Source organism: Desmodus rotundus, chromosome 2 (genome assembly GCF_022682495.2).
Source record: "Desmodus rotundus isolate HL8 chromosome 2, HLdesRot8A.1, whole genome shotgun sequence".
Lineage (NCBI taxonomy): Eukaryota > Metazoa > Chordata > Mammalia > Chiroptera > Phyllostomidae > Desmodus > Desmodus rotundus.
Genome location: NC_071388.1, coordinates 80,117,394 through 80,189,482, shown reverse-complemented (window position 1 = coordinate 80,189,482; position 72,089 = coordinate 80,117,394). Strand labels below are relative to the sequence as shown.

Sequence of the window (72,089 nt, the reverse complement as noted above, 5' to 3'; positions counted from 1 at the left end):
GACACTTGGGCTGTTCCATATCTTGGATAGTTTAAATAATGCTGCAATGAATATAGTGGTGCTTACGTACCTTTGAATTAGTGTCTTGGGTTTCTTGATATATTCCCAGAAGTGGAATCACTGAGTCAAAAGGCAGATTGATTTCTAATTTTTGGAGGTATCTCCATACTGCTTTCCACAGTGGTTGCACCAATCTGCATTCCCACCAACAATGCAAAAGGGTTCCACCTTTCTCCACATCCTCACCAGCACTTGTTTGTTGATTTGTTGATGATAGCCAATTCTGACAGTTTGAGGTGATATCTCCTTGTGGTTTTAATTTACATTACTCTGATGATTAGTGATGTTGAGCATTTTTTCATATGCCTACTGGCCATCCGTATACCTCTTTGGAGAGGTGTCTATGCAGATCCTGTGCCCATTTTTAAATTTTTTGTTTGTTTGGTTTTGGTGTTGAGTTTTGTAAGTTCTTTGTTTTAATTACCATGGCCTTTATAGTATAATTTGATATTAGGTAGTGTGATTCCTCTAACTTTATTCTTCTTTCTCAGAATTGCTGTTATATGCAGAGCCTTTTGTGGTTCCATATACATTTTTGAAATATTTGTTCTAGTTCTGTGAAATATGTCACTGGTATCTTGAATCTATAGATTGCTTTGGGTACCATGGGCATTTTAATAATGTTAATTCTTCCTATCCATGAACACTGTATGTGCTTCCACTTATTTGTTATTTTCTTTAATTTGTGTCTTCAGTGTCTTATAATTTTCTGAGTACAGGTCTTCTACATCCTAGGTTAGGTTTATTCTTAGGTATTTAATTCTTTTTGAAGCAATTGTGAATGGAATTGTTTTGTTTTGTTTTGTTTTGTTTTCCACCCAATGTTTTTATTTTTATTCAACTATCAGCAAACAGCAGAATTAACACAACATTCAGCAACTCCAGAGTGGCTTTTGTTACACCAACGAAGAGTGGTCAGTTTAACAGACAGACTCATGGATGTGTGATAACGTCTCAAGTAGCCTTCCCGGTTCCCATTCTCACAAGGATTGTTTTCTTAATTCCCCTCTCTGTCAGTTCATTATCGGCATATAAAAAATGTAACTGATTTCTGAATATTAATTTTGTATCCTGACTCTTAGCTGAACTCACTTACCAGTACTAGGAGTTTCTTGGTGGTATCTTTTGGGTTCACTATGTACCGTTTCATGTCATTTACAAATAAAGACAGTTTCACTTTATCCTTTCTAATTTGGATGCCCTTTATTTCTTCTTCTTGTCTGATTGCTATGTCTAGGACTTCTAGTACTATGCTGAATAAGAGAGGTCAAAGTAGACATCCCTGATTTTTCTTTAATTTAGTTGTAACTCCAGTTTGGTCCTGGGAGGAGGTTACTGTAGATTCCACTTACTCCTCCACTATTTTGGATCCTTCTGTACATTTATTTTTAAATGGCTAATTTTCTTCTTGAATAAAGACCTCTAACAAATTAAAAGGATCAAAATAAGCAATTCAGTATAAGTTGAGTAAAAAACATGAATTGACAGAAATATATATATAAATGGTCAATAAATATATGGGAAAATGCTCAACCTCATGCATAACCAAGAAATATAAATTGACAAAGAAATATTTTTAAACCTATGAAATGGCAAAAATCTAGGGTGAGCCACAGCATTGAGGTACATATGGGGAAACACATGCACTTACTGTGGGACATTGTTAAATTAAACTTGACATTATTAAATGAAACTTGAAATTCATATTCTTTTCAACTGAAAGTAAAGGTAATTGTACTTCTAGGAACTTGTTTTATAGATATCCATAGTCTCACAAAAATGAGCAGATCTGGATGATTTTTGTGGCATTGTTTGTGTAATACTTATCAACTACAGTTTCAGAAATTACCCCCAAACTTACAAGCTTAAAGTCTTAATAAAGCTTATTATCTCACGCAGTTTCTGTGTCTTGGGAGCTACAGAACAGCTTAGCTGGGTGGGCGTGTCGTGAGGCTGCCTGCCGTCGAGGTTGTCGGCCAAGGCTGCAGTTGTTTGAAGATCTGACTGGGGCTGAAGATCCAGCTCTAGAGTGACTCACTCAGGTGGTTGACAAGCCCCAGGAGGCCTCAGTCCCTTACCCCACAGACATTTCACTCAGGTAGAACTGTTGTTGTGTCCCTGAGACGTGGGCGTGAGTGATCCAAAAGAGGGCAAGGCAGAAACTGCAGTGCTTTTTATGACTGGGTCCTAGAGTCATACATCACCACAATATTGTCATGCGACACAGGTCATCCCAATTCACGAGGGAAGGGAATACACAAGGGCATAAATGCTGAGACATGAGGCTCATCAGAGGTTATCTTTTGAAGCTAGTTACCACAGTTCAGAATAACAACAAAAAACTTAATATTCATTAGGAAGGTACTGGTTAAATAAAATTTTAACTTACTGAAATGTTATAGAACCACTGAAAAGAAGAAAGCAACCTCTATGTGCTGCTATAGGAAAATTCCCCAAATACATAATGAAGTATGTGAGGCACATATTTATATATTTATAATAAGATTTCCTTGGTTTTCATACAGAAACAGGCACACATACATAATTATGTGCATAAGAACATGAAATCCTGCAACAATGTATAAGGAGATCCATCAGTGGGCGGGGGAATTGGTGTGATAGTGGTTAGGGATATATAACTTATTTTATGTTCTATACTTATATTAGTAACGTTTGAAAAAAATGTTACTATGAACATCTGCATACATCACATTTATAATTTTAAAAACTAGTTTAAAATATGCTCCACAGGTATTTACAGGACAGATAGCCAAAGGGAAGTATCATTTAAGCCAAGCTCAGACAGACCTCCCCCTCACTCTGTCTGCTGCTCAGAGGAACTGTGTGGTAAGCAGGAGAAACACAAGATAGTTTCTGGATTGAGGACTGAGTGAGGACTGAGTGCTGCCGAGTCTTCCTCGTCTGCAGGTCGCTAGCCTCCATGAAGCTGAATTAATCCGTGACGGGAATAATCCCCAAAGGAGAAATCTGTTGTGATGGGCTTTTCCCTACTCTGATGGGACGAGGTCCTTTGGGGAGTCTGGACGCGGACACTGTGCAGAAATGACAGGGCTTGCAGTGGCCCCAGTTACACTGGGTCACACGGCCGTGAGAAGACTCTCAGCGCTGGTGTCAGCAAAGCTCAGCTCCAGGGGATCCCTGCTACAAGGGAAGCTGCGCGTGTGAACACCTGTCTTGGAAGATATCCGGGGACTAACTGTGGGAAAATGATTGATCAGTCTTGATGGATCACCTTGAAGAGGTTGTGGACCCAGGAAAGCTCATGCTTAGTTCATTACAAGGCCAAGTTTGCAAGGAGTCCTACACTGGGTTACGGAAGAAAATAGCTGAGAACTATCTGCAGCAAGAACAAATTAGAATCAGAGATTTAAGGAAGCTTTATCAAAATGTCAATAAATAACACAATGATAGTGATTTTAAAGATGCAGCTAATATTTATTGAGTGCTTATTATTCATCTACTAATTATCCTTTTTACAGATTAAAAAGCTGAGAATTAGAAAAGCTAAGCATCTTTCCAAGGATATTACACAGTCCTCTTTTGGGAATTTCAGTTTTAACAAGTAACTCAAAAATGTATTTTAAAAATTAAAATTTGAATGAAATACTTTAATGACTCCCAAAGCACTCTTTCCAAGAAATTAGAAAACTACTGCTTTACTGGTCCGTGACCAACAGGTGGAATTCACGGCAGGTAAATTTCTGTTCAATGTACAGCACTAACTCCTTCAAAGTGAAGCTGTCTGATCACGAGATGAAAGCTCCTGAGAGCCGGTAAGCTTCCATCCCTGGAAATGTTCAAACAGAATCACAACGACCACCTGCTCAGCATATTGTAGAGAAGTGTGGGCAGCACACCGTTGAGTCCCCCTCCAAATCTAAGATCTTATGTTCTTATGAAACTAGGGGCTTCACTTTCTTATCCTTCAGGTTAAACTGAATTGAAGCTTCTGAATGCAGAAGGCTGGACTAAGTATATTTCTTAAGATTGTAGGGGTTTGATTAATAATAATAATAATAATAACACTTTATTAAAAGCAGTTATTAAATCCTTGGAACTGTTTTTAAGTACTTTACATATATTAACACAGGTAATCCTTTCTACCACCCTAACAAAGTATTATTTACAGAGGATTCTAACCTCTAAGTCTGGCCACCACGTCCAAACCATATCTGAGACATTTATGCTCCATGTAGTGAGGCAGTTACAGTCACATGACACTGCAAGTGGAGAGAAGTTCAGCTAAAACACTGCAGATAAATAAATAAACACATAAAGGAAGTGGTTTGTTGCATAACAGAGAGTTTCTATCCATGTTTCTACAGTTAAGTCAGCAAACCACAGGCTGGTACTTAGAACAAAAAATCAGTGTCAGAAAAACCTTGATATCATTAACATCCCTTGAGTCTGAACTCATTACAAGTCAGCTTAATCTAAATTTTTTGATTTAATACAGGAAAAAGGAGGCTTTGGGAGCTGCAGGCTTCGGTGCAGACATGGCCAAGTCTGACAATCACACCACACATGACGAGTCCTGGAAATGGCACAGAGATGGCGTCAAGAAATCTAGATCACAAAGACACAAATCTCTTAAGGAGTGGACTCCGAGTTCCTGAAGAACTTGTGCTTTGCCAAGAAGCACAACAAGAAGGGCGTGAAGAAGATGCAGGCCAACAATGCCAAGGCCATGAGTGCACATGCCGAGTCTACCAAGACCCTCTTAAAGCCTAAAGAGGTCAAGCTCAAGACCCCAAACAGTGCCAGATGCAAGCTCGGGAAACATGCTCATGCCTGCCTTGCCAAGGGTCTCAGGCCCTGCCAGCCAAATGTCAAGGCCAAGGCTCAAACCAAGCCCTAGGCTGCAGCTGCAGCCCAGCTCAGGTTCTCACAAGTGCCCAGGACCCCAGCAAAGCTCCACAGTAGAGGCCTCTGTCTGCTGATATGAGGGCGGAAGGACTGGTGTGACCCCCTGGGCTGCAGTCTGCGTGGAGCTAGTGTTTCCTGTGCTCTTTGCACAAATAAACTCTGAGGATTTGTCCGGAAGAGAAGTAAAAATAAAATTAGTAGCATAAAAGTTCCTTGGATTTTTTCTTTACTTTTTCCATAACAATAGGATTTGTTTTCACAGAGCAACAAGCACAAGACATTTCCAGGTCCCTTACTGAATGCAAGTGATGGTTAGGTGCTGGAGGTTCCTGGCTGTGAGGCAACCTTGCCTCCTGTTGAGCTTTCCTAACTCAGCAGCAGTTCAGTGTGCGGCCTCAGAGCCAGACTCCTTGTGGCTGGACACTTGGCTCTGTGGTGTCGAGCAAATGCTTCACCCATCTATCACCCAGTTTTTCTCACATATGCAATGGGGGTAGCAGTACCTCTCTCATGGGAGGTTTTCAAATACTGAATAAGTTAACTCATGTCATTTTAGAACAGTGCCCGGCACATACTAAATCCCTGATCAACATCAGCTGTTAGCATTAGCTAGTGTGAGGGAAAATGGAGCATTTACATGGTAATCTAAACGTACAAAGAGATAGAGTTTCAGATGGTAAACATGGCTGGGTTCCAAGTGGGGTGAGATGGTCATGGGTGGGAGCAGCTGGGGCCGCCAGAGCAGACTCTCAGCATGAGGAGACTTCAGCAAGGCCAGGAAAGAAATGTGCCCACCTTTGATGTGGTATAGGTGCTCTAACATGCTGTCACAAGTATGATGTTCTCCGCTAAGCCGAGGTGGTAGATGATGTGCACTTGACCACAGAGGAAAAAAGAGAATCAAAAAGTTAAACAGTAGGTAGGAAGTCAATGGTAAACAAAAGAATTAAAATACGCAAAGGGTAACATTTTATATCCTTCCCAAATACAACACATACACGTATAAAATTATGTGGCTTAATATTTTTACATATATGTAAATACCTATCACTCAATAGTTTTCCACTTTTCCAACCAAATTCCTCCATTACAATATTCAAATTTCTTAGCTTAAAAATTATTATTTTTGATGTCGACCAATGGAAGTGGAAAGCGATGTACTGACGTAGCTATCTACACAATATATACAGATATGCACACCTATATTTTCCACCAGGAGGGGAACAAGCCTACTGTGCAAATGACTAAATTCTTCTTCCTGACTAAGCATGTGTATTCTCCTTCCTGCTTTTACAAGGAAGTAACTTAAGTGTAGAGTCTCTGTGGCTTTTCCTAGACCACACAGGTATGACTGGTCCGAGATCTGGGCTTGGATCATATGGAAACATTCTAAAAGGTTTCAGAATGGGATGTCATGCATTTACGTGTTCTCTGATGCCTGGTTAAATAAGGAGACTTATATCTGAGTCTCTGTCTATAATATTTTTGTGTTGCCACTTATTTGCCTTATTTTTTACTTCATTTTTGCTTTCATTTTCCCTGTTGAAAGAAAGCTAGAGTTATTTTTCCACACAAGCTTCAGAACCCTGCCAGAAAGAGTAGCTAATTCCTCAACCCCCTGACTGTAGTTTGACTCTATTCTTCAGGAGAGCAAGAGGTGAAGAAATGGAAAATGGTCCTTTCTAGTAGCAGAGACACACTGGACTGCTAGGGCCTAGGAAAAGTTTCTCAGGACCCATCCTACTGTGCCATCCTCATTAGGGATTAAAGCAAGTTTTTGGGGTTTTTTTTTTTTTAATTTTTATTGTTATTCAATTACAGTTGTATGCCTTTTCTCCCCATCCCTCCACAGCAAGTTGTTAAAGCCACAACCCTATGTACTGGCATCATTAGCACCCAGAAAACGTGGGCTGGGCTAGTAAAGCTACTGGCTGCTGTAGATCCCTTTAGCAGAAGTGGTGGTTCATGATAGCCTGTAACTATGTAAAGAATGTTTACAAAGGGCTAGGGGGTGGGGGCAGGGTCTTTGAAAGAGAGGTTAGAAAGAAACCCAAGACAACCCATGTGCTTATTCACAAGCAGTAATTGACCACCAAAAAGGTAGAGAACTTCACCCAACCAGGAAGTACAAACTTGCGGTCTGATGGCCTCTTTGAATTCTGTTTCTTCAGCCTGAGAAATAAGGATTGAGAGAAGCTTCATGGAAAAGGAAAAAATGGAAAAGGGGCATGTTCAAAAAACAAAAAACCAGGCAAGTGGAGAGTAAAGGCAAAGAGCAGGCTTCAGTGGTATGCTGGTTAATTTTATGTGTGAAACTGGCTGTGTCTCAGTGCCCAGACATGTGGTCAAAAACTATTTTGGATGTTTCTGTGAGGATGGTTTTTAATGACATTAATGTTTAAATCAATGGACTTTGAATAAAGCAGATTGCCCTGCACAGTGTGGGTAGGCCTCCTCCAACCAGCTAAAGGCCTGAACCACCAACGACAGATCTCCCCTGAGCAAGAGGAAACTGCGGTAGAGGCTTCCTTAAAACTTGAGCCGCAGCATGGGCCGTTCCCTAGGTCTCCAGCCCCTCTCAGCCTCAGGTCTTGAGCTGCTGGTTTTGGACTTGCCAGCCTCAATAAGTGTGTGATCTAATTCCTCAATATAAATAGATAGATGATGATAATAATGATAGATAGATAGATGATAGATAGATACATAGATAGATAGATAGATAGATGATAGATAACCTATTTGTTCAGTTCCTCTGAAGAACCCCGGCTAAACAAGGGAACTGTAGCCTTCAGGCTACCAGGAGGGGACCTGAAACTGGTAAACAAAAACCAGGAATATAGTGCCAGACCAAACGGTGGCTTTATTTGAAAGTGTTTGACTACTGAACTCACTCTTGATTTCTTTTAAGTTCTCAATAGTAATTGCCCTTTTCTAATTGTTCTTACTTTAACTTACTTTACTTTAGTTTTCCTTACTTTCCTCTAATTTTTCTTTTCTTAACTGAATTCATCCCATTATATTATATGTGTTATTACAAGTCACCTTAATTCCTTTTTAGGATATGTTAGAAGTACACATAAATGAACAGCTTCTCATCATTTCACGCAATTATGTAAGACTAGATTTAGATTTCCACATATGAGAAAAGAACATATGAATTATGCAAAGCTAAGAGGAAAATGATGAGGGGATTTAGATAACAAATGACTTGAAATTTTAAAAGACATGCAGTAGATGTCCAAGTGTTTGCACAACGAAATGTGTCTTAGTAACAGAACAGGAAGTGTTAAAGTTAACCCAGAGGACAAAACATCAAACTATAGAGTGTGAGCAAGAGTCAAAAGCTGTGCACTGAAAAAAAATAGGAAAAATGAATTTTGTATTAGTGTGAGAATTACAGATTTTTATGAGAATTGTATAATTAAAATATTTTCTGATAGGAGAAAATTAAAGGGTTCAAAGATAAGGCATATAAGTAATGAAAACCTGATGCTCTGTTGTCTTTGCACATATAATTTTCAAAATGTGTATACTTCTAGTTCTAAATTTATTTTGAATTAATAAAAATTCAGGTACAATTTCATGCTATGTCAGTAAGAGGAGTTAATCCATATCTGACTTTAAGATTATCGCAAGACACTAAAAAATGATGAGGAACAAACAACAGTGAACTCAAAGTTACACCCCAAAAGGAGAGCAAGAATGAAAGGATTTTACCCTATCTTCCCACGTAAGAACTTGGCCAGTTGAAAACCAAACCATTTAAAAACATTGAGGAAGAAGCATTCTTCATCTGGTAACTCATTTTTGCTAAACAGAAAGTATCCTTTAGTTTTTGTTTTGTTTTAAATTTTTGTAGTGTTGTTCAATTACAGTTGCCCCCATTTTCCCCCTTTACTCTCCCCTGACCTACCCACCCCCACCTCAGTCTTCTCCTGCAACCCCTTCCCCCTTTGTCTTTGTCCATGGGTCCTTTATACGTGTTCCTTCAACTCCACACCAGGAAGACAAACAATGGAATTAAAAAATGGGCAAAGGGTGTTTACGGGAACTACTATATAGTAGTAGAACTACTACTATAAAGGACACATGGACAAAATCAAGGGGGAGGGTGGAGGTGGGGGAGGGAGGTGGGTTCGGCTGGGGTGGGGTGGAGGGATGGGGAGAAAATGCAGACAACTGTAATTGAATAACAATAAAATTTTTTTAAAAAATGGGCAAAGGACCTGAACAGAAGGTGTCCTTTAATCTTCTCTCTGTGCTCACCTGCGCCGTATCCTCCACCATCTGACCACAAAGCAATGATGACACTGCAGTGGCAGCGAGGAGATTGTGGAGGAGACCAGACAGCTTCTCCAGGCGTCAGACCTGCCCGTCCTTCCGCTGAACTTCCTCTCATTGGTGGGGATCGAGGGGAAAGAGTGAGGGGCTGTGGGGTTTTGTACTTTAATTGGGTAACTCTCCTTTCATTTCCCTATTCCAGTGATTTTCAAGCCACCTTGAGGTTTTTCAGCCTTTGGTAGCAAGTCCTTCAAGTTGCCACTAAAATACCATTTGAAGAAAACATAAAGTAGAGCTATAAAACTCGTATTCTTTTTTAGATTTCTTCACTAGCACTAATATGCTCAAGTTCCTCTATAACTCATGAGATGTCCCTGTGGTTGAGCTAGAGGGCTGCTATGTTTAAAAGACGTAACCCCAGGAACAGTGGTCAAGTTGTAAGGTGGTCAGTGATCAATGTAACTTCTAAACTGCCAAACAGGAAATTTAAGAGGTCACACGCATGGGACTTTGTCCAGCACCCACCTTCTGAAATCCCTTCCCCATGTACCAGGTGGGTATGAAACCTGTGACTATACAGTTTGAACTTTAGGAACAATAATTTTACATATTAGCATAGATAGAAAAGATACTTGAGTGCCACACATAAAGTTCTATGAATTATTAGAATCTGTTAAGTAGTTCTCTAAGCGAATGTGATCTCTTCAAGTTAGAACTAGTTAGATTCTGCATTTAATTATCTTAACAATAAGGTTAAAAACAGGAAGAGGTTTTCAGAAAGTGATAAAGTAATGGCAATTCATGATAAAAAAAAAACCCTAATGTAACTGAATGGAAAGTCCTTTCTGATTAAATAAAAACCAATGTAATGGGAAAACATGCACAATGAAAACAATGTTTTGAGATCTTAAAAAAGTCCATGGCCTTTATGTTTTAATATTTTATTAATCTAATAAATGCTTACAGTTCTAAAAAAATCAAACAGTAGTAAAGACTTATAAAGAAAACCAGCAATTCTCTGTCCCATTTGTATCCACCCAGCTGTACTCTCCAAAAACAACCATTTTAAAATCTATTAAATCTGTTTACCTCCGTATTTCTAAATAATAAGTTTAATCTGTTGTTTGTCTAAGGATATTAACTAGAGGTATGCCTGTTTTCTCTTTGCTATTTCTCTCTCCACCTCACACACCGCCCCCACCTTTCTCTTATATTTGGAGATTTTCCCTTAAGTATCTGATAATCCATTGCTTTAAAAAGGCACTAAAAATTATATTGAAAGCTCTGAGGGTGGAATGAGAAGGGAGCAAAGTAGAGAGCTAATCATTTCCTGTTGAAAACACCAAAGCTTCCAGTGGTAACTCTGTTTGTTTTTTCTCTAGAACTATTCTGGAAACAGTTTTCTAGCAAACAGCCTTTGAATCTCCTGCCCATCTGGAAGCCAAATTCCCTTGGAGGAGGAAGGTGGGCAATGGTGTAAATCCACCAGTAGGTGGCTCACTTTCAAGAAACACCCTATTTTCAATCCCAGCCTGTCCTCTGCATTTGAAAGTTTTAAATAAAAGGAGAAATGCTTAATATATAAAGTTAAGGGTGGGGGATCAGCATACAAAATTATATACGCAGTATGACTTATCTGTATTCAAATACGCATGAAGGAGCTACAAAGAAATTCACCAAAATATTGAGTGGTTATGCTTATTTACGAGTGGAGGTATAACATGTGATGGCTACCTTCTTTTCGATACTTTTGCTTATTTTTCCAAAATTTCCACAAAGTATAGGCATTAATTTAATAATAGGGAAAAATACTTGATTTTTAAAGAAACACACATTAGGATGACAACAGGGAAGCCCAGAGGTGCATGTAGATAAAAAGGAGTTTTCCTGCTCCTAGGTTAAAAGGTTTATAATTAAGTACTTAATATATTAACATTTAGAAAATATGAGTAGGACATAAGAACTATTTTATTGCTATATTGATATGTTGAAAATGCCACTTGTGTACCAGAATCCAGCTTAAGAAAAAAACATTAAGAACCTTAAAGCCCTACCTCAATCCTTTTCCCCACTCACCTGAATTTGCGTTTGTGATTGGTTTTTCATTAGAGTTTCATTACCTAAAAATAGTCTATATATCCTGAGCCACGTGGCTCGGTTGGGCATTGTCCCACACAGCGGTCATTGGTCTGATTCCCCATCAGGGCACATGACTGCGTTGCAGGTGCGGTCCCCAGTTGGAGCATGTATGAGAGGCAACCGATTGGTGTTTCTCTCTCACATTGATGTTTCTCTTCCTCTCTCCCTAAAAATAAGAAATTAAAATTTTAAAAATATATAAAAAATAAGAAATAAAAACAGTTTATGACCTAGTTTTGCATCCTTTGAATTTTATGCAAATGGAATCATGCTGTATATACTATTCAACAGGTTGTTTTTCTTCACTCCATGTTTGTTAGTTTTGTGAATAATTCTGGTTTATATTTCTATTCTAGTGAATGACTGTATTGTCACTTATTTATTTAACATCTTGTTCTCCACTTCTTTAGACAGTATCCATTAGTTCCCTCTAAAACTGATGAGAAATAAGCTTATTTCCATTTCCTCCTCTGTAACTTTAACCAAAGGTAAGAAGTTCCAGCTTTATTATGTTTTCTTTCTCTGATTTATCAAGATATTCTGCTTTCTGATTTCTCTGCTTTCATTTTTAGTCCTTATAAGTATACAAACGTACAATATTTACTTGGATAATCAAGTTTTGAAGTTTTTTGATTGTACTGATAATTTTTACCCCCAGCGACTCTTGCTAACTTGTGAATTAAATATAGGCATTATTGTATTAATTTATTGTGGACAAATAATTAAATTATGCACAAAAATAGAACTTTTGAAAGGATAAAAATGTTTCCTTACCTTTCCTCACGGAGTCATCACATGCCGCCCCCGGGGTATGGGCATCTTTGCCACTTATATCGTAGTCCTCAATTTTTCAGCGTCATTCATCTTTGTGAGAGTCAAATTAACGTTATGGACTCTATGAAAAACGCACATGTTTTCTCATGATTGCAGGCAACTAACTCACAGTTCAGCAACTCCCTAGGAACTCGAGTGAAGACCCCTGCCTTAGACATTCAACATTATTGGGGTTATGAACATTACCAACTTCAGAGTCTCTCTGTAATGGAGATATGAAACATAACCCATTTGACAAGATTTAAATATCATAGTCAAGTTAATAGTGCTCGATTAAATGCATGATAATTCCTTTAGATAATCTCTCCAACAATACTTAATTCAATGAAGGAGAGACCTCAAACAATTCTCTCTCATCTTCTCTCCTTCCTACCTCCCTTTTTTTCTGGCTTTTTCTCTCTCACCCCTCTTCCTTCTCCCTCTCCCTACTTCCCATTCACTTTCTCTTCCTCCACACCCACTCCACCCTCCATAAAAAACAAAACCCAACAACCCAGAGTTAGATTTTCTTGAGTAAATGTGCTCCACCTGCTGGTTATTTAAAGAATTACATATTTAAACAATTTGAGAAACTGGAGACACTACCTGATATGTTAGTGGAAATAATTTTATTACCTAAATTTTAGTACTTGAGAAGACCTTGGTAATTTAAAGACTAGGATCATTTCTAAAATAAGAACTTACCCTGGCTGGTGTGGCTCAGTGGATTGAGCGCAGGCCTGCAAACCGAAAGCTTGCTGATTCCATTCTGCCAGGGCACAGGCCTGGGTAGAACCAGGTCCCCAGTTGGGGGTGTGGGAGAGGCAAACAAGTGATGTTTCTCTCCTTTTCTTCCTCCCCCCCTTCTCCTCTCTCTAAAACTAACTAACTAAATAAATATCTTTAAAATACGAATTGAATGCCTAATCTATCCACCATATTATATATAGCATGTATTATTTTAGTATCTTCTCCTGTATGTAGAAGCATAGCTATTGTAATGTTTTAACCCTTGTTAGACTCACATCCAACTTGTCCCTTTTAATTTCCTTCTTTTCTATTCCATTTATTCAATGAGCTGTTTCTTGTCCTCCTTCCCTGACACCTTTTCCCATGCTCATTTCTCTGCCCCCAGTTTAGTTTTTGACTATCCTTTCATTTTTGTTTTTGATTTTTTAAAAATTTCCACCCAAGGATATCTTTATTGATTTTAGAGAGAGACTAAGGGAAGACAAGAGAGAAAGAAATATTGACATGAGAAACATCAGTCAGTTGCCTTCCGTACCCACTCACGACTGGGGATTGAACCCACAACTAGGTATGTGCCCTAACCAGGAATGGATCGTGCAACCTTTTGGTGCACGGGGACAACGCCCCAACCAACTGAGCAACCCAGCCAGGGAAGACTTTCCTTTCTTATTAAATTGTATGAACCTCATCAGGTGGTTCGCTTCCTATTTTTTCAATGATCAACTTTACACAAATAATTGGTAAATATATGTCCCTAGACCTAAGTTCTCCCCTGAGCCTTAGCCTCACATCTCTAAATACTGGCAGAGACGGCTCACAGGCATACAGAGCTCGTCAAAAGTGCTCTCTTGTTTTTGCCAAGGGCCTCTTACTTGTTCCAAGTATCTACTGCTGTTTTACGAGCCACCCCAATTTGCTGACATAAAACAGCCATCACTTTATTATGCTCACGAACTCTGTATGCTGGAATTCTGGTTGGCACAGCAGGAATGGTTCTGTCTTTGCTCTACATGCTAGCGTGTCCGTAAGAAGACTTGCTGATACAAGGGAGATACAACATCTTTCTCACATTACTAAAACGATAGGGGACAGGAGGCGAAGATGAAAAGTAAGACCTCGTTGTTTTCCAGAAATATTCACATTATTCATGTTGAACAGTACGCAAGATCAAATACACTTGAATTGAAACTTTCAGCAGAAGTTATTAGTAAGTTTATTTGTATTGATATAGATACTATTTAAATTTTTAAATAATAGTATTATTTATTCTTTGAAAATATCTACCGGATTATTTTTAAGTTAAATCACAACTTGAACTACAAGAAATTGATAAGTTGGGTTGAAAGTCTGCATATTATTTCTGTGGTTAGAAGCATGCCAGAGGCAGGCACGGAACACTCTGAAAGACTCAGGCTGCCTTACCAAATCAGAAAACGGGGACCACTTTGACCAGACCTGAGCACAAATCGCTATGAAGACTTTTATTTAGTGACGCGTTATTCACTTGTTGTTAAGCAATAGAGGCATTCAACTGATACAGCTTTATTTGTGAACTTCAATTTGATATTTCCCCAACCATTTCATAAGCAAATGAATCCATGATAGAGTCACAGTCGATGTTGCAACTTCACATGACTACAAAGCCAAATGACTGTATTTGTGTCAACTCGTTGAAACTCATTAACCTCACTGAAACTGTGATAGCTTAGATTATGACAAGTTTATGTCCAAGTGTGTGTTGAAATATGAATGGGAATTAATAAATGAAGGATTCTTTAAAATACTGATGAATGAGTTTAACCTCTAGAATCTAAACCAAGTACATTGATTGGAAGATGGAATACAGTTTCATTACCTTGCTCTGGCAGTATATGCTGATGTGTATTTGGTATTAAACCACATGCAGAAACAGGTCTGTGAGGTTCTATAGGTTCTATGGTCACAGGTTCTATGACCTATGATTTGGTTTTCAGGTAACAATACTAAATTCAGGATTTAGTCAAGACATTTGTAAATGTTTAAGCTTCACTAACTTAAATATGGTAACTTAGGTTTATAATAAAATTGGAATTTTATGTGTGTGTTTCTTTGGGAAGGATCAAATTATTATATTTATTTATTTATGTATTTGAGATAGGAGAAGGGAGGGAGAAAGAGAGGGAGAGAAATATCAACCCAGGCATGTGCAAGCTACCCAGGCATGTGCCCTGACCGGTAACCAAACCTGCCGTGACTCTATTTGAGCTGTCTTTTTGAAATCCTCGAAGTGGAACTAAGATTAAGGGCTGAAAGAACCCAGGCTAAGGCGGGGCTGCAGGGAAAAAACAGGTGGCTGGTTTTTAATTTTGGCTTCTCAGTTGAAATAGCTTTCTGAGAGTCTGAAGTGCAGCCTCTTCAGATCCCAACATAGAAGTAAAATTAACATGAGAAATCGTGCTCTGCCGATTTGGAAGGCTTTCTGGAATGGCCAGAAACTCCCAGCCCTCAGCCCTCATTAATACTCCTGGTAGGAAGCCTTGAGTTACAAGTACTTTGCAGAAATGGGAAGATTTAACTGGAAATGATAAGGTAGAATGGCCAAAATGCAGTTTTCTTTCAGCACCTAAATTAAGTTTTTGCATACAAAATTAGAAAATGCCAGCTCTAAAACTAAACCGAGTAAATGGGAAGCATATATTGATTTGGAAATTAAAAGCTCCCAGGAGGAATACAGATAAATTATTTTTAAAAAAGGAGTTAGTAAGAAGTTTTAGAGACTGTGTCTGAAATAAAGGAGGCTTCTGAAACTGATACGTGCAAACTCCTCATTGCTTGCCCTTCTATAGTTCCTCCATTATATTTGTTCTCCGAGCTTCCTTGTCAAGACTTGCCCTCCCCCTCCCTTTGTCCTTCCCATGAAGACTAGCATGGGCTGTGCTAGTCTTCACATGGGGACTTTTTCAACATATCCTTTGATTTCTTTGTTCTGTTCCTCTCTCCCTCCTTATAAATGCCTGTGCCTCCACTGAGAGGTGGAGATGGGCTTTGAGATGTGAGTCCCCCATCTTATCAGGAGATGGGCATGAGACATGAGCCCCCTGTCTTCCAGGAGGCTGGCACCTGAAAATAAACCACTTTCCTTTATATCAGCACCTACCTCTCGAGTATTGGCTTTTGTAGTGGCTGGCAGCTGGACCTGCATTTTGGTGACAAAGGAAGCCCATAAAGAATGGAGATTAGGTTGCGAAATTATTAGATGCCATGCAGAAAGAGAAACAATCGGCAATTACCGAAATTCCAGAGCTATCTAAAGCGAAAGGAAATTGCTTAGCTGATGTTGCAGTTAGATAGGCAGCATTAAACAGTCAAATTATTCAGCAAAGAATTCTCCTTTCTTCTTGTTAAATCAATAGAAGACTCTCCCTTATAGTTCTGATGGACAGCTGCAGAGGAAAAGAGGATATGGCAACAAAAGGGGGAATCTTTGTCCCAGGCAAACAGATATGGTTTGGACCCAATCAAAAACCAATCTTACCTATAGAGGCTTAATTACCTATATTTTAACATGTACATGAGCTAAAACATTAAAGTCCTAACAGATGATTTCATGGAGTAAATAATATTATTGCTAGTGGGCTCACAAGTGTATAACACATGTTCTATCTATTGAATATAACCCTGGAAAATCATTCCATGGGTCCCAGAAACATTTCCCATTTCCTCTAGATTGAGGTATGGTAATGGGATTTTATCTAAGTGCCACCATCTCAAGAATACAAATATGTGTTAGTTATAATTTTGGATGGGTTGAGGCATTCCCTTGCAGGAGAACAACAGCCTTAATGGTAGGTAAATTATTAGGAAAAAAAAAAAATAGGTTGAGACTTCCGGTCAAGATGGCACTATAGGCAAATATAGCTCACCTCCTCACACAGTCAAATCAAAATTACAACTAAAATATAGAACAACCATCACTCAAAACTGTCAGAAATTGTGTTGAATTGAAGTATGACGACTATGGAATAAACAAAACTACATCCATCCAGACTGGTAGGAAGGGAAGAGACGTGGAAAGGGCTGGTCCTACAGCCACATGTGGTAGATAAAACTTTGAGAGGGATATCTTGGGAGCAAGGAGTTCCGGACCCACACCAGGCCCCTCAACTGAGGGCTCCAGTGCCAGCAAGATAAGTCTTCATAATTTCTGGCTGGGAACACCAGTGGGGATGGGGTTGGTGGAAATAACTTCTGGAGTCCCAAGCAATTCCCCTTAAGGAACCCACATATAGACTTACTCAGACTCATTCCCTCTGAGCTCCAGCTCTGGAGTAGCAGCTTGGAAGGCACCAGTGGTACGCAGGGAGAAACTGAAGTATCTGCCATTAGATGACAGCTGGGGAACAGCTTTCTCCCAGGCAGAAAGATGGGCAGAGATGATTGGCCCTTTTCTGAACCACCCCCCAACACAGCCACAGAGCCAGCAGGCTACTGTCATATCTGAGACCCCATCAACTTAGCTAACTCTGTTTGCCCTGCCCTGGGGATCCCCAGTGACTCTGCTGCAACCAATTTACAGGCCCACCCAAGCCGCTTTTCCATATTAATGCCTGGTCTTCGCTTATGCTTCACAACTTTCTAAATCCTATGAAGCAAGCAACAGTAAGCCTCAGTGAGCTCCTAGCCCTTGTACCTTTTGCTAAGTGACCCCAGGCCTGGCACTAGCAGCAACCAGCCTAGATTCACAGCTTGGCTTGGCCTGGGAATCTCCAAGCCCAGCACAAGTAGCAGCCATCTCAGATGCTTTACAACTCAGGAAGGGTACCCCAGGCAAAACACCGGAGGGAGCTGACCTTGGCTTGCACCATCCAGGAAACCCCAGAGCCAACACACCTATTGGGCAGCTACAGACCACACTGAAGCACCACCACTGAACCCCTGGATGGATGATCCTCCGCAGAGGGTAGAGATTGGTGGTCAGTGGTCACAGTCAGTCCTTGTAGATGACTTCCCTGGGTAAATGCCTCCCATTGACCTACCCACAGCTATCAAGGCTCAACTACAAAAGGAGGATGTACTCAGCCCACACAAGGGCACACCTTGAGTACATAGCTTGGGTGGTAGGGGATGTTGTGCCACTGGATCCTGCAGAACACCTACTACATTAAGTCATGCTACCAAGACAGAGAATTCATAGCAGCTCTAATACAAAGAAACAAACACAGGGAGGCTGCCAAAATTAGGAAACAAAGAGGCATGGCCCAAATGAAAGAACAGGTCAAAACTCCAGAAAAAGAGCTAAACAAAATGGAGATAAGCAATCGATCAGATGCAAAGTTCAAATCATTAGTTATAAGGATGCTCAAGGAACTTAGTGAAAACCTCAACAGCATAAGAAAGATCCAGTCAGAAACAAAGGATTCACTAATTGAAATAAAGAACAATTTACAGGGAGACAACAGTAGAGTGGATGAAGCCTAGAATCAAATCAGTGATTTGAGACATAAGGAACCCCCCAAAAAAACAACCAATCAGAAGAACAAGAAGAAAAAAAATTTTTAAAAATGAGGGTAGTATAAGCAGCCTCTGGGACAACTTCAAGAGTTCCAACATTTGCTTCATAGGGGTGCCAAAAGAAGAGAAAGAGCAAGAAATTGGAAATCTGTTTGAAAAAATAATGAAAGGAAACTTCCCTAATTTGGTGAAGGAAATAGACATGCAAGTCCAGGAAGCACAGTGAGTCCTAAACAAGTTGGGCCCACAGACAACCACACCGAGTGAGACACATAATAATTAAAATGCCAAGGGTTCAAGATAAAGAGAGAATCTTAAAAGCAACAAGAGAAAAGCAGAGTTAGCTACAAAGGAGTTCCCATAAGAGTGTCAGCTGATTTCTCAAAAGAAACTTTGCAGGCTAGAAGGAATTGGCAAGAAATATTCAAAGTCATGAAAAGCAGGGACCTACAGCCAAAATTGCTCTATCTAGCAAAGCTATCATTTTGAATTGAAGGGCAGATAAAGAGCTTCCCAGACAAGAAAAAACTAAAGGAGTTCATCATCACCAAACCATTATTAAATGAAATATTAAAGGGACTTATTTAAGGAAAAAAAGGATCAAAACTATGAACAATAAAATGGCAAAAAAATATATCTATCAGCAATTGAATCTAAAAAACAAATTAGGCAAACAAGAACAGAGACAGAATCATGGATCTGGAGAACGTTTTCATGGTTGCCAGATGGGAGAGGGGGATAGGGAAATGGGTGAAGAGGTGAGGTGATTAAGATGTACTAATAGGTAGGTATAGAATAGCCATGGGGATGTAAAGTACCATATAGGAAATGGAGCAGCCAAAGAACCTATGCATGAGCCATGTACATGAACAAAGATTGCTTGAGGTAGTGGGGGGTGCTGGGTGGAGGGGTGGGGGGACTGGGACAACTCTAATAACATGATCAATAAAATAAAATTTTTTAAAAGGGAAAAAATGATTCCCAACTGGGGAATCCCCTCTTAATTACATTGACTCATTTTACTTAGCTTACAGTGACTCAAATCATGCAATCATAAGTGATATTTGGCCTATTCTACAGTATTTTTTTGTGCCTATCACCCCCAGTCCTCTGGATTGGTAGAACATGTAAATGTACAATTAAAACTCAACTACGTAAATTTTCAGCTTTTAATCTCCCATGGCCAAAAGCTCTCCTTACAGTACTCCTCAGCCTGAAATCTATGATAAACATAGACTTTCTCCTAATGAAACAGTCACCAGGTGCCCTATGAATCTAGATGTATTATCAATAATACTCTTTTTGTGGTTGGTCTTTGAAGTTTAAAAGAAATTTTATTACAAAAGGAAGGAAAGAAATGTATCTATTTTTAAAGATTTTTATTCATTTTTAGAGAGAGGGGATGGAAGAGAGAAAAAGAAGGAGAGAAACATTGATGTGCGAGAGATATATTAATCAGTTGCCTCTCACACACCCCCAATTAGGGACCTGGTCTGCAACCCAGGCACGTGCCCTGACTGGGGATCAAAATGGCAGCCTCTTGGTTCGCAGGCCAGCGCTCAATTCACTGAGTCACACCATCCAGGGTGGAATGCGCACATTTGTCTTTTTTTTAAAATCCTCACCCAAGGACATGATTATTGATTTTAGAGAGAGGGGAAGGGAAGGGTGGAGAGAGGGATGGAGAGAGAAAGGAAGAGAAACTTCCATGTGAGAGAGAAACATCGACCAGTTGCCTCTCACAGGGGTGGAACTCACAACTAGGCACGTGCCCTGACCAGGAATTAACCCTGTGACCCTTTGGTTTATGGTACTATGCTCCAACCGAGCCACACCAGCTATGGTGGGATGTGTGCATTTTTAAAAGAAGTTAGAAGTAGTTTTTCCTACTAAGGTGGATACTTCTAAATGAAAAAAAGAAGAGACAAACTAAGAACAAGAGAAGCTGTAGAATGTTAGTGGGAAAGAACTATGGAGTAAGGAATTTTATGTATGAACACTAGAACCCGATTACGGAAATATGCTTACCCCCTAACCCAGTGGAGACAACTATACTAACCCTGGTAGAAGCTGAAGTGGCTCTAAAAACAAGGCCCTCTATAACTGCTGCCGAGACACGGGAAATTCACTTACGAAACTCTTACTGTCCTCCTGATGATAATTGTGATTTACAGCATCGTATTCTTACTGCCTTGGCCGGGATTAAAATTTATGGTTGCAGCTTCTAATTGCACAACTAGCAGGAATCAGACTAATGACAGCACCTGAGGGCTTCCAATAGGAAGTAGATGGGCCATAGTGAATAGGAACATATTTCATGGTCGTATCGTAAAAACTGAAAAGGTGTATGTATGGCGTGCCCTCGAGCTCTAAGTAAATGTTACAGAACAGACCGGGGGGTGAGGGGGGGATGATATACTATTACCAAAAAGACCCCCACTCTTTTTTTCCAGGGGTTCCCCCCAACCTACCAGGTTCTCTTTGCCTGCCGCCAGAGGGAAGACGTCTCTCAATGCCAGAGATTGGTGAAAAGGAATTATTTAAAAGTTATACAGACTTAGAGTAATGACTTAACGTCTTCATTAAAATACTCAAGTTTAGAATACCCACAAATGCACAGTCTTTCCTTCTCCCCTTTGCCCAGTCCAGGGTACCATATCTCAGGAAAAGAAGTAGAAGTCCGTGGTTCAGGCAGCCCCTTGGTTCTGGCACCATCCACTGTGTCACAGCCTCCATCTCCAGTTAATCTAGAGCCATGTGGCACCTTCTCGTGGCCCACCAGCAAGAGTCCTTTCTCCCCTTTTCTTCCAGGCAAAGTCTCTCCTGCTGCCTAAGCTACGTGGCAAAAGGGAGCACCCCAAAGCTGATTGGTCCTAACTCTGGCCCAAGCGGTGTAGTCCCAACCTACTCTGCCAAAGCCGAGTGGTCTATCCAGTACGGCTGCCGCCCCTGGGTTTAAATCCCGTGCCAGTCTTCCTCCGCAGCCCCATTTCCGACTCCTCCCACAATCAGTTACACCTGTCAGCATCCCCGTATTCTTCCAGCTTTACTGGGCTGCCACAGTAACTCCGGGCAGGTGTGGCCCCACGGTGTGGAGCCAATCATCTCCAAGCTCTCACGCAGGTGCTGTAACCAGGGGGCGTTGCTTCCCATTTACATCCTGGGTTGAAGTCACTCCCATCCCCCTGGCTCAGACCTGTGGCCACAGCTATTTAACATATCCATGAAACCATTTAACATATCTATAACCATAAAAGGTTATAGGTATGTTAAATGACCGTGCCAGAGGTTAGCTGTAAAGCTGTTGCTGTACGAAACAGCTCTCAATGGCCCTGCTCCATGTGACCCATCCCCCAGCTCTGACTGGTGAAAACATCCTATATATATTTTTCTAATATTTCCTGGACACCCTGAGTTCTGGACCCCATTACTGATCCCTATTTGCACCCCCCCCCCCCCACCGGCTGCACCCTGTTACATAGATATTACACTAGATGAAAAACACAGAGAAGTAAGACAGGCAACAAAACTTGAATCATGATAGCTCATAGGTTAGAAATGATCCGGAGGGTTTTCCTTAATGAAAGCCCATAGGACCTGACTGCCTCCCATTTACCTACTTTTCACTTTTAAGAAGAACTCAGCCTAGACTTCCAACCAAGGTTACGGTCTTGCCCCATCCCTAGTGATCCATCATTCAGCAAGACAAACACTGACAAGGAGACATCCTAGGAATGAGCCTTCCTAGCACCACGGGGCTTGTTAACCAACCAAAACATTGGCCATCAAACACATCCTTTGGATTGACTGATGACTGAAAAGGGGCCATGTAGTAAAGCAGATAAACTCAGAGGAGGCCTAAATGGTGGTCTTACAAACTCAGAGACCTAATATAATTAAAAACTTTCTCACTAAAAGCAGGTCATCGCAGGCAGTCACATCTTAGGCTGCACTGTTTTTACCTTAACTGAGCCTTTTTATCATGAACATACCTTCAGAACGCCACATTTCCCTTTCCAGACCCCTCAAAGCACAGACACACCAGAGGGAGACCACAAATCCCCTGTTATTGTTGCTGTGTTCATTGTTGACTGTTGACTCTTCCATACCCGCCTATGTAAAACAAGTATGTGTCTGTCACTACTTTTTCTCCAGTCCCGGAGGTCACCTCGCTCTGCTTTCTCCCACCTCCCTGATCTATCACCGATGGACTTCATGTAACCCTCTTACACCTTGTCTTTTGACTGTAATGTATAAAATAAGGTGCAAAACTGACATTTTCTGGAGCATTTTCTTGATCCACTGAGGTTTTGCTTTTGGGCAATTGTCATCAATTTGGCTCAGACAAAGCCGTAAGAATTCTCACCGGCTTGGACATTTCTTACACTGATGGTATTGCAGACATTCGGTAGGAGGGAACGTGGGGCAGCAAACAGAGGATGGGAATCAGAAACCTGTCAAAGTCAGTCTTAACAGGATTTGATTAGGACAATGAGGGAGGGAGAGTCAATTTTGTGGTTTTGGGTGTGAAAGGCCCTACGGTGGTTTCCAAGACAACCACAAATTCCTTGACACTCCTCCCATTGAGTTAACAGCTATTATCTATTCCCTTCCCCTTGAATGTAGGTGGCTTAGTGACTTACTTAACTAATGGAATGTGGAAGTGACACAGAGCTTCTCGGGCCAGGTCAGAAGGCAACCACATTGGGGGAAATGTGAGTTCGGAGCGGCCTGTAGCCCCTGTGGCCCACAGCCCACACTGAGCCTAGCCTTCCAGTGGTCCTAGCCCAAGCACTGACGTGTGATTCACTGAGCACTGAGCACTGGAATCACCTGCAGGTAAAAACTGCAGATGATTCCAGCCTGGATGAGCTGTAACAGGAACAGATTACTCGGCCCTCGGATCCTGTGAGCTGTAGCATGCCCAAGTTCTCTATTTCAAACATTCAGATCAATAGGTGGATAGGCAGTGTACTGAAAGAAAGTAGTGGTTGGACAAATTTACTTTGAATAACAGCAGAACGATCTCTTTTCCCGTTATGCAATTGAGTAAAAGCATATTCAAAACAGATCCTTTTCCCAATAATTCTATTATGTTTTTTCTTCCCTAGTCTCATCCGAGACGGAAATACATTGAAGGGCATGAAAAACTAACAGGCACAGAAAATATTTAAAATTTTATCTTAGTCCAATGCCCAGGCCCCAAAGCCCAAAACACAACTAAATATGCTAGCAGATTTATATGATAAAAGACTTTTTATTTAGGACCTTATTTCCTAAATAAACTGAGGTTTATTTGAACATTCATTCCTATGTGCCTATATGATGGGTTTTTAATTCAATCAGCATTATTGAAGTGTTGGCAACAGCCCTGCCTGGTTTCAGAGGCCTTAACCCCCCCACGGCTAAGGCTGAGTCACAGACCTTGGGACCATAAGCCACTAAGGAGACAAAGTTTATCTCCCTGGCAGGGGTGCCGCCTCTGCCCACTTTGGCCCCGGGCCTGACGAGTTAGCCAATGATGGGTAAGATTCCTCAAGGGAGGGATGACCTAAGACAGGCATGGTCACAGAGGTCTCAGGGAAGTACTTGGGGGGCTATAGAAAAAGGGGGTGATGGACCTTCACCCCATGGCTTTGACATAGCCTGAGTCCTCCTTCTGTCTGCAAGAAGTCTCCTGATCTCTTGGCTGCCTTACTTCCCCTGCCTGACTTAAACCTGAAACAATGCTGGAGGGCGAGGCAGCCCTGTGCTGGAAAGGGCGGGTTCCCTGGGGTGATCAGGCCTAAGAAAGAATGCATAAAATCCTGTGAAACCTGCTTTGCTAAGAATACCCTCAATTCTCTGAGAAGGGTCCAAGCATGAAATGAGTTTGTTTACCAAAGTTTTATAGCCCTTTAGCTAACTGACCCTGACTCAGAATAAGCCCTCAGAGTTCTTTGTTTGTTATCTATTGTTTGATCCTTACTGCCTGACATTGATGAGCTTTACCTGTATTCCTGTGCAAACTGAACCCAATAAAAACCCATTGAGGAAAAGGCTCTTGGCCCTTCTCCTTTGAGAGATCGGCCACCTTTCCTCCCCAAGCAGATCACGTCTTGGTAGACTTACTCTCATGGGCGGCAAATGGTGGGGTGGGGGAGGGCCTGCAGGCAGAACCCCCCCTACTTTGAAGTATAAATTATATGTTCAATAAAATTCCATGATTTTAAGTGTGACATTCAGCGAGTTTTGATCAATGCGCAGTTTGGTAACCACTGCCGCAATCAATATATGGAACATCTCCAACTCCTCAAAATATTAATTTGTTCGCTTTCACAGTCAATCTCCCAGCCCCAGCCCCTAGCAACCACTCATCTGCTGTCTGGTGTTGGTGTTGACTTTGCTGGGTTTGCACATAATGCGCTTAACCAGTGACAGCTCTCCCCTGTCCGGCTTCTTTCACTGGGCACCTTGCTTTTTTAACACTCACCCACGTTGCTGTGTTTCGCACTAGTCGTTCCTTTTCTTTACTAAGCGTTTTAAGATACGGATATATCAGTTTCTTTAGCCATTCACCTGCTGACGGGCATCTGTGTTATTTCTAATTTTTGGCTATTGTGAAAACAGCTGCCATGAAAATTTGAGCGCAAAACTTTTATTTTGGGTGGTAAACCACTTAGGAATGAAGAACTAGGATTTTAAAACTAAGAAATACTTGTCTTCCCTTTGTCAATTATCCTGAAAAAAAGTGAAAAATACAAACACACTTCATAATAAATTTAATCAGCAGACCAGGTGTAGGACAGTTGAAGAAGTCATCACTTTCCAGCCCCAAAGAGTCACACACAGTCACACACATTCAACATGTTCTGAGATGATGCTTAACACCAGGCAGGAAGACACTATTCCTCACAAACTTCAATATGTTGTGGATTAAAAAAAATAAAACCAAACACGTTCCTAGTATGGTGTAAACAAAGAAGCCATATTAAGAATTTTGTTGCGATTTTCTCTTAAAAGAAATATATTTATAAAATGCCTACATGCTTCTCACACTCGTAACATTTATATTATATCTGCTTTAATTAAAGAAGGAAAATGTTTATCACCAAATGAGAAACACTTCCTATATTCATAACATCCCCAGGATTGTTTAAATTTCCATACAGAACTGTCTGGAATAGAACATTTTAAATAGCAGAATCTATGGGTATAAGCTTTCACATTCAAAAGTGCAGAGAATCTCAAGATTAACAAATTAGAGTTCTACAAAAACCAGTCACAACTTAGATGTTCCTCATTTAAATACCAGTGATATAGACTTAACAACTATAGATAATCACTGAATTGTAACCCATGCAGAGATTAAGAAAATCTCACATGTTCCCAAATATCTATCATTATAAAAAAGTGAGTTTGGCACGATATTATGATTTCTACAGCAAGATACATGCATACAAACATTATGATTAAAGAAACTTCAGTAATAACAAAAACTTTTACCTTCATTTCAAGTTGTTTCCTAAAATTACTAATAAGCTCAACTTCATTGAATTAATGAAAATAAATTTATCCCAAGACAGATTTCTGTGGCAGAAACTAAAACTTTAAAAAAATATATAAAATGAAAATAACATGAGAAGTTCCCTGATACAAATTGTAGTATTTAGTTGTATCCCTTTAACTCAGTACCGGAAACCCCATGTCATACTTTGTAAACCAGTCAGTCACATAAAGTGATTCTAAAAGCAGAAATGAGACTTATATCCACCTATGGACTCCGACGAGCTGCCATCCCACCACCCTGACAACATCCAATGGAAACCTGTGGTGCTTAAAACACAGCTCTCCACCTGCAAGGAGGCAGACTCCAGAGTGAAGGCTGGGGCTGAAGACTCAGGTAAGTGCCACACAGTGGCGAGGGTGCCGGCCAGCGGAGCGGGGCAGGCGTTCTGTGTCTCCTCTCCCCAGGAAGGCTGCTTTGCCGGCCTCAGTGCACCCAGTCCCTTGGATGGCGGAGAACTTCCAGAATTTCAGCTTCTTTGGAGTTTTCTGAGGGTGAATGCATGTACTCCCAGCTAGGACATCCAGAACAGAAGCAGAAAATGTAATAATAAAAATATAATAAATGACACACATACCTTCTTACTTAAGATAAATGAAAACTAAAATTCTAAAAGAGTAAAAAATGTTTTATACCTCCTTGTCTCCACTATGTCTAATATGCCTTTTATACAGCAGGCTTTTAAAAAATACTTATTGCTAAAGAAACAGTTTCCTAATTCCTGAGCGTATTTTGGCTAATACTAATTTCCCACAACCAAAATGCACTTTTACTCTAAACCATGGTTTTACAAAGTGTAGAACCTGAGATGACCCACGGGTAAACTCTTTTTAGCTTCACACTTACACATTTATTTTGTGTTACTTTCTACTTACTGAAACATTTGGTTTGCCTTTTTAATAAATTCTCTCTCAGAAAAAAGAAAGAGTATAAAATTAAAGTAAATAATACATCAGATAACATACAAATATGGTTGAATGGTTAAGCTGTAGTACAAAATACTTTAGGCTTCATGGGGCTGCATGTGGTTTTCTTGCATATTCTTTTGTTTTCAAAAACTCGTTTAAAAATGTAAAGTCCATTCTTAGCTCAAGGGCTGTATGAAGGCAGACCACAAGTGGACTGGATTTATCCTGCAGCCCCTGGCCTAGACTACAAGAAGCTAAAAGGAACCAGTTGTGTTAATGCTATTCAACTGAGCAAGGGAGTGACTTCTAATCCACCCATATCTGCTTGGAATGTGCATTATCATTAGGAGCCAGAGGCATCAGCCTGACTACCAGAGGCTGTAAGATCTGATCTCTACTTTTTAATCACACCTCTTCTCTACAGTGGCAGGAACACCTCACAGGGATGTGCATGAGCTTTTAGCCAAGGACATAAGATCCCCACAACAAGGGTTAAACAAGGGCAGAGCCAAAGCCATGGTGAAGGCAGTGACAACCACAGAGGGCACGGATCTCACAAGGCTCGATCTGGGCGGCAGAATGACACAATGCAGACTGCCAGCATCATCCGGCAGTCCATTCTTATTTGGACATTTAAATTCATGGAGAAAAGAAGATTCTAGGTCTTGTAAAGCAAACAATGGTAATTTTGGTTTTTTCCTGATCTTTTCTATTTCAGTCTGGACACACAGGATTCTCATTTTCTTAAAGGCAACAAAGTCAATTGTAGATCTTTATTAACCTAATAGCACCAGTGGAAATATACGTCTTTAAAATTCCCCACAGAGCCCTGGCCAGTGTGGCTCAGTTGGCTGGAGCATAATCTAGTAAATCACGGGTTTGATTCCCGTTCAGGGCACATGACTAGGTTGCGGGTTCGCATATACAAGAGGCAACTGATTGATGTTTCTCTCTCACATCTCTGTTTCTCTCTCTCTCTCTCTCTCTTTCCCTCCCCCCCTCTAAAATCAATAAGCATGTCCTCGGGCGAGGATAGAAAGAAAATAAGAATTAAAATAAAATAAAATAAAATTTAAAAAGTAAAACAAATAAAATTAAATTCCCCACACAGATTTAATTAGCTTTCAGGAGGCTCACCACAGCATGTAAACCAAAGAAAGACTGCCAAGCACCCAAAATGATCTCTCATACTTTCAAACAAGCTTAAAACTCCATACTGGAGAGCATGACATTTCCTCATAAGGCAATAATTTCTAATAAAATTAAGTTTAAAAAGCTGACATGTTCAAATAAATAGCTCTTTCTAGAAAACAACAAGTAGGGAAGATTAATCTGGCCCCGCAGACACCGTTATCCCCACCCTTTCACTCCCTCGGTCCTCTCCCTGCTCTCGCACACAAATCTGGATCATTCATCCCCCCACTGCTTAAAACACCCAATTCGATTTTCCTTAATTATGTGACTACAATTTTCTTATAAAATCAGCGAAGTCAAAACCAGTGAAGTCTTTAGGGAGGACATTTGCAGTGTAAACACTCCTGCTTGGGGGGAATAATTATTACAATCAGTGATTCTTACCGGGCAGTTAGAGGCAAAGACATCAAGATGCTTTCGATCCTGGATCCTGGGGTGAAGAGGCCAAACTTTGTACCCCGATCATATAGCAGGTTAAATTCGACATACCTGACAGAAAGATATCAACTAGTATTAAGGGTCAGCTGAATAAAACCTTTCTTAAAGGTAGTCCCCAACGAATTCTTAAAGGGGGGGCTTCTTCCTGCCCACCCCCATCAGCTGGAAGTGGTCCAGGGAACACCCGTCTACAGGCAGTTGAGTTTTCTCCATCTGGACAGGCGGGAATAAACGGGTATTCTATTCAACAAACAATAGGACATAGACTTGGTCCCAGCACAGGGCAGTTATAAAATAAGGTTGTTTTCCAACAAAAAGCATGAACACAAAGCTGAGAACTTTAAGGCACAACAGTCATGAAACAGAAACGGCCCCCTAGCTGCAGACCGCACAGTTCCTCTGGCCCTCCCCCTGCGGTCCGAGATGCTCCAGCCAAAAATTTCATTCTGTAACTCACATGTCCTACTCAGGGTAAACATCTTGTAATTAAAAGGTCGTGCGGATAACAGCGATCTATTAATATTTACCAACATATTCTAGGTATTTCCTTCTGTTGAAGTAGTTAAATAGCATTGATAAGCGGTAATAAAATTCGGTCTTCCTGTGGAATTGTGGTGTCATGACGAAAAGCAATGACCGAGTTGCGGTGCTCAATTTTGTTACACAGGCATGCCTGCTGCCTGTATAACAAGGTGTTAAATAGTTATCAGTGTGCAAAATACAACTTCAGTGAATCTTACTACTATGCAAAATATAATTTAGTATGCCAAATATAATTTAAGTGAATCTTCTTAACTTCTTCCTCTCTAGGAACACAGAAAAGAATTTCCACCTCTTGGCCCTTTTCTGTCCCTGCCTATCGATACTACCTTTCTGAAACATGGTATTTACGGAATGGCTGTGGTTCTCTGATTTGTGTTGATGTCTTTATCACAGACCCTTCTAAGAAGCTCCCTAAATAAGCTTTCTGTAGGACCCCGTGCTGCTTTCCTTTTCTGAGTGAATGATGCCCCTTTCTGTACGTTAGCCTCTCTGACTCCCACCAGGTTTCACTTAGATCTGATCTTTCTGATTCTTTCCACATATGAATCCTCTCTGAGGTACCTGTGGACTTTAACCATTAACTATGGAGTTTAACCATTCCCTTCAATTTAACTAATGCCTAAATTGTATCTTGTTTCCCTTTCCCAAAATACAACAACACAACAGTAAATTAAAGATCTTTAGTTTCTGCTCTCCTGTGGAAAAAATAAAGACTGTAACACTTTAACTGAAGTTCAAGGTCTGGGGAGAGAATAATATTAACTGAGGGCAACAAACTAAATGAGTTTGCAAGACTGTGACATCAGAAGGGACGAGGTCTGACCACTGTAGGGGGCGGGGGGGACACTCTTTTGGTGTGGCAGGAGGTGGGGAAGAGCATGCTCTGAAGGAGCAGATAGGGTTGTAAATGCCTTGAGGAAGCGCAGACAGTGCTGGTAAGTGCAGTGAAGAGCTGGGGTAATCTTTAGCCCCAGAGTTTACTGCTAGCTCACGGCCCAGAGATAAGGGTGGTAGAAGGAGACTCCCCTTGAACAGTCACCACCACACCACAGAAAGCTCATCTAACACCTCACACTTCAAACTCAAAAAGCAGACAACATGCAATGATGTTTACAAATGGAACTTCAAAATGTCGTCATTAAATAATGAAAAAAAAAAACCCCACAAAAATAACATTATTCCTATGTCCAAGAGGTGTTAAAGGCTTCATTTCATTAGTATTCACAAAACCTGCTAGTTTTGCATATGAAATCTTATGCAAACCTAGACATTGTACTTTCCACAGCTTTTATTTTTTTCTTTTTCAGTTATCCTCTTAGGTATACCTTCCCCACTAAACTGTGAGCTTGTTTTCAGAGGTCCATGTTATGCTCACCTTTGTAGCCAGCCCTGGGGGGCACATGAGAAATAGCAAGTGAAAAAAGGAAGGTGAAGTAAAGGTGTATTTTGAGAAATCATAGGAACAACAATGAACAGATTCTAAAACGGATGCATTGCTTAAGAAGTTTCTAAGGAGAAAATTAATCAGCTCTCATTTTCGCAAGTTTATAAATGGGGACCCAGAAAGCACAGACAGTCATAAGAACACATTTATCTTTAGACTTGGGACATTATTTAAGTTGACCTTTTCCAGGCACTAGCCTTACCTCCTTAAGAACCCGAAGTATGATATGCCTGAGACAGAATGAACTCAAAAGAGATAATCCATTTTACAGCTATGGACCAGTAGTATATATGCAATTTAGATGGCACTGAGACACATATGCGAGCCGGCAGAGTGGATAATTTAGAGCTGAGTCACAAGCATGCCCCAGTGAAGATAATTTCACAGCGATTGCCAGAGTGAGCTCGCTAATCCCAATGCACAGAGCAGGGAGGGTAAGGTGGGTATCAAGGTAAGAAACACACACCTGCTTCAACCACTTCCTGAATGGGAAAGACTGCATGTTTTTGACTGCATGTTCCACACCTGGGATCTTTTATTTACCAATTGTGTAATATTGGGCAAGGAACTTACTTGCCTTTCTAGATGAGAAGTTTTTCATCTAGAAAATGATAATGATTGGTTTCTGGAAAAAATTAGATGCAAACTGACTCAGATATTGGTTGGCACATAGGAAGGACTCCATAATTAGTAAATATTATCATTAACTGTAAATAATTTCTAAAATGATTATTTTCATTAAAACAACTTCCATGAAACCTTAATGATGAATGAAAAAAGGTGTGATTCCAATTTAAAAAGCAGCAAAAACCTTAAATGATACCTGTTATTTTGGCATAAGGCTGCAGGGTATTGCTAGAAGACTACCTAAAAGAAATCAGCTGAATTAAATTCAGCAAGGACTTACTACATGCCTACTATGAATCTCCTCATATGTATAGACAAATGAAATATACTTTGCTCTTTCTATAATACTATTTTATACAATGTGTCTTTATTCATTTACTATTCATCTAGTTATGAAAAGAAATTAGGAAGAATATTAACACAACACTGGCAAAGTATCTGCCCAAAATAACACACCACCCACTGTTACCACGCTGCTCCACCGCCGCCAGTTACACAACGAGACGGTTTATTCTCCTTTCGCTCACTCACCGTCCTCTCCGGAGCTGCTGCCACAGCTTCTCCTGAGGGGTGAATGAGTCATCACGGTGCTTTTTCACAAGGGGAATGTAAGAAGGAATGACAGCCTGGGCACAGCTCTGCACAAAGTGAAACACCTCCTCCTTGGATGGAGAGTCAAGGTCATCAAAAAAGATACCCCCAATGCCTCTCCGTTCCCCACGATGGGCTATAAAAAAGTAATCGTCACACCTGGAAAACAGAGCAAGGCCAAATCAGGGATCAAAGGGGAAAAAACTGAAGGCACAAAAATCAACGTGAGTGTTTCAACTCAGAGCACTACCCTTGACTAATGCTAGTACCGTGTCCTGACTCTGTCCAACTATGAAAACGGAACTAGGGCTTCAGACAGATTCCCTGCATTTAGTGCCTGTATTGGATATGGTTTTACTTTTATCTGCCAAGCAAGTAGGCAATTCAATGTCTATCTAAAGCCTATGGCACTCTAAGACCCTTAGCGAAAGAGGAAAATACAGCCCAGGATTAATGCTGTGTTTCTGGAAGAGGGGACGCTGCTGCCCTCAGAGGCATTGCTCCTTCTGAAGGAGGCAGGACAGCACTGTTCTACCAACAAGACCACAGCCAGGCCCTGACTGGGCGCCAACTCCGAGCTCTCTGAATCAAGTTCTTTATTCACCAAAGGTAGGTGTAGCAAATAATCTCTAAGATCCCTCTTAGCAATACAATTTGGTGACTTACTGGCACGCATGACTGAGAGAAGCGATGCTGGAAGGAAACGTTCACAGTCTTCCAACATACTGAAGGTTACTCCTGTGAGCCCCCCCACAAAACTGTCCGTCTGTCCTCAGGTCTTTCTCTGTGGCTCCTAGAGAACCTTTCCTAAGAAGCCATTTCCTCAGTGTTAAAGCTGTAGACTAGTTTACATTGGGGAAATGGTTCTTTTGATAATTTCTATAGAATAAGGGTCTCTAAGTGGAAAAACCTATACAAAAAACCCCCTAAAAGCCATTTACAAGTTTCTTAAAAATACGTAACAGCTTAAACAAAAATAGGCAACAGACATAAATGCCCAGACCTGCTGCGCTGGCAGAAGTCACCTTGACTGTGACTTGTTGGCTTTCCCTCACCTGCGCATTGTGTTAACATCCCGAGCAAGGGTGTGAAGTCAGCTTTAACCAGATCACATTTCAAAACCTCTCTTCGTGAAATTATGAAATTAAGAAATTTGCTACATACACTAAAAAGTTCTTTTTAACTAGCCTGCATCCTAGATATTAATATTACCCAGACAAAATGACAAAAAAGAAAAAACCGAAAAAAGGGACTGTCTACCCTACCAGTCCTCCTCTGGGAAGGATGCTGATTTGTGGGCGAAAAAAGTACCCTTCATTTTACATGTGTGCATCGTTTCATCAAACAAAAAGAATATTCAAATGCCTTATCTTTCTGGGGATTTTAAAGTTGAACTCCATGCTCTTACATAAGGGTATCAAGCAAGGACATTATTAGCTATAAAAGCAAAGGAAAAAAATAAAACCTTTCTGTTCTTCCTTTCTCAAGAATGCCAATTAGCTCTAAGCAGTTTGAGTGCTTTCATTTCAAACAATGTATGCCTAGACTCCACTTCCCATCTACCAAACACCCCGGGTCTTCTCACAACTCGTTTATAGAAGTTTCTTTCACAAAGTGTCCCATTCCACCTTTCTCCTTGTCCAAAGTCCCTGGTACACTTGCATCTGTCCCTAGCAGTCCTCCAACCCTTCCTATGCCCTCATACATTCCCACGGCAATAAAAAGACAATTCGTATCTAGGATGGGAATACCCCATCATGGTATTAAAAAGCCTTGGATTCACAATCATAAATCACCTTAAAGCTCATATTCTAAATCATTTGAAATCAAACAAGATGCTGCTACCCACTTTTTATTGCAGACATTCAAATATTTCTAAGTAAATAACTTACGAAAACCACGTAAAACTGGTATCCCAATTCTGATGGGCAAAGGAAACAGTTCTACCTTCATTAGCTAAAAAAGTTGCTGAGTGAGGAACAGAATATACTTCAGGTATCATGACAAGTTCAGTAACTTTACCTACCATTTCTTAAATTTACGGTAGAGATCTGGGCCATGCTGGTCACAAGCCTCCTTTAGAGTTCTGTGAAAATGGACAGCATCCTCGTGGTTCAGGTATGTTGGAGTAAGGTCACAACCACCACCAAACCACCACTGCCTGTTACCTACCAAACCAAGACATGGAAATGTGATCTGGACTCTGGACTTTGAAATGCAGCACACTGTTCACTGTATTAGCAAACTTAATCTACCAGCTTCTTTTATTAAGCACGAAATGGGTAACAATAAAAAAAACCCCACAACACTGAATTTAGCTCTGAAGGACCAGTAAGGCCTAGACAGGAAAGGAGAGGAAGTAGAAAATTGAAAAGTGAGAGAGTAGACCAGGCAGGGAAATGGTATGCACGGGGAAGGGAATGATCAAACACCACACAGGTGGACTGGGCAGTGCATTTCAACTCTGGCTGCATATTAAAATCACATGAGAAGCTTAACATGCCTCTGCTAGGTCACAATTTAAAAAAAAAAAAAAGGCCAGGAGATTCTTTCCCTGTACTAAGAACCATTGCCACCTTCTCCCTTTTCCCCTAGAAAGGGTAAAAACACTTACTGAGGGAGACAACTTACCATTTGAGAATACCTACTTATGTGCTTAGTTAGGGTTGTCAGTACCAGTTATCAATTTTTAAATATTAAAAGGTTGAACCAAACTAAATAGCTTCAAAATGAAAAGTTTGAAACACTGACTCTAAATGCCTCACCTGCAGAGACACCAACAGGTGCAGCATGGTACTGCGTGGACGCCCTGATGGCTGTTAAGAGCGAGCCCAGCAGATGGGGGACCTACCTGGAGCTACTTTTACATCACCAAGCAGGGTTGGCTGCACCCCATCTCATGATACACCGGTGACTCACAAGGCTGTGTGAGTGTGGAAGATGTTTTTCAAAGGCAAGTTCTCAAATTCAACTTAACCTTGCACGTGAGGTTTTCCTTTGAGTGCTATTAGTTTATATTTCCAAAGAACCCTGTGTGTATGCACTTTACGTTGAGGTTCATTAAATCATTCCTTCTGTGTTGGAGGAAATATGGAGGAGGCCAGAGTCCAGCCAATGCCATTTTCACTTTTCATGGCCAGTGCATAATCTATTACCCCCGCCAAGGAACAAGCGAAAAACTTAGTTAAAATTGTATTTATTCTTTCACGTTATTAGGTATTATGCCCTCTAAGTTGTTTTAAAATACACATTTTGCACAGTAATACTTTCCACAAGTCCAGGCACACTTACCATCAGCTTCTTCGACTTCAAAGTATCTGTAGTTGAAATGGAGAGTAGGGGCATGAGGATTCTTGGGGTGGATAACGGAGCTCACACCCATAGCAGAAAATGGCAATTTACCTGGAAAGTAAAACACCGAGTGTCTTGTAGCAAGCCAGGTACCCTCCAACATGGTTTCCTGATCAATTCTCAAAAGCTGCTTTTTAATTTTTTTCTTAAAATATAATTTTAGAAAAGTAATCATGAACATGCTTATTGAGCATAGGCACCCAAATAGCTTTTTACAGAAGCAGTATTTATTTTACAAACAAAACTTGTGGGGGAAAATGGTTTGCAGCAACTATTAAAGGCTGTGGAGACTGGTTTACCATCTTTACTCTTCAGATTCTTCCCTCTGCTTTTCATTTGCTTTGCTGCTTCCTCTGAAAGATTTCCATGAACGACAGAAATGCTCACCCCGGCCTTTTCAAAAACACGCCCATCTTGAAGCACACAGCTGATGCCGCCACCTCCTGTTTACAGAAACGTAAAATGAGGAGGGGACGGACAACTGAAAACAAAATGCAAAACTGAAAACAACCCTTGCATGGGGTGGTAGGATTAGGAGTTACTTTCCTCCTGTGTTGTCTATAATTTCTGTGTATTTGTGATTTTCAGGTGTAATACAATCAGATAATTAGCTTCGCTTTATGACATTTGCTACTGATCACAGGCAGATATTATCTCCCCAAATCACCACACTGAGTATTTCTTCTACGTTTTTATGCTGTCATCTAAAATCAATCACCAGGACATCTTTTCTTCAAATACTACTGCTCTGGTTATAATAAATGAGAGAAAGCTAAGGTTAAAAACCGGATAGGCACACTTGAAGACTGTTGTATTATTACTGAATGAAAGAGCCCCATATTGTTTCAACTTTTTTTCTCAGTGTGCTGTTTGCCTTTTAATTTTGTTTACAGGCAACTGAAAAACAGTAAATATCCTATCACTTAAGGGATTTGGAACCTTAAACTGGGTGAGACACACAGTGACATTTAGGCACATAAGCCTCACTATTAGTAGCGGGTCTCTTGGGTTCTTAAGACACTAGAGGCACCACAGGAGCAACGGTTCCATAAAGGTTCATGTCTGGCTTGTTTTACTTCTAAGACTTTTTCAAGCTGGATGAGACAGAAGATGATCCAATACAACTCCTGTATATTTCAAATGAAGAAACTGACACACAGAAAGGCCAACACCTTATCCAAGAACACGGTAACTGGCAAGTGGCCCAATTTGTCTCAGTTTCTATTGGGTTGGCCAAAAAGTCTGTTATGTTTTTTCTGTAAAATAAAAGACACATTTTTCATTTTCACCAATGACTTTACTGATTTGGATATTCTGAGTATGTTGGCCATCTCCTGCTATTGGCTTCTAGTGGGTAGAGGTCAGGGGTGTTGCTAAACATCTTCCAACACTTGAGACAGCCCCACAGCAAAGAATTATTTGGCCAAAATGTCAACAGTACCAAGAAATTTTGCAAACCACTTCTGACACATGCTATCAGTCACAGCACCTTTTCCATGCACTGCACAAAGGTTTTTTTGGTGTTTCAGTTGCGTTTTTACCTTTCTTGAATTAATAAAGCATAATACATTGAAAATGTTTGCATTATTTTCTTTCATCTTCAATATTAAAATAGCTGCACAAAAATTCACCAATTTTGATAGGTTTTTTTAAATGCATGCTGATGTTACAGCTGTCACAATACAATCTAACAAAATTGTTTCTGAGCCATCATATGGGAAAAATGTAACAGACTTTTTGGCCAAACGAGTATGCATCAGACACTATTTTAAACACTTTTATTTATCTCATTTAATCTTTATAAGACTCTCATATGTTATTACTAATGTCGTTTCATAGCTGAGGAAACAGGTACAAAAAAAGTTAACTTCTGAAGGTCACAAAGCTAGTCTAGTACTTGAGATTCTGTGTTCAATGACCTTCACCTGAAAACATTACAAGATGGAAAATCAGATTAAACTTCACTTAATATGAACACGGCTGTATCAAAGCCCAAGACCAGCTGATGAGAAGTTGCTGCAGAAAAGTCAGAAATCCTTCAACTTTAGGACCAAGATGTGGGGTTTCACTATACAGGTAATAAAATGGTCATGAACATGTAAGAACTGGGTTGTAATATGAGGTACTTGCCATTGGAAGGAAAGATTACCCTAGCAGGAAACAGAATGGTGCATTTTGTAGAACTACTGACATACCGATCAAACATATCTTGTGCAATTTGGGAAAGCGACGCAATAACACCCTTGGCTGGAGGATTCCGGCTGACACTTAGCAAAAAGCAGACCAGTCTCTCTTTCCATCTTCAAAAGAGGGGAAGGTATAAACGCACCAAGAGAGAGATGAAATATAGGGGAAATCCACGCTCAGTTACAAATGTGGACACCCATGCTGTTAGATAAATAACCCTAAGACTTCTACGAAAAAAAACCCAAAAACGCCATTATACAACTGCAAAGATTTTGAAATGTCCACTACTCTAGAGTGACAGCAGATCTGGTTCCACACCTGCAAGAAAAAGACTGAAGCCACTTTCAGTGTCAATCTTTCTAACGGTGTCCCTTTTAATCTAGCAGATACCCCTTCCCTACTCCCACCCTCTTTTCTGAGTCATTTTCTGCCGGTAACCTTAAAGCCCGACCTCTTTTGCCCATCTTCACCTCCCGCTACGCGCCGGCCTCACCTTCCTTCCTCTCCCACCGGTCCACAGAGAAGCTGGCGCCCCCGTCAACCTGTGCCAGCGCCTGGCACACCTGGGCCTGGGTCTCCAGAATCAGTAGCTCCATCTTGGTCTTCACGTCGCCCGGCCTCCCCCGCAGCTCGCGCAGGTCGGTCACAGGCAAGGCCATGAAGCAGCTGCAACGGCGCGCCAGCTCGTCCTCCTCCTCCGGCCTCCCGGGCGAGGGGCCGCGCGTCCCCGAGCTCTTGGGCACCATCTCCGCCCGCTCTACGTGACCTACGGCGGCGGCGGCGAGCCCCGCCAGCCCCGCCAGGGCCACGGCCAGCCCGGTCCCCAGCCGGGAGCCGCCTCCGGCCGTAACGCCACTCGCCAGCCCGCGGCTCTGCTCCGTGCGGGACGCGCCGGGGGGCCGGCAGACGCGTCCCGCCGTGCAGCGTCGGGACCATTCACGCAGCTCCCCGCAGCCGCCGCGCGACACGCGCCAGCAGGGGCCCGCGCCCAGCCGGCCCAGGTGCAGGGCCATGCTCCCGCGCCGTCACCCGGGGCCGTGCCCGCGGCCCGCAGATCGGCCCTGGACCCTCCCCAGGAGTCCGGAGCCCAGGAGGCGCGACGGGACGGCGAACTTTGGGCGAATAAGTCCTTCCACCTGGTTTCCGGGGCGGCGGGCAGTAGCGGCGGCGGCCGGCGAGCGGGGGATTCTGGGAGCTGTAGTGCGGCTGCTATCGCCGCCTGCAGGAGCGCGCCCCGCAAAGATAAAGAATCCACCTTCCGCGCCGGGGTGTGCCCGACGGGACAGGGAGCTGGGGCGCCGGGGCGCCCGAGCGCAGCGGGAGCGTCGGCGGAGATAAAAGCGGCTTTCTCGTAAATTACAGCCCCGGTTCACCGTTAGCTCAGCCACAGGCAGAAGACGAAGTAGGGCGGCACTCCGGAGAGTGACTGATAGAAGTGTGGCCTGAGACCACGCCCCCTAGCCCGTCTTGTACTTTCAAACAGTGCCGCAAATCCTGACCCCTCTACTGAAGGCCGCTCCGTTCCTGCGTACCTGGCTGGCTCCAGTCCCGTGGAGTTTGTGGAACTTGCAGGATTGGTGGGGGCGGAGCCTGGGAAATTTCTTGCCTACGGGAGAGTTTCTAAAGGAAGTCTGAAAAAGATTGCGAAAGGTTCCTAAGAATTCCTAGGAAAATACTTTCTGGGATCAACTTGATACCACAGTTCTATCATTAAAATATTCCCAGGCCTTGCTTTTCCTATGATTGGGGATAGGAAAAGTAAAGTGTTTTCCTGGACCAGCGTAAAGTTTATGACCTGGTGTGTTTGGGTGGTCAAGGAATAAGAGATTTAAACATATTTATCATCATCCTACAGTTGTAGGGTGCTGCCAACTATTTCTCAGGTTTAGTACTTCCAACAATTCCTGTAAACTAGGCAGGAAAAACATTTACACTCCCTGTACGCCCCCCCCCCCCGCCCCCCACACACATACACACACCTATAAAAATGAGAAGCTAATGTAGATCTGATGGACAGATTTTTTTTTGTTCCTGTAACCATATCACAATTCCATATTGCCTAAACATAAAAGTGTAAGAATGATTGTCCTGGGCTAATTTGCCCCTTAAGTCTCCAGGATGTCTTTAATTTCGTTTTTATTTTAAGATTTTATTTATATATTTTCAGAGAGAGGGAAAGGGAAGGAGAAAGAAGGAGAAAAGCATCCAATTGGTTCCTATGCACCCAGACAGGTCATGTGCCCTGATGGGAATCCAGCTGGTGACCTTCCACTTTGCAGACAATGCCCAACGAACTGAGCCACACTGGTCAGGGCTGATTTTAATTTCTAGTAGTAGATATTTAAGCCACTGGTGGTGGTTTCTATAGGTTTTCTTAATGGCTACATGCAGTGATGGAACTTCAACAGCTATGTGCAGACCAGTCATTCAAGGCAGTGTGGTTTGTCCATCTACAACTGCACCTGACAGCTCTCACAGGAGGACATGATGTTAGCTGGGTGGGCACAGCCGATTCTTAGTGCAAAGTAAAGGTCTGGGCTGTGCCCTGAATAAACTACCCTGGAGGAAGCTTTTCACCATGGTGTAGCTTGCTGAGAGGCTGAGCTGGGGGAAAGGAAAGATAAGAACTATCACTCTAGGAGTGTTGTTTTGCCTCTTCCAGATGCCTGTGGTGAGGTTTGCCTGGGCCTGGTGATAACATGAATCTCATCAAGAAGAAACCTCTGGTCCATTTTAAAGAACCCCTTTCATTATTGCTCTGATTCTAAGACTACCCATAAAATTAGTGAAAGATAAGCAGGCATAGGAACATTTGCCTAGTCAGATAGGCTGGTATTGAGCCAATAGTGCACTAGTCTCAAAGTTTCCATCCCTCCCCATCTTTAGCCTCTCTATGCAAAGGGCCTCTCTTATTTCTTCCCCTGGCTTCCAGCACTCTCCCTACCTTCACCTTAGGATGCTATGTTTAAAAAAAGACCTTAAGAGTCCGGTTAATGTGAGTTTATATCATTTCCTGGGGGGTTGAAATTGTCTGCAGGAAGGATACTTGTATTCAAGCCTGATTTGCTAGTGGAGAGTAAAAGGGATCCCCCATTAAAGCGATTTCAAGCATCAGAAAGCTAGCAGGGCCAACTAAAAAGTTCATAGTAAGTCATAAAACATGTAACTGGAAACATGTAAATCTCATCGATTTTTGAACCCAGGTTCCTACAATGCTTTATGTTCTATGTGATCCTACCAGCCAAAACGAATCTCAGTAGCCTCACACACACTCAGAGGTTTAGGTATACTAAGTATCATTTTTCAAAATACACATGCTTCTCAGAATCTTTATGAGCTTTACCCCTCCTCTATTCTCCAAAGTCCTGTTGAACAGAACAACTGACTTTGGGCCTGCAGATGGTATATTAATTTGCCCTTTTCCAAAGAGAATTAAAAGGCACTCTGACATCCCTCTGACAGACAGCTTTACTACCTTCTAAACACACACACACACATCCATAATTCCCACCAGCTTTACTGAATTGTGCTGTTTTCACCAAGTCTCAAATTTTGAAAGTCAAACTTAAGAAATGTATCATCATAGTGACTCAGTTCAGGTGCTTTTGGCTGGATAAGAAATTCAGGCTAACTATGAACAAGGTATTGCCAAACAGATATCTTTGTCTTGCCACACTCCTGCCAATTTCTTAGAAATTCTAATGAGGGTGATGAATTCTGATGAAGTAATTTTAAAATTAATTGGGTGGTATATAGACCACCCAATTATTCTAGAAACATTTTATAAAAGAGAGCCTTTGTAAGTCCCTTAAGTTCTTTACCTTCTCTGCCTTTAGCCTCCCCCCGCCCCCAAAATAATTCTTCCCTACAGTATTATGCATATGGTACCCGGAGTTCCAGCAATCATTTTGTAATCAAGATTATGAACGTCCAGTGAAAAAGTTTGCACAGCAATGAGACAGAAGGAGCCTGGGTCCTGATGACATCCTTGAGCAGGTGCACCAGCCCTGGGCTTCCTACCTTTGGAGTTCTTGTTGTATGGGAAAAAAAGTAAATTAAGGTACAGTTTACCCAGTTTTCTTTTATTTGTAACTTAAGTCCTCCTAATACTCTAATTATTCCATCATGATTCAAATGCCGCCCTAGAACCAATCACCAGTGGCCAGGGGTAGGGGAGGGTGAGACCATGTTAGAACATGGGAACCTCCCACTGTAATCAGGGTTGGGGAGGGTGAGTGGTGAGTGTGGAATGTCATTTCTAACAAAAGGGGGAAATGTGGTGAGCAGGCAATTCCATAGGTGCCCCCTATAGAGAGAAATTTTTGAAGATGATTCCAGAGTATTGAGCTTGTGGATCTAAGATTCACAGCAATATGTAATTCAGAAAGAAGAACTAGAAATATAGGGTGGACAAAAAGTAATCAATTTGATCCAGATAGTTATTAAAAATTGTCTTCACCAAACAGCCAAAAAATCTGCAGTTGTCCATTTGCCTGGATACAACAGTTTCCTGGCCACCCACCCCTCTACTATACAATGCTCCCAACATCTGTTCTAGGAGACCGAAGGATGTCATCGGTCTACTGAAAAGGTTGGGGGGCCATTTAAGGAAATGTGGGGAGCAAGGTGTTGGGATACATGCAGGAGTCCCTTCGGTTATGCAATCAAGGAACAATAAGCATTGGGCTAGTGCTGGGAGTAGTCCTCATCAGACAGCAATAACAAAGACATTCAGCATTGCTTCTGGGTACCTGCCTCCATAATGACTTCATGGCGCTCACAACCTGTGGTATGTGCAGAAGAAATGAAAAGCTGCTTTCACTCACGTCATGGAGAATTCATCTCATGTGCTAAACTAAATACTCTTTGGGAAAATACATACACATTTAAAACCTTTTAACTTAAACCCATATCAACATCTTTATAAACTTAGGAGTAAAAAATCAGTTCCTTTTGTTTTCTTTAACTACCTAGAGTGACCTTTTTTCCCCCCCATGTATAACTGTTTATCTGGGACCAGGACCTGCTTCTGAAAATGATGAGATTGAATGAATGCATAAGGAGGGAAAAGCACATTTGAATTTGAGATGCTGGTGGACTCTATAAATCAAAATGTGGGTCCAAAGAGGGGCGAGGACTGGAAGGGTAGGCATGTAAGATACCCACAGCTGGAATGACGAAAAGTACACAAAAGAACATTTAGAACAAAATGATAAAGGGCTCAGATTCAGAAGACACCAGAGACATCTAGGGGCAAGGGAAAGAAGAAGTCTTGGGACCTCTGGTGCTATGTCACAGAAGCATGGGGGAAGAGGGGATCAGGGAGGACAGTGTACTCAGCGGCCAGCATGCTGCACTCTCTGATCAGAGAACCTGAGTGCCAGCTCCTGGATGCTGGAAATGAGGAGTTACTGGCTACCTCCGAGACAAGAGCCTCAGAAAACTGGAAGAGGTGGCAGCTACATTGAAACTGACAGAACATATAGAACAATAGTGGCTCGGGGTGGGCAGTTAATTATAGGACTGGTCGTGTTTTTTGAGGCGGAAGACTTGAGCATGTTTTTATTTTATTTTATTTTATTTTATTTTATTTTATTTTATTTTATTTTATTTATTTTATCTTATTTTTTGTGGTAAGGAGTCCAGACAACAGAGAAAACTAAAAAGGCAAGAATGTGCCCTGCACCACTCGGGCCGCCATGGCCGGACTTAAGATTGGTCTCTTTATGCCTCTTCCCACACTGAACCCCTCCGCCTCCATTTAGAGAGCACTAAGGTCAAGGGGAATGGGAATGAGGATTGGGGCAAAGCATTAAATATGTTTGCTCTGAATGTATATATGTATGTACCTTTGAGGGACCTGGCTTTCTTGCTCCAAATATTTGCCCCCACCCTTAGCCCGACCCTAGCCAGCACCTAGGCAGCCTTAATGTCCTAGCCTCAACTGTAATCAATGGGTTATGAGGACGATTTGGGACTAACTATTCTCGGTCAAACAGACGCTTATTTAGCACTTCCTATGGGCTGTGTCCATGACAACCCTACCATAGATAGGACCACTGGTATTACCCTCACGTGGCAGATCAGGAAACTGAAGCTCAGGGTCAGGGCTTTAGGCATAGACTCAATATAGACCTTGTTTCTGATGTTCTCTTAACAGTACTTCCCTGTTCTTCATGTGACCCAGAGTCATGGTCCCCCCAAAAAACAAGACCAGTACTTTCTAAACCCCAACACCCTACTAGGAATTTAGGGTGCACAAAGAAGTTACCACCCTTCTCCCATTCTCTTAGAAACAGTTTTCATTTGGGCCACCAGATAATCTCTTTAAATGAAATATACAAGTTGTCCCACTTTGCATGATACTTAGGGACCATAAAAAATGTGCCAACTGCAGTCAGACAAATCAATCTTTTTATTTTATTTTATTTTATTTTTATCCTCACCCAAGGACATTTTCATTTGCTTTTTTTAGAGAGAGAAGAAGGGAGAGAGGAAGGGAGGCAGAGAAACATCGATGCAAGAGAGGCATCACACCCAGACCAGAGACCCACACGGGAACTGGGGATTGTACACGTCTGGACCAGGAATGGACCCACAGCCCAGGCATGTGCTCTGATCGGGAATTCAATCCACAGCCTTTCGGTTACAGGACAACACTCCAATGACTGAGCCCCACTGGCCAGGACTGTCAAATTAATTTTAATAATCAATATTTAATAATTATGAATGTTCTGTGATCTTTGAAATTTCTGTCCAAAATGAAAAAATATCAAAACTCATACTAATTCAGTATAGTGAAATTTAAAGAATTAGAAACATTCAGAATTAAAGTGTTTTATTTCTTCTTCCGTGTCAAAACTAGTTTGAACAGTGCTTGCCTTCCTCTTACTGTTGTATAACTTATGATGTGGAGAGCGCATCTTGTCTACGCCTTGGTGAACTGTCTTAGCTTCCAGTATTTTACCCTTGGTGGTGTAAATGTTGTGAAACATCCCAAAAGTTCCTTTAATAAGAATTTTGTTGTTTTTACCACCAGCACTTCCTTTGGGACATCGTTATCTGACTTGTCATAACTGCTTTCTTCATTTATGTCAATAAGTTCACCTTCACTAAGTTCCTGAGATGCTTAATTTTATGCATCAACTTGATTGGGCCATAGGGCCTAGAATTTTGGACAAACCTTGAACTGTAACATCCGCCGTCCCTGGGTCATCAGCCTCCTTGACCACTTTGCAGATTTTGAACTTGCCAACATCCGTAGACATGTCAGCCAATTCCTTAAAACAACTCTCTCCCTCTGGGTGTGTCTCTCAGTGTCTCTGTCTCTCTCTTTCTCCCTCTCCCTCCCACTCTCTCTCTGTAAACACACACACACACACACACACACACACACACACCCTGTTGGTTCTGTTTCTCTGGAGAACCCCGACAAATACAGTTCCTCTGACTGCCAATTTAAGTACCTCAAAAGATGGCAGTGCTGATATCTCTGCGGTCAGCTATTTCTTCTCTAACTCCATTTATATCTGACTGGAATTTCACTGCCAGTGTGAAGCACTTTTTTCCTTGCTGCACTTTTCATCTTTGTTGCCCAATTACTTCTTTCAGTTACTCATTTTTCTAAAAATATCACGTGGGCTTAAGCACTGGTAAACAAGGAAGCAACACAGCTGCACACGACTCTCTGTGCGTAAACTGAACAACGGATGTGCTGCGACCAATCACTGACAGACTTTGAAAACAGTGACTTGCTTGGTCAGTGACCGTTAAATGCTCCTGTTGCTTATGTAGTGATTTGTGGACTGAAGAGCCAGCACGAAGTTTGTACTTTCTGCAGTTACCCACAGTTACAGAGTGTGGTCACTGCAATGTGTTGGGGAACTGGTGATATTTAACTAAATGATGGTAACACTAAACTTTGTAAATATTGAAACCTCGCAGTGCAAGGACTGCCGGTACTTAGTTTTGAACCGATTGTCTAGATCCATAATTCAGCAGTCCCTACCAGGAAGGACCTCCAAGGAAAGAAAGCAACTTTCTCAACTGAATCAGCAGCATCTCTGTAAAAATTCTATCGTTTCATGAACTGGCATTCTTGAAATACCTGGTACTTATTTTCTTGTCTGTTTTCTGTGAAGTACTGGCTGCCTAGAGAATCACATTTAAAATGTCCCAATAAATAACATGGATGATGGCAGAGACAGCTAGTCCACTAAAACTACATTTTCCCTTTCTTCCTTTAATGATGGCACTCCAGTTTTTAGTGGGGCTTAGAGCTGTCTCACTACAGACATGTCCACCCTCTCTTGAAGCATATGGCCAAATTCTGGCCAGTGGAATGTGAACAACACTGTTGTATGTCACTTTGGGGGTTGTCCTTGAAAGGAATGGACATGCTGTTCCCTGGCCTTAGCTCCACTGGCTGGGATACAGATGTGAGAGCAGGAAGTGGAGCAGCCACTTTGAGCCCAGAAATGGAATCTGTGTGTTGAGTGCAGATGTAAGAGCTCTACTCTATGGACTACTTACTGTCTCTGGACATTTGCATCAGAGAAAACACTCTTCAATCTTGTTTTATCTGCTACGTTTTGGAGTCTTTTTGTTGTAGACACTTAACTGCAACCTAAAAAATATATGGATGTTTTGCTGTTTGGGAATAAACAATAGCCTAACATAGTAATACAGAGGATTTATACATGTCAAACTAAATAGTTAATGGATCCTCCTCCCCTCCAACTTTCATTTAAAGAGAAGAACAGAAGGCCCAAAGTCTAATTCCCCTCTGAGGTGGTAAATGGAGTTGCACCCACGGAAGACAATGAGCAATGGAAGGCGGCTATCGCAGACGAGATGTCCAAAGTCTGCCACCCGCACAGGATGCATCTGGTGTTTCCCGCTTGGCAGTCACTGTGCACTAAGGACGTGAACCTGCATTCCTAATAACCAGACCTGTCGGGGTGGAGTCCTCTGGTATTTAAACTGAATCTCCAGAGGCTGCTGGGGTGTAAAGAATGACAGTTATCTGGCTATGTTCATATAATAATGCTTTTGTGGCAAAAATAAATTTAAGTTAGTATTAATTGGTTAAGTCATTGACATGGAAATTATCTTGGTACAGCCCTTACAGTTTGTGCAGTATGAAACCTGGCTTGTTTGTAAGGAACAGGGAAAAGATCTGATTCGGGGCAGAAGGGAGTGGGGGAGGTGTAAGAGGGTTTAAGGGGAATAATTGGTGATTGAAAAAATACAATAAAGTAAACTATTAAAAAATTTAAAAAGATCTGATTCAACACCAACAAATAAGTGTGTGACACTCGCGTGTGTACACTAGAGGGCACTCACCTTCCACCATTTTCTATTTGAGCACATTTTACGGTAATAGTTTTCAAACTTCTGTGCGGGAGACTCACCTTGGGATCTAAAATGTGTACCCTAGGCTGTGGAGGGGCCTGTGAATCTGCATTTTAATGACAGACTGTATGAGAGCTTGGTTAAGAGGATGGCTCCTGGAGCCTGACTGCCGGCGTCTGAAAGCTGACTTTGGGACTTGTTGAACTTGGGCAACTATTGAACCTTTCTGTGCCTCGGTTTCCTCATCCAACAGATTAAGTTAGAAATAGTACCTATCACTTAGGATTATCGTAATGATTAAATGAGTTAACTTAGTACACAGTAGTGCCTGGCAATAAATATTCACTCTATTATTACAAGCATTATTTTTAATAGAGACATTCATTGATGTTGCTGCAGGGAGGCTTGAGAAACACAGACTATTTTTAAAAGAAAAAAAGAAAGTACTCTCATGGCTAAGATTTGGGGTTCTGACCCTCAGCTGGAGTGGTAATGGAAGGGCAGGAACCAAAGGTGCAGAGTGAATTGAGCATAATGAGGCTGCTCTTCTGTATGTTGTGCCACAGACCTTGTACTGTATTCAGGAGCCAATGGATCGCCATCCAAGGCACTGAGGCAGAAGATGGTGGGATCAGGTTTACATCTGAGATAGATCACTTTGTAAGCAGGGCATGGAATATGAGGGTTGAGGCTGGAAGCAGATGCATAGGGGAGCTTGGGTAGATACATTGTCGCACATTTTCCATCCTCGGAAAGTCTCCAGAAAGCATTACAATTATTTACATTAGTGACTCTAATAATAACCATTTGAACCTTTTAAATTCTTTCTCTTCAGGAGCTCAAAGTAGAGTCCAGTTTGTAATAGAACACTGTGCCCCCACTCCACCGTGATCTACACACTGGTACCCAGCAGGTACCCTCTCTAGGTTTTGAGGCAGCAGGGAGGCCTCTTGTGAGCTATGCAGTCACCAAGCTGACACCAGTTTGCTCTGCACAGCCCCGGAAGCTGGGAGGGGGCATATTCTACGTCTCATCTGGTGATCTTGCAGATGTTGGGGTTGATTTCCAGTAACCATGGTAACTTTGAGTGTCTGACCTAAGACATATTGAAATAAACTTCTGCTCTCTCATGTCCTCAGCCAGAATGGGAGGGACTGCCGAGGGAGCAGGGGAGGACAGAGTAGGAAGGGAGAGATAAGGTTATGTGCTGCTCTTGGGCTCTGCCTTGTATTCACCAACACTGTTCTGCGATATCAAATTAACAGGGTCTACGGAGCCAGGGAAAATAGGTACGGGAGGTTTTGGGCTGTCTGTTTTGTTTTCCCTAGTACCTGAGAAGTGCCTGTGAATGACTTCATGCCAAAGGAATTTATCCCTGGAGGTCCCTCTACCAGAATCAGTTCCTGTGTGTGCATGCAGCCCAGTGTTACATATCACCTACAGATCTAGTTTCTAAGTCTCTAAGTCACTTAGAAACCTATGTTTCTAAGTCTCTGAATACATGCAAAATGTAAATAAATAGAAGAGCTCTTTCCTCTGTTAGAGTTGTTAAGATTGCAGAATCATAGGGGATCACTATCTTAGACTGTGTGAGATGGAAAGAACCTAATCCAATGGTTTGCCAATTTGTTTTATTATCAAATCCCTTCAAACAAAATCCTGTGAAGAAGTCCAATTCACAAGTGAACAGAAAGCAGAATTGCCTCCATTCAAGCGTGTTTCTGACTGAGCAATGCCTCTCCTGTTTGTCACCTCCAATCCCCTACCAAGTTAATACTCGAAATACCTAGAGCCTGGAGGGGCAAAGTCTGAAAGGTGTGATTAAGCCAATTCTTCCATTTTATGGGGGACAAAAATGAATCCCAGAGTTAATAATGATTTGAGTACAGGTAAAAGCAATTGGGGGATGCATAGAAATTAAATTGAAGGTTATAATTCAAAGTGATGGGAGTGAATAGAGCTGGGAAAGGATTTTCTTCATGGTTTCTTTGAAGTTAGATCAATGAGTGAAGAAGTACACTCATTTATTTCTTCCCTCCCCCTTCCTTTCTTTTTATTCTGAAATTGGAATGTGTGGGGGTGAGAAGAAGGTTTAACTTAGATCCAGAGATAGATTTCAATAGAAATGGATGCAAATGTTGGAGCTTCAAAGTCTGTGGCCTGGAGTCTGTTCAATGTAGCAAGCTGCTTATCTGTGTAGAGTCAAAGCTAGCTTTTAATTACAACACAGCCTTGGGGTGGAGACCCTCAACCCGCCAACCATTAGTCATCATTATCCTTGGCATCGTCAGACAGCCATTAAAGGACTTTACAAGTTAAACACACAGGGGCTTTCCAACCCTGGAACACCAGTTATGCAAATCAATAGTTTAGTTAGACAACAGCAGGGCAACTTCCCGATGATTCATGGGAGAAACATTGTCCAGTTCCAAACTTTCTTACTTGCCTTTCTGTGCTCAGAATCAAACTCAAAACTTACCTGGTCCAGGTAATGTCTACTCACCTGACTCAGTTCATTATTGTGCTTAGCAACTTCTATTCTTCACTTACCTTCCTGAACCTCTGCTCCTCACCTGTAAAGTACAGGTAAGAAGAAAGATTTCTGAAGTGTTTTTATATGAATAAGAGGAAATAAGATATCAGGAGTTTAGCACAGTGCCCGATACATAGCAATTATTTTAAAACTATTTGTTTGTTTTCTGGCATGGATCTCTGATAGACCATGTCAAATTCGTAAGAATTTGAAAGAGGTTAAATTTCTCTTTAGGTGTCTTTTTATTTATTTGCTTTTTAGAATCCACTCTAATTTCTGGGCTCTGTTATATTTTATTTCTTCCCTCCCCCTTCCTTTCTTTATTCTGAAATTACTATGATCAACTTTCATTAACGTGGAAGTTAACTCATAAAGGGAAGGATAAAAGTGGAAAATAAATCAGATACTCATATTTAATACCATAGTTTGCCTTTAGCTATAAACTTTTAAAAATTGTTTCCCTAAAAGAACATTTTTTATCTTTATATAATAACTTTTACACCACTGGCCGAGTGGAAGTGTCTCTGCAGATAAGCATGTAGTCAATCCAGAGCAGCTGAGACTAATCCATTCTGAAGTGGAAATGCTAGAACTGGAAAGTTGGCTTCTTTCTTTTGAATTAATGAAAAAATTAATAATCTAATTTTCAACTGTATTTTTTGCTGTACTATGCTTTTTTAAATGTGTACCACTTTAAATGTGCTCGTGATCACATTATTCATCCTTAAATTATCACAGTATCCCCACTGAGGAGGAAGCTGAGCTACAGAGTAATTAACGCCCTAACACTACTAAGTATCGCTCCTGAAGGGAGGGATTTCTGTCTGTTTTGTTTGTTGCTACATTCTCAGTGCCTAGAAAAGCACCTCTTAACTGAATAAAGTGGCAAAGACAGGATTCAAACCCACACTCTCTCTAGTAAAGCCTGCTTTCTTAACCAAGGCCTATTATTATTATCATTATTATTGCTCATAATGTCACTCATTAATTTCAAATCTCATATTCAGGTCCAGGCTATAAGAATAAAGATAATAGCCCTGGCTGGTGTGGCTCAGTGGATTGAGTGCCAGTCTGCAAACCGAGGGGCCGTGCGTTGGATTCCAGTCAGGGCACATGCCTGGGTTGTGGGCCAGGTCCCCAGTAGGGGGTGTGCGAGAAGCAACTACACATTGATGTTTCTCTTCCCTCTCTTTCGCTCTCCCTTCCCTTCTCTCTAGAAATAAATAAATAAAATCTTCTCAAAAAAAAGAATAAAGCTAACAAAAGTATAGGAAAATAAAAATTAATTTTAAAATTTTATTCATTAATCTATATATCTTAGAGTAAAAGGGGATGGGGGAACCAAAGGCCTGAAGAATGTTTAAAAATATGTCTCTTCCCCACTAGGTTCATGTAAGATCATATCTCTGCCGTCAACAGTCAACACTTTAGCCCTTGCCAATGAATTTATAGATCACGGAAACCTACCCCATAACCCTTGTCCCAGCACCCATGCCTAATCCCTGCATGACCCTCCCAGCTGAAAGACATGTTGGTGTTGGCTGTAAGATCAGCAGCCGTATTTCCAGCCACTGAGTCATATTAAGTTGAAATCAAAACCAAACAACGTATTCCTCTAGGAAACAGACAGCCGGGCTTTCATATTCAATACCCAGCATCTGTCCCTGGCAGGCCAGGGGCCCTCGCAGCGCAGGGATGTCAACCAAGAAATGCATTGTCCAGACCGGAGATCATTGTCTAGAAGGATTTTTTGTTGTTGCTGCTGGTAGTCGTAGTGCTAGTGGTGATGGTGGTGAGATGATGATGATGATGATGATGATTGTGATAACTGTCTTTAAAACCCATGGAGAAAAGTTCCTGCAATGGTGTGCTCTCATTTTAACAAAAATGATTACAGTACAATTGCATATAATAAAGACACTAAAGACTCTTTTAAGAAATCACACTTGCCCTTTTGTTGGAAAGTGGCCAGGTTGTTTTTGGTGGGTGAGAGGAATATTAAAAAGTATTATTTCTATTTTTCATTGAAATGTGCATTTAAATTAAGGACCACGGGTTTGTCAATTGAAATAATAGAAGCGGCTATTATGGTGACTTTATTTTTTAAATTTTATTTATTGATTTGAGAGACAGAGAGTGAGAAAATGTCAATTTGTTGCTCCATTTATCCATGCATTCACTTGCTGGCTCCTGTCTGTGCCCCGACCAAGGACTGAACCCGCAACCTTGGCGTATCGGGACAATGCCCTAACCAACTGAGCTGCCTGGATAGGACCTAGTATAGTGACTTTAGATTCAAGTGTTTTTGGCACTTGTGATCATGTCTCCAGAGGAACTATGCAGTCTAAAATACTAGTGTATTCCTATTCCTTCTGCATTTTATTTCCAATGAAGTATACTTATGTATATATCCATTATCACTTCAAATCACAATACCTGCTTATTTCTATTTTCTTGAGCCTATTGAAAGTAGATGCTTTATAGTTTCTGTAGGATACATTAAGTTTATATAGTGATCTTTTATTCAGTCACAAAAACTGTATTCATTTTAAAAGCTATAATTTTACATACTCTTACCAGAATTGTATGTAATAAAGTTTCAGCCCATAGGAAACAGTTAAGGAAAAATAGGCATCCAGAGAACTAAAGAACAAATTTCACCTATCTTACATTTTACACAGGATTATTTGCTATTCATCAAATTTTATATTTTGTTTACTACATTTTCATTTTTTCCAATATAAAAGAGTCCATGAGTGTAACCAAATGTGTGGAGGGGGTTTTGTTTGTCCTCTTGAAAACTGAGAATTGAACAATCCCCTCTGAAACAAAGAGAGTTTACATAAGGGGTTTCTGGTACGTAAACTAAAGCAGGAGGAGAGCCAGCATCATTTTTAGGAGATGCAGTCAATAAAAGGTGTCCCGTCTCAAACCCCAGGCCACTGACATATTAGGTAATATGAAAAGGGGGAATTAAGGTAAAGATGGAATCAAGGTTAACAATCTGCTAACTCTAGGATAGGGAGATTATTCTGAATCATCAGGATGAACCGCAAGTAATTATCTGAGGAACTTCAGTGTGGAGGGTGGTCCCTGCGAGAGGGCTCCCCAGTGGTGCCACTGGTGTCCCATGTCTCACCAAACTTTCATTCAAATAACTTTTTAGGACATACTTAAACCCTTACCCCTCAAAATTTGGTCCCTGGACGAGCAACATTTGGCAGAATTGTTAAAAATGAGAAGTCTGAGGCCGGTGAATCAGAATCTATAGCTTAAGGAGAGCTGCAGATGATTTATATACAAATTACAGTTTGAGAAGCATCTACTTACAGCACCTTCAGGGACTAAAAGCACGAATTCAATTAGGGACAAGGGCAGGGCTGGGTCAAGAAACAAAAGTGACAAATAATAGGACTTTTTGTAATAATCTCTTCCTTTTGATGACCTTAATTTGTGACTGGGCTAAAGTTAGAATGCGCGGCTCCTTCTCTCAGGATGAGCTGGGCCACAGAAAACCCCGCACCCCTCACTGCCTCCCAGGGATGGACTTTTGGTGACCTGCCACTTCTGTTCCAGTTCAGCCAGACGTGGCTTAGGCTCAATGTAAGACCCCACTGGGCTGTGGGCAATCACACTGCAGTACATGTAAACTATACTTTTATTTAATAAATATTGAGTCCACTCCTACTACATACAAAACACTTCACTATGAGCTGTGGGACTACCAAGATAAGTAATGCAATGCCTACTCTCAAAGGAAGCTAATAAAGAAGGTGCATGTTGAGGCTGCTAAGAACTTTTGGGAGACCGATTGAGGCAGGAGCCCGAAGGTTCCCAGATGGAGCAGCCCCACTGCAGCGTGGGGAAGCCGTTATCAGGTCTCCCTGCAGCCTGTGTGGAGCCCCCTCTTCCATTTCCGTTTATCTACATTCTCCCCCTCCTCCCAAGGTCAATTTCAAATGCCAATTTGTCAATAAAATCTGCCATAAGCCCCTCAGCTAAACATGCTTTGACACTTCAGAACTCCCATTATATCTTGTGTTAAGATCAATTATGTGTGTTGCAGCTTTACGGGGTGGGAGATATGTCCCTATGGGCGAAGAATGCATTTCAGTCTTCTTAGATTCCCCGGAGGACCTAGCGTGATGTGCCATCAATGGTGTTTGGAGAAAGGAATAAATTAAAGCTAATGCATCTACTCTGTTACTGCCTCTCTATTCAGAAAGTGAATCAGCCTTCTCAAATCATAGAGAAAACATGAGAGAGTACTCCACACTAGCTGGGATATTTAGGAGAATTAACTTTTTTTTTTCCACCTTTTCCTCTGGTCAGATTGGGTCATTCAGCAGCAACAATGTCCTCATTAGTAGGTCAGTAGCTGTTAATCTCAGCTGAATGGAATTTCGTCTAGTTTTCAGCTGTACGAAAGTGGGCTGGCTGCCTACTAGTATTTAAGAAGTCCTATAGGTGGCTGGGTAGCGCTGTTTATGCCTGGTTTTCTCCAGAGCTGAGATGGCATCTCAGGTCCTCTCGGAAGTGTGTCAGGTTGCTGTTAACAATGTGGCATCTTATGAGCTGCACATCAGTGATGCTTATTTATCTATGGTTAGTATGGGTTCTTCAGCCACGGTGAGGGAGGTTTCAGCTCTGGTCTGGGGGATGACATATATGTATCTTGTGTATCCTTAGCAGTGGTGGTTAGGGCCACGTTTCTGGTATGATGCTAGATGTAACAGCAACTTGGCGGCTAGGATTTTACTGCTTTGTGGCCTCACGATTTAGAGCTGTGATTGCAAACTAGGGACTAAGATAGGAAGAATTACAGTTATTTCCAGTGAGTTCCCAAAACTATATGGGCATCAGAGACAGATGGTAGACTGAATAAATAGTGTTTCACCATATTCTATTTTAGAGTTAATATACATATGTTAGGGTTGGTACAATAGATTGGCTTTAAAATGTCGATTTATGCTGGACTTCTGCTGTGTCTACACAACTACTGGATATAAGTGCTAGTCTATGGGTTTCACAACTCTGAGCCAAAGGTGAGGCCTCAGCATTTTAAAATCTGGGTGGCTTCTCTTTGAGGTATCCTGGGTTTGAAAGATGGCTGGGGCCTTCTGGAAGTCAAAGGACAAACCAAGGACCCCAGGCTGAACAAAGGCCTCTCTCGGACAACCACAGAGACAATAAAGGGAGATGGTATAAGACTTCTAGTCTTAAAAGTCAGCTTGTCTCACTTCCAATTTCTCCCCATTCTCACCCTTGTCCCAGGCCTGTTATTACAATGAAGACACGGGAGCGCCTCTCTTTGCCGCATTCTTCGAAGACCAAGCTGAGGTGAAGAGGGAACATGGGAAGCAGTTCCTAAGATTTCTAAGAAAACGTGGGGGTAAAATCTGCCTTCCGGTGATTAAGGTGACTATGTAGTTTGTTGTAATGATTTCCATGGGGCCTTTGCTGGGTCCAGAGACCTAAGTTATTAGCTGCCATATAACTCGTTAGGTTACTCATAGTACATGGGGGACTATACTAACTGACTTTGAGGGCAAGCACATGTCTTCTCTGTAGCCTCTTCACATCATTTTGAGTAAGTTGTAGCCACTAAACGCTCATGTAGCTTTTCTCAATGAGCTACACATAGTGTGGTCCCTGGACCAGCAGCATCAGCATCACCTAGGAACTCATCAGAAACACAAATTCATGGTCGAACCGAATCAGGTCCTGTAGGCATGAGGTCCAAGGAGCTGTAGTTTAACAAGCTCCCCAGGTGATTCTAATGCTCCGCGTAGCTTGAGAAGCACAACTGTAATGGCCTTTTCCTAGAACAATTAGCATCCTATGTCAGATCTTTAGTCGAATTCCGGTGCACGTTCAGGTATTTAAAATGGCTATCTCTTCGATGTAGTGAAGCAAAATTTTATTTGCTGGGACAGACACTCAGAAGAACTAATCTAAACCTTAGTTGGGGGTATTACATCTAGAAACACCCTACTCACCTGAGGGGTTCTTTGAACTCCAGCTTCACAGAGAGAACGAGTAAGTGTCTGGTAGTAACTGAAGTAAAGCACCCTCATGGGATTCCAAAGCTAATGGGGTAGAGTGCACGTAACTGTGCCGGTGGCGCCCAAGCCTTGTAAGCACGTTAAAGTTACGCGGGGAGCTTCTAAAACTCCTGATGCCGAGGTTGCACTGCATATCAGTTAAGTCCTAATGTCTGCAGTGGAAATGCAGACATTAGGACTTAAGATGCTCGGATGATTCCATTTGGCCACAAAGTTTAGAAACTATTGGGCCATAGAAACCTAGTCATAAGCCTACCCAGGGTGTAGGATGTAATAAAGCTGTGCCTGAGGTGGCTTCCCCGATTCTCTTCAACAGAGGCCTGATATAGGTAACTGGGCAACGGGTGTAAAGGCTCTAGAGTCTGCTCTGGAGATGGAGAACAAGTTAACCCAGCTTCTGCAAGACCTGAAGACCATGGCTTCTGAGAACAGTGAAAAGGATGTAAGTAGTTAACTGGTTCTGAACCCAGTGTCATCTTTCACTTCTGGATTAGGACTTGCTTCTGGGAAGGGGGTCCAAGGCAATGGACCATCCAACATGTGCTTATTTTCCCCCAAGGAAGCATGTGAACTTACTTCTGGGAGTAGATTGGAGGTGGGAGGAGTAGATGCCCTGGTTAGAAGGAATGCAACTCAACACAACATGGGGGAGACGTCCCAGGAAAAATGCACTCTGGATAATTAAACAACTTAACAAAATAACTCTTGTTTCTGGCTTTTAAATCTCCTAGACAAGAAGTGCTTAAATTTTAATGGTGCCAGAATCACCTGGAGGGCTTACTAAAACAAACCAGGGCTCACCCCCAGTTTCTGATTCAATTAGTGTCATGGGGCAAGCAAGAATTTGCATTCCTAACAAGTTTCCAGGTTATGATGCTGCTGGCCAAGGGGGCCACACATTGAGAACCACTGTTCTAGAGGGCCCCTGCAAAAGTGAATGTTAATGGTGACTTACTATCCTATAGACCTCTCTGAAGTCTCGCTGGTTAACAGTGAACACTCTACCTTGCAATGATAACTTCTTTCTCACTGATCCCCAAGCATCTTTGTTGCATACTGAATGCTTGTTGCAAGCATCCTCACTGCATGTTGGACTTGTTTAGGAGCTGCGAAGAGGTACGAATGCCTGAGCCTTATGCCAGGCTACTTAAAACTAAATCTCTGGGAGTTGGGTCGGGGCCCCTACTTGAAAGCTCGAAGTGATTAAAAAAACAAACAAACAAAAAAAACCACAGGGTGGAAAACCACTTCAGTGGTAGCGTGTTTAAATTCGTCTGTGCTGTTGATGAATTGCCCTAACACTCACACTCACTGAAGGAGGATATTTGTGTTTACCTGGAGGTTGTGAATGTCTTAGATCAGTGCTCTTTGAACGTCTGTGTGTGTATCAACTACTAGTGCCTTACAATGCAGGTTCTGATTTAGAAGGTCTGGAATGGAACTTGAGATTCTGTTCTTCTGACATGGACCAGGCCTGCTGGTCCATGAGCTATGATTTGGGGAGCAATATTTTATTTTATTTTAATTTTTTATCCTCACATGAGGATATGCTTATCGATTTTAGAGAAGGGAAGGGATGAGGGAAACATTCATTGGTTGCCTCTAGCATGCACCCTGACCAGGGACTGAACCTGCAGTTTAGGCATGTGACCTGATCAGGAATCGAACCTGCAACCTTTTGGCATATGGAACAATGCTCCAACCTCCAACCCACAGAGCCACACTAGCCAGGGCAAGGGTAGCAAAGTTTTAGATTGCTTCCTGTTGTAGACAATGTTCTTAAGAGTCCTTCCCTATTTTATTTCTGTAGCTTGTGCGCTTCCTGGGAAAGTACTTCGATAAACAGAAGAGGAACACAAACTATCTGGAACGGCAGATTGTATATCATAAGGGATTAGAAAAGCAGGCCCAGGAGGAAGAACAGGTTAAAGAGCCTGCTGAAGTGTCAGGTAAAGACTAACATCTGAGGGCAACAAAGCAAGTCTTCCCACTGTAGTAGACCCGTGGGATCAGCTACTTAAGAATCTTCTCCATTTGACAAAAGACTGCTTTTCTTCATTGTTGTGCATACAAATAAATCTGTTTTTTGCATTATAACTATGTGTAAAGAGATTTCTATTGGAGCACACACACAAAAAGGGTTAATTTGATCAGTGTGGGTTTGGTGAAAGCTTCCTGAGGACAGTGGGTACATTAAACTTAAAAAAAACAAAGCCCCCCCCCTCACCCCCTGACCCCAACAACACTCAGATGCAGGGTCAGGATTTGGGAGTTTCAGCCAGTCCAGGTAGAAACAGAGGAGATTAACTAGTAAAACCTTAGTTCTCACTAAGGCTTTTGGGCCCCTCAGCTTGTGTACTATATACATTAAGTTCACAAAATAGTAGGATTTTCTTCTAATTAGTGTAAAGCTAAACTTGAAAACAAGAGATCTTGGTCTAGAATTGGTGACTCACCTGGCAAATTTACAGTGGACAAGTAGCTGCAACCCAGGTGCCCTTTCAGAGCCTGAGGGATGCATAGGAAGCAGCAGGGTAGACAGGCACCTAAGACGGCAAACATGTGTGTGGATGTACCTGCCCCTGCACTGTGGCGAACTAGCAGCGACTGGGGTGATTGCGTTCGGGGGCAAGAAATGAGTGTTCACATGTAGGTGGCTAGTACCACCTGGGAAGAAAGGAGCTCTGGAGGATTGTGTCCTGGCTCCAAAGCTTACTGGCTCCATGGCCTTCACAAAGTTTTTACCTCACTCATTGACTCAGTTTACTCATCCTGAAAGTGCTGTTAATAGTGCTTAGTTCATAAAGTTAACAAAAGGGTTAAGGAAATGAATATGTAAAGTACCCAGAACAGCACCTGCTCAGATTATATATTATAGTTTATAGAATAGTGCCACTTCTTAAACTTGAGCAAAGCCAATACATGGAATTTGCCTTAAGACAAGAGATAACTGAAATCGAGACAGAATCTTAAAACATTTAATCTTAAAAAAAATTATCTTTATATTATTTCCACTACCATTTAGACCCCTTAAGCCCTCCTACCTCCAGCAATCACTACACTGTTGTCCATGAGGACTTTTTCCTTTTTACTCAATCCCTCCACCCTCTAACCTTCTCCCTGCCACTAGCTGCCATCTGCTCCACCTGTGAGTCTGTCTGTTTGGCTTGTTAGTTCAGTTTGTTCAGTAGATTCCACACATGAGTGAAATCACATGGTATTTGTATTTCTATGACTGGCTTATTTCACTTAGCCCCCAACCATACTGTGGCAAAGGGTAAAATCTTCGTCTTTTTTACAGCCAAGTGGAATTCCATTGTGGAAATGTCCCATAGTTGTTCTATCCACTCATCTATTGATGGACACTTGGGCTGCTTCCATATCTTGGCGATTGTAAATGCTGCAATGAATATAGGGTTGCTTATGTTTGAATTAGTGTTTTGGGTTCCTTCAGGTATATTCCCAGAAGTGGGATTGCTGTGTCAAAAGGCAGAACTTTTAATTTTTTGAGGTATCTCCACACTGCTTTTCCACAGTGACTGCACCAGTCTGCATTCCCACCAACAGTGCAAAAGGATTCCCCTTTCTCCACATCCTCACCAGCACTTGTTTGTGGACTTATTGATGATAGCCATTCTGACAGGTGTGAGGTGGTATCTCATTGTGGTTTTAATTTGCATTTCTCTGATGAATAAAGACATGGAACATGTTTTCATATATCTTTTGGTCATCTGTATGTCCTCTTTGGAGAAGTGTCTATTCAGGACCACTGACCATTTTTTAATTGGGTTGTTCGTTTTGTGTTGAGTTTTGAAAGCATTTCATAAGTTTTGGCTATTAACCCTTTATCAGATGTATTGGCAAATATGTTCTCCCATTCTGTGGGTTGCCTTTTTATTTTGTTGATGATTTCCTTTGCTGTGCAAAAGCTTTTTTGTTTAAAGTCCCATGTGGTTATTTTTTCTTTTGCTTTCCTTGCCTGGGAAGATATATCTAATGTAAAATTTATATAAGTAGTGTCTGAGATTTTGCTGCCTATGTTTCCTTCTAGAATTTTAATGCTTTTTCAGGGCCAACATTTAAGTCCTTGATACATTTTGAATTTATTTGTGTGTATGGTGTAAGAAAGCGGTCTAGTTTCATTTTTCTGCACATATCTGTCCAATTTTCCTAACACTATTTGTTAAATAAACTATCTTTAGCCCATCGGATGTGCTTGCTTCCCCTGTTGAACATTAATTGACTATAAATGTGTGGGTTTATTTCTGGGCTCTATATTCTGTTCCATTGATCTGTATGTTGGTTTTTATGCCAGTACCATGCTGTTTTGATTACTATGGCTTTGCAATATAGTTTGATATTAGGTAGCATGATTCCTTCAATTTTATTTTTATTTCTCAGGATTCCTGTTGCTATGTGGAGCCTTTTGTGGTTCCATATAAATTTTTGAAATATTTATTATAGTTCTGTGAAATGTATCATTGGAATCTTGATAGGAATTTCATTGAATCTATAGATTGCTTTGGGTAGTATCGACATTTTTTATATTAATTCCTCTTATCCATGAACATGGCATGTACTTACAAGATACTTATTTGTATCTTCAATTTCTTTCTTCAGTGTCTAATTTTCAAGTACAGGTCTTTTTACATCCTTGGTTAGGTTTATTCCTGGGTGTTTTATTCTTTTCGTAGCAATTGTGAATGGGATTGTTCTCTTAATTTCTCTTTCCATTGTTTGTTGTTGGCATGTGAAAATGCAACTAATTTCTGAATATTAATTTCGTATCCTGCTACTTTGCTGAATTCATTTATCAGTTCTAGTACTTTCTTGGTGGAATCTTTGAGTTCTGTATGTACATTTTCATGTCAGCTGCAAATAGTTTTACTTCTGCCTTTCCAATTTGGATGCCTTTTATTTCTTCTTGTCTGATTGCTGAGGCTAGGACTTCCAGTTCTATGTTGAATAAGAGAGGTATAAGTGGACATCCCTGTCTTGTTCCCAGTCTTAAAGGGAGCGCTTATAGTTTTTGCTTGTTGAGTACAATTCTGGCAGTGGGTTTGTCATATATGGCCTTTTTTATGTTTAGGTATGATCCCTCTATTCCCACTTTGCTGAGAAATTTTTATCGTAAATCAGTGCTGGATTTTATCAAAAGCTTTTCTGCATCTATTGATATAATCATGTGGTATATATCCTTTATTTAGTTCATGTGGTGAATTACATTTATGGATTTGCGAATGTTGTACCATCCTTGCATTCCCGGAATAAATCCCATTTGATCAGGAACTTTTTGATGCATTGCTGTATTCAGTTTGCTAATAATTTGTTGAAGATTTTAGCATCTATGTTCATCAAGGATGTTAGCCTATAATTTTCTTTCTTTGAAGTGTCTTTACCTGGTTTTGAATTTAGAATAATGCTGGCCTCATAAAATGAGTTTGGGAGCCTTCCCTCCTCTTGAATTTTATGAAATAGTTTGAGAAGGAGAGGTGTTAGTTTTTTCTCAGAATGTTTGATAAAATTAATCTGTGAAGCCATCTGGTCCAGAGCTTTTGTTTGTCGGAAGTTTTTTGATTACTGCTTCAATATCATGGGGTGTAATCTATCTATTCAGATTCTCTGATTCTTCCTGGTTTAGTTTTGGAAGGTTGTATATTTCTAGGAATTTATCCATTTTGTTTAGGTTGTCCAGTTTGTTGACATATAATTGTTCATAATGTTTTTTACAATCCTTTGTATTTCTTTGGTGTCAGTCGTTATTTCTCCTTTCATTTCTGATTTTATTTATTTGGGTTCTCTCTCTTTTTCTTTGAGTTTGGTTAAAGGTTTGTCAATCTTGTTTATCTTTTCAAAGTACCAGCTCTTGGATTCATTGATCTTTTGTATCATTTTTTTAGACTCAATTAAAATCAGAGCAGAAATGAATGAAATAATTTCCTTCCTTCTACTCACTCTGGGCTTTGTTGTCCCTTTTCAAGTTCATTTAAGTGCGAAATTAGATTGTTTATTTGAGCTTTTTCTTGTTTTTTGAGATAGGTCTATAATTATATGAATTTCCCTCCTAGGACTGCTTTCCCAGTGTCCCACAAATTTTGGATTGTTGTGTCCTCATTTTCATTTCTTTCAAGGTATGTTTTTATTTCTTCTTTGATCTCATTGACCCATTCATTGTTTAATAACATATTATTGAGCTTCCATGCCTTTGCATGTTTTTCAGTGTTCTTCTTGTGACTGATTTCTAGTTTCATAGCATTGTGATCAGAGAAGATGCTCGATATTTCAATCTTCTTAAATTTATTGACTTCTTCTGTGTCCTAGCATGTGGTTTATCCTAGGAAACATTCCATGTGCACTTGAGAAAAGTGTGTATATTCTGCTGCTTTGGGGTGAAATGTGCTGAAGATACCAATTAAATCCATTTAATCTAGTGTGTCATTTAGGCAGCGGTCTCCTTGTTGATTTTTCTGTCTGGATGATCTACCCATTGAAGTCAATGGGGTGTTAAAATCCCCAACTGTGAGTGTACTTCTGTCATTCTCTCCTTTTATGTCCATCAAGAGTTGCTTTACATATTTAGTTGCTCCTATGTTGGGTGTGTAAATGTTTACTGGGGTTACATCCTCTTGTTGGCGTGTTCCTTTTATCATTATATAGTATCCTTCTTTGTCTCTTACTATAGCCTTTGTTTTAAAGTCTATGTTGTTGGAAATAAGCACTGCTACTTCAGGGTTTTTGTTTTTTTCCATTTGCATATAATCTTTTTCTGACCCTTTACTTTTAGTCTGTGTGTATGTTTTGAACTGTTATGGGTCTCTTGGAAGCAGTATATATATATATTATCCATTCAGCTAACCTCTGCCTGTTGGTCAGGGCATGTAACCCATTTATATTTAAGGTGATTATTGATACATAAGTAGTGCCATTTAATTGTTAAGCTCTTTTCCTGTCTTTTCTTTCTCTTTTTCTTCTTAAAGCAAGCCTTTTAACATTTGTTGCAGTACTGGTTTGGTGTTAATAAACTCCTTTAGCTTTTTCTTGTCTGGGAAGCTCCTTATTTCTCCTTTGATTTTAAATGATAGCCTTGCAAGGTAAAGTAGCCTTGGTTGTAAGTCCTTGCTTTTCATAACCTTGAATATTTCATGCCACTCCCTTCTGGCCTGAAATGTTTCTGACGAGTAATCAGATGACAGCCTAACTGGTGTTCCTTTGTAAGTAACTACCTGCATTTCTCTTGTGGCTGTTAGGATTCTCTCCTTGTCTTTAAGCCTTGTCATTTTAATTATGATGTGTAGGCCTCTTTGGGTGTAACTTGTTTGGAACTCTCTGAGCTTGACTTGTGTGAATTTTTCCTTCACCAGATTAAAAAAGTTTTTGGTCATTATTTCTTTAAATAGATTCTGGTTCCTTTGCTCACTCTCTTCTCCTTCTGGTGTTCCCATGATGTGGATATTGTTATACTTCATGTTGTCCAGGATGTTTCTTAAGCTCTCCTCACTTTTTAAAATTACTTTTTATATTTGCTGCTCTGTTTGATTGTTTTTTCCTACCTTGTCTTCTGAAACAGAGTCAATCCTCTGTTTCATCTAACCTATTCCTCCTAGTGTATTATTTATCTCAGATATTGCATTTTTTATTGACTGATCCTTTTTTATGGTTTCTATTTCTTCTTTCCTGCTGTTGAGTATCCTTATAATCATTACTCTAAATGATAAATTGCTTACCTCCAATTCATCTAGTTCTTCTGCAAAATTCTCTTGTTCTTTTATTTGTGGTCTATTTCTTTTTCTTCCAATTTTGGCTGTTTATGTTTTGTTTCTTAGATGTTAAACTACTCAGCTATTAAACTGATCAGCTATTAATCTAATTAATCTTTAAGCAGCAGTCAGGCTTAAGCACCCATAGAGTGGGACAGAATATTTCTTATGGGTGGGACTATTGCTTCCCCTCAGGCTGATGCCATTCAGAGATGAGTGCTCTGTCTGAGGGAGATGGCTCCAACAGTGTGGGGGATGACTCAGCACAGGGATCCTGGTGGGTGTTCCCTCAGTTCTCTCCCCAGAGCCACCAACCCAGATTCTCTTCAAGCATCTCTAGTCCACTCTGCTCTCCCTTTGCTGGTACCCAGGAGAAATGGCTGCAAACCAAATTTTGTGCTTTGGCCCTTTAAGAGGCTTTCTATGTCTCTAGCCATCTCTCTCTCATAGACAGAAACCCAGCTGCTTTTCAAAGCTAGATGTTATCTGGGTTCCTTTCCAGCTCTGGTATTATAGGCTGGGGAGCCCAATTTGGGGTTTAGACCCCACACTTCTCAGGGTAAGCCCCCTGGCTGCTGAAACATCCCTCCGGAACTTCAGCTGCTGCCCATGAGAGCCCAGTCAGCCATCTCCTGTCTCTCCTGCACTCCCTACCAGTCACGTTGTGATAAAGTGTTTTCTTCTGTCTGTCTGTAGTTGTAAGGCTTCTCTCCAGCTAGTGTTCAGTTGATTTCTCTACAATGTAGTTGTAATTCCAGATTGGTCCTGGGAAGAGGTTAGTGTCGCTTCCACTTACTCCTCCACCGTCATGGATCCCCCAAACATAGCCAAGGAACCTATTTTCTGATTTCTAGCTGGGTGATATCATTAAAGCATCTTCAGCTTGTCCTGACTGTCCTTGGGAATCTTACTTAACTCTTTGAAGCCTCATTTTCTCATTGTTGGCCTGGTTGCTCGGAGGGGTCAAGGCGCAGGTCAGCCGGCAAGGGTCCCTGGGTTCCAATCCTGGAAGGAGCCCCTACTTAGAGCTGACTGAACCTCAGTGGCTGTGCCTACAAGCCTTCTCTCTGACTCAAACCTTGGAAAAGCACTCAGAAAATTTAATTTTAGAACTATGTCTTAGAAGGTAAAGGGATTAGCCAAAAAACACAGACATCAATGGGGTGATGGCCAGAGGGAAGGGGATGCCGGGGCTGGGTGGAGGGAGTCAAAGGGGTGGGATAGAGACATCTGTGACAGTGTCAAAAATAAAATTGTTTTAAGTATCTCTTTTGAAAGGAGAGTAAGGAGTCATAGAAAAATCCAATTAGATATATCTTTAAAAAATTCAAGTGAACAAATGAGTTGAATATTCAATCAGACATAGCTAATCAAACAAGTGATGGTGAAGTAAGCTAAATTCTCAGCCAAAGGAATAGACATGGAGTTCCAATGTAAGATCTAATTTAAAGCTCCAGGAGAAAAGAGAAATTGAGAGAGTTCCATGGTAGCAAAGTTTTAAAGCATCAGGGATGGAAAAAACTCACCATAAAAGACATTACTTACAAAGAAATGAAAACTGCCATATTACTAACAGCTTTCTCATCAATATTAGATGCAAGGAGAAAATGGAAAAAATCTTCAAAATGCTGATGGGCAAAAAATTAAGAGTTAGGGCAGTACAGAACAATTTGAACATACAAATATTAAGCTCACAGAAGCTTTTAACCCAAAGAAGACTTTCACTGAACAATACATTGTTTTAGTAGTAAAACATAAGGTTTTCTGCATGTGGGTCCAATGCAGCCTGCCTGATATGAACTAACTTTGTACAGTACTTTAGTATTCCCGTGGGGGAGGGGATGCCCCAGTATAGTCACAAGTGAACTTCTTTACCTCCACACCTTCTTGAAACTCATTGTCATGGTGAGCTTGTTACCACTGCAGAATTACTAGTTCACAAAGCATTCTTGAATAAATTCCCACTTTCATAATTATTACTAATTTGTATTTAGTTGTATATGTATTAGTGAATGCCAGATATTCACATTCAAACTGAGAGTAAGACAAGATTGCCTTATCTTCAACACCACTTAGTGTTTGAATGAAAGTTCTTTTTCTCAAGCTCAGCACCACCGACATTTTTGAGCCAGATGACTCACGGGGAGTTGTCCCATGCACTGTGAGATGTCTAGCAGCATCCCTGGCCTCTACCTCCTAGATAGTACCTCCTCCAGTTGTGACAATCAAAACTGTTTCCACACTTGCCAAGAGTCTTTTGAGAGGAAAAATCACCATGCTTACAAACAATTATTCTAGACAGTGCAGTGGAAAAGAAGACATATCTATTTGTAAAACTTATTAATATGATAGGATTATAAATAGAACTGAAATACTATTATAACTTAAAAGAAAGTTTGATATGTTGCTGGATACAGGATAAATATGTACAAATGAAACTTTTGCATAAACATTTTAGATAATATCACTTGATTATAATATTCACAAGTACATAAAATATCTAGGAATAATTCTAACAAAACTAGCTTGGAAAGTATATGAAATAAAAATGTCTCCTGAAAGAGATAAAATCTTTGGATAATGAAAAAAGGAAAGAAAGGCTAAGTATGAAAATTGTGACGCCCCTCAAATGAGTGTGTAGGACTAAAGCAATTTTTGTTATAATCCCAGCAGGATTTTGAGGGCTCAGACAACTTAGTACTAAAGGACAGTTTTAATTAGGGGCTAAATATGGGAACATACATGAAACTCACTGAACGCCATTAGTCCCTGGGAAACACAAACCGAAACCACAGTGAGATACCACTCACTGCAAATTCAGGAGAATGACTGAAATTAAAATAACGGTCGGCACCATGTACTCGCAAGGAGGTGCAACAACAGAGGCTCTCCCACATTGTTGGTGAGAATGTAAAGTAGTATAACCACCTCAGAAAAGGTATGGCATTTTTCTGTAAAACTATGCAGATACCTACCTCATGCATTTTGGAAGGATGCAATTCAGCCCACGACAACTGATGTTTTTGTTGACTAAAATGGGGCAGAAGAAGAGAAGGAGGAAGAAGTTTCAAGCTAATTCACTTGATGCTTATAGTAAGAATCAGTAGTTGCCGTCTGAAGAAAGAGGGTTCTAAGGTTATTGTATAAAGGTCTAATTATAAAGGCAATCATTAGAGTAACATTATGACTATAATTTTTAAAATAAAAGCCTCCATAGTGAAAGTTTATATAAATGTTCATATTTACATTTTATTTTGTAACCCTCATGTTAGGCCTCGTTTTAGTCCTAGTTCTGTTGCTAAATATATTCAGTGTTCTCCTAGTGTTTTTGCTGAAGACTCCCTTATCTTTTGGTTGAGTGAATTTTGTTCTCTAGGATATGCTTCAGTGAGGCCTGATGTGGACGGTACTCCAAGTCCTTGGGTTTGCAGGACTTTTACCTGTAGCTTTGACACTTGAGGGACAGACTAAATAAATTTAAAATATTTGGCTCAAACTCATATGTCTGACAGGTATTGCTAGCATTAACTGTAGCTGTGCCAATGTGGCTTTCTGTTCCTTAAGAATGACACACTGGCTTTGCCCAGATGCCCCAGGTTTGCTATTAACATTAGTGATATACCTCTAGTAGTTGTAACATGTGCATTAATAAGATATATCTTAGTACTGATCATTCTGGAACAGTTTTCTCATATCTTGAATGCCTTTTAATATAAAATTAAAGTCTTGTTTAGAACTTTTTAAAATTTTGCTTTACTCCACTCTTCTAGTTTTCTTCCAATTGGAAAAATTCTAATTATTCATATTTTGGATCATTTTTTTCCTATTTTTTTTTATCTTTCATGTTCTATTTTTTAAATCTTTTTGTTCATTCCTCTTCACTTTTTTCACTTTTCCTGGGTGTATGCTCTATGTCTTGCTCTGCCTTCTATATTATTTACTTGCCTTTTTGTTCCTTGTAACCTGGTCTTTCTTTATGAAATGAATTTACTTATGCCTTAGTTTTTATTACAAAATAATTGTCTGTTCCTTCTACTTCATTCCCAAATTTTACTAGTCACCATGTCACACCCTCCTATGGCTGACTCTCGCCTTCCCTTTTTGGCCACGTCTCCCCTGAGTTCTCGCACTGATTTTTTTACTGTCTTCCTTCCTGGCTGCAACTGCGTCATCCTTTTAGTCCCTGTTATTCATGTTGGAATGTTGTGTTGCAGTTTCCCTCTGCTTTGGAGCATTTTTTTTTCTAGTGAGTGTTCTTAGTCTACAGGGAAGTTTTACATCTATTTTTAGTTCTCTATTTGCTCTTTTGTATTCCTAGAGTGGCATTATTTGGCTGTTGTAGTTACACAATTACTCTGCTAATCATACTTCAATAAGTTGGATTTTTCTCAATTAGGAGACTTTTTAAAATAATTTTTTGAGTTTATTGGAGGCAAACTGACCACGTATGCCAGGGAGCAGGATCTCAAATTCTCCAGAAGAAGGATCTTTTGAAGGGAAGGGGTAGTTTTCCCATTTTCTCACCTCAAGAGCTCCCTCTTCTACTGCTATAATACATACCACTTCCGATACCAAATCTCACCGAAGACGTTCCAGATCTTCACTTGCTTCAGAAAGGCTCCTGTCATTGATTCCAAACTTACGTGATACTTCACCACCTCTTGTGAAGAAGCCACCTTCACCAAGGGATCCTGCTCCAACTTTCCACTTCTACTGCTCCTTTCTTCTACATGTGCTTTTTTCTTTAATCTGCCACCTCTGTGTGACTTCTCACCCAAACACATTCTAAACCTGTCTCCCAGCTTTCCATTTGCATCTGCCCTCTTTTTTTGAAAAAGATTATTTACTTATTTACTTATTTATTTTAAAGAGAGAGAGAAGGGGATGGAGAAAGAGAGGGAGACAAACATAGATGTGAGAGAGAAAGATTGATGAGTCACCTCCCCTACGCCCACCTCCTCCCCCACCAGGAACTGACTTCAACCCAGGCCTGTGGCCTAAGGGGGAGTCCAACCAGTGACCTTTTGATTTGTGAGACTGTGAAAACTGAGTCAACACCAGTCAGGGCTGCACCTGTCCTCTCTGATCGCAGCAGTTCTCACTGATAAGGGGCCCATCATTTTACTAGTGATTATTGACTGTTGATTTCTGATATCCAGGCAGTTTTAGGACTCCTCTGTATATCCTGTTCTCAGAACCCCCTGCAGCACTGTTGTGGCTTCCTGAACTAAAACTGCTGACTTCAGATGCCAAAACAGTTATCATCCAAGATACACTAAGAAAGAGAGGAAAGGAAAGAGAACCCATATTAATAGATATCATAAGGCACACACACTAAAATGCTTACTTCCTAAATGGAGCTATCTCTTTAGAGCATAAACCACATCCTCTGTCTGCTAAAGAGGGTTCAGGAATAGGGCTGGGTTGGCAGAAGGCGTTCCTGAAACCATTAGATACATAAATGCAAAAAGGCAAGTCTTCTTCATAAAGGATCATAAGTACAAACTAAATTGGAGGAAGTCAGTTGACTTCATGACTACAGAAAAGAGATATTGCATTAGAAAAGAAAAACAAAATCACTTAGCCTGGATTGCTATCCTAGCCCCGTCTCACCTACAGGAAACTCTTGCGAATAAGTGATCCAGAAATCCCCAACTCAGACAATAACGTGAAATACAAAAGCAGGAGGGTGAAGGGAGAGGAGAACTGCCATAGCGCTTGCCTGGATGCCCCTAGAGAAGGAGAAGGAGGGGAAGTTATTAGCATGTGAGAAATACCCTAACATGGAACAGTCACAGACTGTAAACAAACACTTGAATTTTAGCTATTCTAGTGGGTGTATAGTGCGTCCTAGTACAATTTTAATTAGCACTTCCCAGATGACTACCAAAATCAAATGTTTAAAAACTGTTAGGAAAGCATATCAGAGAATAACTTTATTTTATTCTATGCCTTGGTCCCCTGGGGGCAGACCTGAGGCTGATTAAGAGGAATATCACTATTAAAAGGGCAACACACAGACACTGAATTGCTAGATTTTGTACCTCTTCAGCCATACTAAATTAGCTCCATTAAATGAGTATTTATTGGGTACCTTCTATTTATCGTGGACTTGACTTAGATGCTAGAAATACAAAACTGAATGGGCCTTGCCATCAAGACATGCATGGTCTAGGAGAGAACACACATACTTGCAAATGTAAACAATTAAAATTCAGTTTGGTAAATGCACAAATAAGAGCCTGTAGAAGGTAGAGAAGATCACAGAGAAAGAAAGACCATTTGTGCCCAGGTAGGTGGCACCCTACACAAAAAGAGCTTCAGCTCTGGACTTGGATAGATGACTCAGTAAAATGGGAAGGAGGAATGGAGCATTTTCGGCTTAGCCAGTGGTATAGGGTCAGATCAGGAGGTGCCTTTTATTGCATGTTAACAAGTTTGGGTTTTGGTCTTCAGGGGATGGGAAAGCAACAGGAGTTTAGATGTAGACATGATCACAACAATGACCCAAGTAACACAGGTGCTGATGCTGGAATTCTTATTCTGACACTGCTATTTGTGTATATCGTATGAGGAAACAAATGAGTAATTATGCAGGTGTTTTAGAGAACTGGGATTTTCTGTGTGGGACACAAAAGATGTAAATCTAGGATCAATGAAGTTAAGTAAAAGTCCTATAGGTATTTAATTGTGAATATCAGAATAAGCTCATGATGTATTTATCTTTATGAAAAAGTCCTACCTGTCTATTGAAAAGACCTGGAAACAAGGAGTAACAAGCACCTTTAAACCCTAATGTTGGTCTCTAATTACCATTGGTTAGTAAACAGAACAAGGGCTCCTTTGAGAAATGGCTGCCTGCAGTTCTGAGTCAGGAAGTATATCAAATAATCCTGAAACATGTTGCCATATTAGAGAGCAAGGCTATCCAAAATAAGTCAGACCAACTTGAAGAGGCTTCTTTTGTGTAAGGGTGGCCACCGTAATGAGAAAAATAACTGCAATGGTTGAAACATACCCAATATTCTTGAATTTATGAGTAAAGTATTAAATAATAGCAATAAATACTCATTAATAATAATTATTAAATACTTATGGTAATTATAATGAATAATACTTTATAAAAACAATGGCCACCTTTGAAGGATGACCAGTAGTAGGGAGCTAATTCATAACTCTGAAAGCCAGTGAAGGAAAGAATCAAGGATTTAACCTATCTTTCCTACATGAACTACCTTAGAATAATCAAATAGCTAATAACTTAATTTCTATAAAATAATAGTGTGAAATTTAGCACTTTGCCAATCTTCTAAAAAAACTGGGCAATAATCATCAGTGGCTACTATTAACAGGGAAAAACAAAACAAAATAGGCATTTTGTGCCTCGTGATGAAATTACATACACTATTACAAAGTAATTTTGAAAAGAAAAAATAAAGGTGAAACTACATCATATCAAGTGTCAAGATTAAACTGCCACCTATAGGAAATATGAGAGAAAAGAATATTGAACAACATAGGAGGGAAGAACAGTGTGGCCTTCATTTGATCCGATTAAAACAAATTTAAAGAAATTTTAAAGAACAAACATGAGACAACCAGTGAAACTTGAACACTGATAGAACATTTGATTATATTAAGGAATTATTATCAATTATTTTTAGGTATGATCATTATATTATGGTTATGTATAAAATAATAATTACTACCTTTCTGGGGTACAGGCTAAAATATTTATAAGTGAAATTATAGAATTAAAAAGAGGGGAAGCACCCTGGCTGGTGTGGCTCAGTGGACCGAGTGCCAGCCTGTGAAGGGGCACTGGTTTGATCATTGTTGGGACACACGCCTGGGTTGCGGGCCAGGTCCCCAGATGGGGGCACGCAAGAGGCAACTGATCGATGTTTCTCTTATACATCAATGTTTCTCTGCCTCTCGTTCTCACTTCCTTCCTCTCTATATAAAAAATATATAAATTCTTTTTTTAAAAAAGAAGAAGAGAATGGAGTAAAAACGAAAAAAGATTGGTTATTGTTGAGACTGGTAATGGGGTCCTTGGGAGTTTATTACACTCTTCTGTATACTTTTTAACAATAACGCTAAGAAAATAATTACTTTTTACAGAGCAATATTATTTTCCTAACATCTGACTCAGGATAGGGGAAGGCGAATTTCTTCTAACTTTTGAATGCTGATATTTGCACACCACATTTCTTGACCAGATCTGCATCTTTCCTTCACAGAGCTCTCTGTAACCATCAGCACAGTAATGTTCATCCCATTATCCTTACAGAGATGTCAGAGTTTGAAGAACTAGTCTTTAGTTCTTTGCAAGTTGCTACAGTTATTGTTGGGCCCAAGGATATCTTGGATTTTTGTTTGGTTTTTTTCCTTTTAGTAAAACGCACTTCAGATTACCACCACTGGTGCCGAGGATGTACACTTCTAAATGCTTCACATCAATGCACTTGACTTACCTTTACTCGTCCTGAATATTTGTATAATCCAAGGAACAACCCTTTGATCGGTGTACTGTTATTAGTCCCAAATACAGTGAAGAAATTGAGAGGTCAAGTAACACAGACAGGCTGTCTGGCTCCAGGGCCCCCACTCTTAACCACACCACCCTAGTTGCATCTCAGTGGTAATGAATCTGTTATGAGGATGCTCAGTGATTTAAATTAGAAATGAAGGCCCATAATCTCATGGTCCCTTGTTCTCTAGTGCTATGCAGTCTTTTATCTGGTTCTGTGTATTTGCTTCTTTCTTTTTCTCTTTACAGTTTCATGACCTTGTAAGCTCATGGTCAACTGAGAGCTCTCAACTTGATATATTCTTCATTTAAGTAGTTAGCAAAAACTGACCACTGGCTTTGGATCCCAATTCCAAAGTACTCTGAGACTTACCATATTTTGCCATGTATAATGTGCTCCCATGTATAATGCACACCCATGTTTTTGCATGTGTTATGCACAGGATTATTATACCTATTGTTATACCCATGGCATGTAATCATTATACCCATGTAAAATGTGCATCCTTATTTTTCCCTCAAACATTTGGGGAAAAAAGTGCACATTATACATGGTAGAATATGGTAATTAGTTTAAGAACTCGGGGGTCCCTTGCCC

General features: G+C 40.8%; 1 protein-coding gene and 2 long non-coding RNA genes across 3 annotated transcripts; 1 reads left to right on the top strand and 2 right to left on the bottom strand.

The window, feature by feature from the left end:
- Positions 1–3,511: 3,511 nt before the first annotated feature.
- LOC139440533 (uncharacterized) lies at positions 3,512–12,565 on the bottom strand. Its single transcript, XR_011650785.1, has 3 exons — positions 12,142–12,565; positions 11,305–11,533; positions 3,512–5,822 (listed from the first exon to the last, which is right to left on the bottom strand). It is a non-coding gene; the product is annotated as an uncharacterized lncRNA (long non-coding RNA).
- Positions 12,566–25,164: 12,599 nt separating this feature from the next.
- Positions 25,165–38,653, bottom strand: CPOX (coproporphyrinogen oxidase). The gene is made up of 7 exons (XM_024558200.4): positions 37,743–38,653; positions 35,362–35,505; positions 35,003–35,113; positions 33,738–33,879; positions 31,652–31,870; positions 28,453–28,557; positions 25,165–26,480 (listed from the first exon to the last, which is right to left on the bottom strand). The coding sequence occupies exons 1-7, from the start codon at positions 38,260–38,262 to the stop codon at positions 26,393–26,395; spliced, it is 1,329 nt and encodes a 442-aa protein (XP_024413968.3). The 5' UTR covers positions 38,263–38,653; the 3' UTR covers positions 25,165–26,392.
- Positions 38,654–49,059: 10,406 nt separating this feature from the next.
- Positions 49,060–57,264, top strand: LOC112302595 (uncharacterized). Its single transcript, XR_008426100.1, has 4 exons — positions 49,060–49,189; positions 54,411–54,554; positions 55,518–55,643; positions 57,012–57,264. It is a non-coding gene; the product is annotated as an uncharacterized lncRNA (long non-coding RNA).
- The last annotated feature ends 14,825 nt before the right edge of the window (positions 57,265–72,089 follow it).

What these genes read in the sequence shown, in the direction of transcription:
- CPOX (XM_024558200.4), bottom strand. Translation starts at nt 38,262, where the DNA reads ATGGCCCTGCACCTGGGCCGGCTGGGCGCGGGCCCCTGCTGGCGCGTG. An exon ending in TGAAGTCGAAGAAGCTGATG is followed by an intron (nt 33,880 to 35,002) that starts GTAAGTGTGCCT and finishes TTGGTTTGGTAG; the next exon opens with GTAACAGGCAGTGGTGGTTT. An exon ending in CAGCAGCTCCGGAGAGGACG is followed by an intron (nt 28,558 to 31,651) that starts GTGAGTGAGCGA and finishes TCTTTCTGTCAG; the next exon opens with GTATGTCGAATTTAACCTGC.